At 45.3% G+C, this 72,089-nt stretch overlaps 3 protein-coding genes and 1 pseudogene across 3 annotated transcripts in view; 3 read left to right on the plus strand and 1 right to left on the minus strand.

The window, feature by feature from the left end:
* LOC115641980 (olfactory receptor 51G2-like) overlaps positions 1 to 560 on the minus strand; it is a 936-nt gene extending 376 nt beyond the window's left edge. Inside the window, exon 1 of the mRNA XM_030545318.1 lies at positions 1 to 560. This exon is cut by the window's left edge and continues 376 nt beyond it. Coding sequence (XP_030401178.1) covers positions 1 to 560 — 560 coding nt within the window.
* Positions 561 to 16,270: 15,710 nt separating this feature from the next.
* Positions 16,271 to 17,266, plus strand: LOC115641988 (annotated as a pseudogene).
* Positions 17,267 to 40,116: 22,850 nt separating this feature from the next.
* On the plus strand, positions 40,117 to 41,064 carry LOC115641981 (olfactory receptor 52M1-like). The gene has a single exon (XM_030545319.1). The coding sequence runs from the start codon at positions 40,117 to 40,119 to the stop codon at positions 41,062 to 41,064; it is 948 nt and encodes a 315-aa protein (XP_030401179.1).
* Positions 41,065 to 55,261: 14,197 nt separating this feature from the next.
* On the plus strand, positions 55,262 to 56,221 carry LOC115641933 (olfactory receptor 52R1-like). Its single transcript, XM_030545283.1, has one exon. It carries the CDS (start codon positions 55,262 to 55,264, stop codon positions 56,219 to 56,221), a length of 960 nt encoding a protein of 319 aa, XP_030401143.1.
* The last annotated feature ends 15,868 nt before the right edge of the window (positions 56,222 to 72,089 follow it).

Here is a 72,089-nt window from a genome sequence, read left to right on the forward strand (position 1 = left end):
ATGACCTCTTGGTGCACACAGTAGGAATGGGAGAGGACATTAGCTCGACAGTATTGGAACCGTTTCAGGAGAAAAAGGAGTGGGAATATTAGGGCCACTGCCCTTAGCACACACACCAGTCCCATCTTGGCTATTTTGGGGAGGGTTAAGATGGACGTATATCTTAAAGGATTGCAGATCGCGACAAAGCGGTCAAAGGCCATCAACAAGAGCACTGACGATTCAATGCATGAAAGCGAGTGGATGAAAAACAGCTGAGCAAAACAGGCATCGAGGCCGATCTCCCTAGATTTAAACAAGAATATGCCCAGTATCGTTGGCAATGTGGTTATCAATAAGCCAAGGTCTGTGATGGCCAACATGGAAAGAAAAATGTACATGGGCTCATGGAGGCTTGGATCTGTTTTTATAATGAACAGAATGACTGAATTTCCTACTATCAAAATAACATACATTAAGCAGAAAGGGATAGAGATCCAGAGATAGATGTCTTCCAGCCCAGGTATTCCGGTGAGATATAACACTGCAGAGTTGGATTTGGTGTCATTGACAGCTGACATAATGTACTGGGCAGGTCCCAGGAGTTTTCAACTTTCCTTCCTGAAAGGAAAAAGAACAGGAAACTGGATTATATTTAACAAGACATCTTTCTGCTCTTAGTGAAAGTCTAGAGACTCCCAAGATCTCAAGGAAGATCATAAAAAACACAGTTTTGGATTTACACCACTGATGGGAAGATAGGCACTGCCAGACTGGATAAGACCTGTGTTCCTTCTAGCCCAGTAGCCAGTTTCCGATGCTGGAGAGAAAGGTGGAAGAAGCCCTTCAATAGACAGCTATGAGATAACCTGCTTCCAGGGAAAGTTTCCTCCTGACACCCAGCACCAACACATATTTTGTGGTGTAAATCAGGAAAGTTTAGAGCCCTTCCTATACTTTATTAAAAACAATCCTCACTACTGTAATTAGATTTTTCTGGTAACCCATATAAATACCCAGTTCGTCTACACCAGCGACACCATCACAGGGCCTAATCAGATCAGCCCCACCATCACCGGTTCATTCACCTGCACATCCACCAATGTAATATACACCATCATGTGCCAGCAATGCCCCTCTGCTATGTACATCGGCCAAACTGGACAATCCTTACGTAAAAGGATAAATGGACACAAGTCAGATATTAGGAATGGCAATATACAAAAACCTGTAGGAGAACATTTCAATCACCCTGGCCACACAATAGCAGATTTAAAGGTAGCCATCCTGCAGCCAGAAAAATTCAGGCCCAGACTCCAAAGAGAAACTGCTGAGCTTCAGTTCATCTGCAAATTTGACACCGTCAGCTCAGGATTAAACAAAGACTGTGAATGGCTAGCCAACTACAAAAGCATTTTCTCCTCCCGTGGTGTTCACACCTCAACTGCTAGAAGAGGGCCTCATCCTCCCTGATTGAACTAACCTTGTTATTTCCATATTGATTCTTGTCTGCATATATATACCTGCCCCTGGAAATTTCCACTACATGCATCCGAGGAAGTGAGTATTCACGCACGAAAGCTCATTCTCCAATACGTCTGTTAGTCTATAAGGTGCCACAGGACTCTTTGTCGCTTTTTACAGACCCAGACTAACACGGCGACCCCTCTGATATTTTGTCTACACTAGTATAAAGTCTTGTGTCATTGCAAGGTTTTTTTCGGAAGAGTTAAAGGAATTAAGTTACCAATTCAAAGCTAATAATGCCCATTGCCTGTAACACAAAGTCACATAATGTTGTACCAGGAAAGGGAAATGTCTTTACAGGTACTCAGCAACATTAAAAAAAAGTCCTCAGAGGGAAATTTGCTCGCAACATCAGGTAGCTGATGGAATTGTTCTGCCTCTGCACCTCAGCTCTATGCTGAAACACAGCCCAGTGTTCTCTCTTGACTTGTCTTGCACAGGGATTGCAGAGGGATTTTGTTCATGACCCTGAATGTAAGTGTTAGAAACAGCTGCTCCTCAGTTACCTAATGACAGTATCATACAACTGTTCACTGAGAGAAGAGTTAATAGCACAAACCCATTGCAAACACTATTTGGAGTACTATTGAAATACTTTTGAAAGCAAAAGCCTTTATGAAGTAAAGTTCCCACTGCTCCTTCCTGTAGAGATTCCAACAACTCTGCTGCTGGTTTTTGATATACATACATGTCATGAAACTTTGTCTTTTTAATATTTATATTACAATGAAATGTTTTGGCATAACATTTACACATTTGTACTTTGACTCATACATGTAAATCCAGTCGTTCCCCTCTGATTGTATTTCAGAGATGATTTCTCAGGTTAGAGTGAGACGTAAAATGTAGCATCTGTCATCTGGATTTCTTCAGAACCTGAAAAATTCCAGCATCTCAGCCCTCAGTCAGTGGCTTGTCAGCAAACAAAAGTCTAGTAGCTCCTCTGTCCCTGGGTTCTCTTAGACTCTTAGTTTCTAGGACTGGAAGGGACCTCGAGAGGTCATCGAGTCCAATCCCCTGCCCTCATGGCAGGACCAAATACTGTCTAGACCATCCCTAATAGACATTTATCTAACTACTCTTAAATATCTCCAGAGATGGAGATTCCACAACTTCCCTAGGCAATCTATTCCAGTGTTTAACTACCCTGACAGTTAGGAACTTTTTCCTAATGTCCAACCTAAATCTTCCTTGCTGCAGTTTAAGCCCATTGCTTCTTGTTCTATCATTAATAGCTGACTGGTTCTCCTCAGGTTCTGTTCTGTCAGTCTGTAGCCTGTACCCGGAGTGGTAATGGGCATTAGGATCAGTATATAATCTCTACATTCCCTGAGCTCTCACTCTCTAGTACATAGTAACCCCAGCACCTGCTACTCAGGCACGATGAGGGTTTGCAGGAAGTGGATTTCAAAGTCAAATGCAGGAGTATTCATGGGAATGGAACTTCATTTCCCATATGAAAGTCAGCCAGTCAATCTCTCTCCCCCTCCCCCTCTTCCCTGTATTAATAAAATCCGCAGCACCCAGGAGTGGCGCTGTGACTGACACGGAGCTGAGCTGCCATAATGAATGTGTGTGATAACCCCAGTTCTGGGGATGTTTGCTGTATAGTTATATTGGGTTAACTCTTGGGATGTTTATGTTTTGGCTACATTAGGTGAAACCAGTATGGCTCTTCCTATTTTAATAGCAGGCTGCTGGAAAACAAGCAGGAAGGGAAGTAATAGCTCAAGGAAAGCCATCGCTCAGGATGCACTTAAGGGAGGTTGAGAGACCACAATGGAGTTACAAGCAGGGAATTCCCTGTTCCTGGGCTCCAGCCATGTTACACAGCTTGTTTTGCCAGCGCTGGGAGTCTGTCCAGAGCTGGGGCAGCTGTTGCTGAGGCACTCTTCAGTCTGACACGCACAGACACCGCTGGGGAAGACTCAAGGCCCTTGGCCTGCCTGGGTCCCTGTCAGATTGGGAGGGCTTGGGGTCAGAGATGTGTACAGACTGTTGTTTGAAAACCCTCTTATTCTCCCATGTTACACGTTCTTCCTGCTGTTTGATTAAACATTATTTTGGTTCAAGAAGGCTGGTCACTTGTCTCAACACATGCTCACTGGCACCTGCAGGGCAATCACAGTGCAGTAGCCCAGGGCCCAGTCTGAGGGTGCGAGCATCACAGGATTTCACCCCATGAGAGGGAAGGCTACGAGGCCTGACATGTGGCACTCAGAGACCAGAGAGGGGACAGAGATGCCGGTAGCCCCGTATCTCTGAGGGGTAGCTACAGGGCAGAAACGTTGGAGCCCTCAGCTAGTCAGGAAACAGAAATATGCCCTATCGGACCTGTTACCACAGTGCAGCTGTGAATTCCTGAGTTCACAACCAAGACAGAGAACCAAACCCTTGAAAATGAATTTTCTGATTAAATTTCCAGGAGCAACTAAACATGAGATGACTTGGGAACTAACCTCACTCAGCCCCTGGCAGGATCGGCCTAGAGCACACAGCACCTCTAGAAATGGGACCCACTGAGAAATCCTGACTCAGTTAATAGGGGTTTTAACACTTCGAGCTCGCTCTGAATGTCAGATTTGTGTGCAGCTTGAATATCCCAACGTGGAGAACAGGTAGATGTGGGGGAGGGGTTCCCAAACCATCTAGTGCTCCTTGCCCTGCAGCACCATCACTGAGTCATCCCGACAGCCCACATCAGTCCCTTCTTGCACTACAGAACATCTGCAAACGGAAACAGCTTGCAGTCTTTCCCCTTCACTTTACATTTTAAAGAGACCAAAACCTGCCAACGTACCCAAATCCTGCTAGAAGAGGAGCCGCTGACACCAGAGGTCTTCACACTGAAGGACAAGGAGTCATCCAAGAGGTTACATGGGCAGCAGGCAGTATCTGTTCAGACAGAAATGCAACTGTCTATATGAAGCATGTCTGCACATTTCCTTGGGGGCCACTTGGCCATCAGGGAACCTCTGCAGATTTGCTTTCTTTGTTCCAGCTTTAACCCTGATCAGAGCCAAAGGCAAACTGCAGGAGACCAAATCACAGGGGACGTGTGGTGATGCTACATAACTGGACTGCAGTGCCAGCCCTGCGACAGTCTCTATTCCTGGAATCTGGACTTGTCATTTCTGTTTGTATGGTTCTGATTAATCACATGGCTACCTCGGGGGTGGCCGAATGTTAGTGATGATGCTTTCAAAACTGTGATCTTGCTGATATAAAATGAAATAGAATAATAATAATAATAATAATATAGGACCAGATTTCTCCCCGGCAGTGCCCTGTCCTACACTACAAGCCCAGGGTGCAGGCCAGGGAAGGGAGAGGCCACAGGGCTCCATACAAGGAAATTTCCCTCGGATCACTCTGGGGCGGAGGTCTTTTCCCTTTTCCATTAAGAATGAAAAGAGGGATCCAGGGATCACCAAAGTTATGCACAGGTCTCAGAGATTCACTGGTAGCTCGGCCCACCCATCCACAATCTCTGAGCCTCCACAACTGCTGTAAGATGCTCCCCGGCTTCCTGCTAGCACAGGTTCATCAGAGATGTGCTACCAGGGCGTGTTACAGTAGCCACTGCCTGCAGGATCTCCTGAAGGAGCCTTGTACAGGGTGGGGGTGGGGATGCACAGAGATGGGAAGGCTGTCTGTCTGTGTAATGGCCTTCTCTTACTGTAACAGTCTGAGGCCTGGTTCTTCGGCTAATCAGCAGAAGCAGCCATAAGCTGGGAAGTGTATGGTCACATCCTCACATTCCAATCTAGTCACATTGAAAGAAGATGCTATTGGGCTATTAGGAATACAGTCCTGCTCTGATCTTCCTATCACCTCCAGAGAAAGGGTAGAGCCTAGAAGATATAAAAGGAAACTTAGTTTGGTAGCATCCTGTCTGGCAAGAACTCATTTATCAATAGACACAGCTGGGAAACCTTTTTGTCTGTATAGATGTAGTTGTAAAATCCTCACTTCTGTATTGTTTTGTATGTTTATTTGCATGGTCTCTGTCTGGTTCTGTGATTGTTTCTGTCTGCTGTATAATTAATTTTGTTGGGGGTAAACCAGTTAAGGTGGTGGGATATAATTGGTTAAATAACCATGTTACAATATGTTAGGATTGGTTAGTTAAATTTCACTAAAATGATTGGTTAAGGCGTAGCTAAGGAGAACTCAACTTTTACTATATTCTGCAGTCAATCAGGAAGGGGGGTGGGAATTGGGATCATGTTTTGCTAAAGGGGGAAATGGGAACAGGGGATTGGAACAGAAACAAGGACACAGGCAAGGCTCTGTGGTGTCAGAGCTGGGAAGGAGGACACTAAGAAACTGGAATCATGCTTGCTGGAAGTTCACCCCAATAAACATTGAATTGTTTGCGCCTTCGAACTTCGGGTATTGTTGCTCTCTGTTCATGCGAGAAGGACCAGGGAAGTGAGAGGGTGAAGGGATAAGCCCCCTAACAAATACCCCAGCCCTAGACTGGGCAGGAGATTTTGACCTTCCCATTCCCACAGTGCAGCCATAGACTCAGTCAGTGCACCTTTCATTTAAGTAACAAGGAAGCTGCTAAAAAAGGGACTGTCTCTGCCAAAATGGAACATATGGTCACCCTACTCTTGATATCTGCTAGGGTGGCTACACCAGCTCTATTTAAAAGGTATTCCCTGGAAAAGACTTGTCTGCAGAAGCCCATCACCCAGAGAAACAGTTTAAGAACAGAACAATACCCATATTGATTCAGACCAATGGTCCATCTAGCCCAATGTCCTGTTTTCTGACTGTGGTCAGTGCAGATGCTTCAGAGGGAATTATCAGAAAAGCACAATATCATGTGCTCCATCCTATGTCATCTGTACCCATCTTCTCACACTCAGAGTTTTAGAGACATCCAGAGAATGTAGTTGAGTCTGTGACTATCTTGGCTAATAGCCACTGGTGTACCTATCCTCCATGAATTTACTAGGGTTGCTTTTGACTGCTGCTGCACATTGAGTGTATGTTTTCAGAGAACTATCCACAATGCTGCCAATACCTCTTTCTTGAGTGGTAGCAGCTAATTTAGACCCCATCATTGTATATGTATATTTGGGATTATGTTTTCCATTGCGCACTACTTTGCCACTTATCAACCCTGAATTTCATCTGCCATTTTGTTCTCAGTCACCTAGTTTTGTGAGATCTGTTTGTAACACCTCTTAATTTACTTTACACTTAAATATTGTGACAAAGTTCCTTCTCTACCTTGGTGGGTCCTGCACTTATTGGCAGATTTGCTCACCTCAGTGATCTTTCCCACAGTCTGGGTCAACTTCTTCTGTGTCTGATCAGGAGTTGGGAGGTTTGGGGGGAACCTGGGCCAGCCCTCTATTCCAGTTTCCAGCCCAGGACCCTGTGGATTGCAACTGTCTATAGTGTCTCTTGTAACAGCTGCATGATGGCTACAACTCCCTGGGCTACTTCTGTCATAAACAGATAGTTGAGGGTTAATGTCTCTTTTACCTGTAAAGGGTTAACAAACAGGGAACCAAAAACACCTGACCAGAGAACCAATCGGGAAACAAGATACTTTAAAATCTTGGTAGAGGGAAGCCTTTGTTTGTGTTTTTTGGGTTTTGCTTTATTCTCTCTGGGTCCTGAAAGGGACTAGACATGCAGCCAGGTTTCTTGCCAATCTCCCTGCTACAGTCTCTTATATATTCAGAATAGTGAGTATTAAGTAGGAAAGGCGGTTATAGTCTTTTGATTGTTTTCTGTATTTGCATATGTGTTGTTTGCTGGAAGTATTTTAAATTGTAGTTTGCTGGAAGTATTTTAAATTGTGTTTTGCTGGGGGGGGCGGCTTCTCTTTAGTGTCTATAACTGAAAGACCCTGTAACTTTTACCATCTAAATTACAGAGACAACTTTTACTTTTTTTCTTTCTTTTTATTCAAAGTTTGGTTTTTAAGACCTGTTTGATTTTTTCCCCCTCGTTGAGGTTCAGGGGAATTAAGTCTGTACTACCAGGGAATTGGTGAGGGACAGGGAGAGAGAAAGGTGGAATCCCTTTGTTTAGATTCACGGAGCTTGAATCTGTCTATCTCTCCAGGATAGCCCAGGGAGGGAACGCCTGGGAGGGGGGAGAGAAGGGGGGGAAAAACAAACCTGATTTCTCTGTGTTGTGAATCAAGGAGTTTGAATCACAATATCTTCCAGGGTAACCCAGGGAGGGGAAGCCTGGGAGAGGCAACGGTGAGGGAAAGGGTACTTTCCTTGTCTTAAGATCCAGATGGTCTGGGTCTTGGGGGTCCCCGGGCAGGGTTTTGGGGGGACCAGAGTGTACCAGGCACTGGAATTCCTGGTTGGTGGCAGCGCTACAAGTATGAAGCTGGTAATTAAGCTTAGAGGAATTCATGCTGGTACCCCAATTTTTTGGACTCTAAGATTCAGATTGGGGAAATATACCATGACATGGTGGCAGTGTGTGGGAAAGATGGAATCCAAAAGCCAGTAAGATTATTATTTTTCTTCTCTTTCTGCTAGCTGTTTGTAAGCAGGAGAGAGGGTTTTTAAAACTACAACCAGAGAAATTTTTTTTCCTTGCTCCTTTCTGGTAGTCCAGAGAGACTGCCTAAGGGCACACACATTAAGGTTTAACAAGGGTCTTCTGTTAAACAAAGCAGGCTTAAGTGGTCAGCAACAGACTCCAGCAAAGCACATCTGCATATGAGGGCTGGTCCACACTAGGGGGGGGAAATCGATCTTAGATATGCAACTTCAGCTACGTGAATAACGTAGCTGAAGTCGAATATCTAAGATCGGATTACTCACCTGTCCAGACGGCGCGGGATCGATGTTCGCGGCTCTCTGTGTCGATTCCGGAACTCCGTTGAGGTTGATGGAGTTCTGGAATCGATATAAGCGCGCTCGGGGATCGATATATCGTGTCTAGATTAGACGCGATATATCGATCCCTGAGCAATCGATTTTAACCCGCCAATACGGCGGGTAGTCTGGATGTGGCCTGAAAGGATTTTTCAATTCTTTTTACTTTACCGTGAAAGTCTAGGAAAAAAAGTTAGAAAGGCACTGTTGCTAGGCAACCCCAAGGAGGCAACAGAGAAGCAGCAGTTCAGGCAATAAACACCAGAGGGAGCCCCAACACAAGAAATCAGAAACCATGAGTACCAAGGACGCCCTGAAACAGGACCAGGCAAGGCTACAAGCCATAGAGAAAGACAACGAACATAAGGGACGGATGGAACTCATTAATGCAAAAATAGCCAAGGAAGAGACGGCCTACAAAAGAGAACAAGCAGCCAAAGAGGAAGCCCACAGAAGAGAACAAGAAGCAAAAGATGCAGACCACCAAAGACAGATGGAACTCCAGAGGGAGGCCTACCAGCAGGCCCTGGCATTAGAACAGGCTAAGCAGTAGAACACAGCCAATCCTAACAACACTTTGCCAGTTGTTGTTCCACATCCCAAAAAATTTCCCACCTACAAGGCAGGTGATGACGCTGAAGCCTTCTTAGAAAATTTTGAAAGGACCTGCCATGGATACAGCATCTTGAAAACCAGTACATGATAGAGCTGAGGCCACTGCTCAGTGGACCCTTAGCAGAGGTGGCAGCTGAAATGCCTAAGGAGAACATGAATGATTATAAACTTTTTCAAACCAAGGCCAGAATCAGAATGGGGATAACACCTGAGCATGCCCGTCGGTGGTTCAGAACCCTAAGATGGAAACCAGATGTGTCATTCCCTCGACGCGCCTACCACATTGCAAAGAATTATTAGGCCTGACTATCAGGAAGAAAGGTTAACAATATAGATGAGCTGCACCTCCTAATACAAATGGAGAAGTTCTCAGAGGGTGTTCCTGCACCAGAACCAGAACCATTGCCAGCACTGACGCCAGCGCTTGCAAACCCATCTTCAACCCCAGTGCCAGAGGGTGCCAGCGAGCCTGAATTGGCAGAAGCAGCAGACAACCATACCCAAGAGGCTCAGCCAGAGCCTGAAATACCACCTGGTGCACCAGCGGAGAGCGGCTCACTAGCAACGAAAATAACCCCATCACCTACATCGCTTCCAAAGGGACCAAGCCCAAGTCCACAGTCAAAGGAAGAACTGGTATCTCCAGCTTCAAGAGAACAGTTCCAGACTGAGCAGGAAGCAAACAACAGCCTTCAGAAAACTTGGGCGGCGGCATGGAGCACCTCACCGCCTCTCAGCTCTTCTAACCAATCCCAGTTTGTTGTAGAACAAGGACTTTTGTACAAGGAGACTCTTTCTGGTGGACACCAGAAAGACTGGCATCCGCAAAAACAGTTGGTGGTTCCAACTAAGTACCGGGAAAAGCTCTTAAGCTTAGCCCATGATTATCCCAGTGGCCATGCTGGGGTGAACAGAACCAAAGACAGGTTGGGGAAGTCCTTCCATTGGGAGGGGATGGGCAAGGACGTTTCCAAGTATGTCCGGTCTTGTGAGGTATGCCAAAGAGTGGGGAAGCCTCAAGAAAAGGTCAAGGCCCCTCTCCAGCCACTCCCCATAATTGAGGTCCCATTTCAGTGAGTAGCTGTGGATATTCTGGGTCCTTTCCCAAAAAAGACACCCAGAGGAAAGCAGTACATACTGACTTTTCTGGACTTTGCTACCCGATGGCCGGAAGCAGTAGCTCTAAGCAACACCAGGGCTAAAGCTGTGTGCCAGGCCCTAACAGACATTATTGCCAGGGGTTGGCCCTCCGACATCCTTACAGTTTCAGGATCTAACTTCCTGGCAGGAACCATGAAACAACTGTGGGAAACTCATGGGGTGAATCACTTGGTTGCCACCCCTTACCACCATCAAACCAATGGCCTGGTGGAAAGGTTTGCTGGAACTTTGGGGGCCATGATACATAAATTCGTCAATGAACACTCCAGTGACTGGGACCTAGTGTTGCAGCAGTTGCTATTTGCCTACAGGGGTGTACCACATCCCAGTTTAGGGTTTTCACTGTTTGAATTTGTATATGGCCACGAGGTTAAGAGGCCATTACAGTTGGTGAAGCAGCAATGGGAGGGGTTTACACCCTCTTCAGGAACTAACATTCTGGACTTTGTAAGCAACCTACAAAGCACCCTCCGACACTCTTTAGCCCTTGCTAAAGAAAACCTAAAGGATGCTCAAAAAGAACAAAAGGCCTAGTATGATAAACATACCAGGGAGCGTTCCTTCAAGGTAGGAGACCAGGTTATGGTCTTGAAGGTGCAACAGGCCCATAAGATGGAAGCCTCATGGGAAGGGCCATTCATGGTCCAGGAGCGCTTGAGAGCTGTTAACTACCTCACAGCATTTCCCAATTCCTCCCTAAAGCCCAAATTTTACCTTGTTAATTCTCTCAAGCCCTTTTATTCCAGAGACTTACAGGTTTGTCAGTTACAGCCCAGGGAGGAGATGACGCTGAGTGGCCTGAAGGTGTCTACTATGAAGGAAAAAGTGATGGTGGCGTGGAAGAGGTGAAACTCTCCGCCGCCCTGGAAGGTCTGCAGCGGCAACTTATCAAGGAGCTGTGCATTAGCTTTGCCCCATTGTTCTCAGCCACCCCAGGACGGACTGAACGGGTATACCACTCCATTGACACAGGTAATGCTCACCCAGTTAGAACACCACCCTACCGAGTGTCTCCTCATGCCCAAGCTGCTATAAAACAGGAGATCCAGAACATGCTACAGATTGGTATAATCTGCTCATCTACCAGTGCATGGGCATCTCCAGTGGTTCTGGTACCCAAACCAGATGGGGAAATACGCTTTTGCATGGACTACCGTAAGCTAAATGCGGTAACTCATCCAGACAACTATCCAATGCCAAGCACCGATGAGCTATTGGAGAAGTTGGGAGGTGCCCAATTCCTATCTACAATAAACTTAACCAAGGGGTACGGGCAAGTACCCCTAGATGAACCTGCCAAAGAGAGGTCAGCATTCATCACCCATGCGGGTGTGTATGAATTTAATGTGCTTCTTTTTGGGCTGTGAAATGCACCCGCCACCATCCAGAGGCTGGTAGATGGTCTACTAGCAGGAATGGGCGAATATGCAAGTTACCTACCTCGATAATGTGGCCATTTTTTCTAACTTCTGGTCCAAACACCTAGAACACCTGGAAAAGGTCTTTGAGCGCATCAGGCAGGCAGGACTAACTGTTAAGGCCAAAAAGTGTCAAATAGGCCAAAACAGAGTGACTTACCTGGGACACCAGGTGGGTCAAGGAACCATAAACCCCCTACAGGCCAAGGTGGATGCTATCCAAAAGTGGCCTGTCCCAAAGTCCAAGAAACAGGTCCAATCCTTCTTAGGCTTGGCCGGGTACTACAGGCGATTTGTACCACACTACAGCCAAATCGCTGCCCCATTGACCGACCTGACCAAAAAGACCCAGCCGAATGCAGTTAAGTGGACTGATGAGTGTCAGAAGGCCTTTACCCAGCTTAAGGTGATGCTCATGTCTGACCCTGTGCTAAGGGCCCCGACTTTGACAAACCATTCCTAGTAACCCCAGATGCATGTGAGCATGGAATAGGAGCAGTTCTCATGCAGGAAGGACTGGATCACAACTTCCATCCTCTCGTGTTTCTCAGCAAGAAACTGTCTGAGAGGGAAAGTCACTGGTCAGTCAGTGAAAAGGAATGCTACGCCATTGTGTACGCCCTGCAAAAGCTACATCCATACGTTAGGAGACGGCGGTTCCAGCTACGAACAAACCGTGCTGCGCTAAAGTGGCTTCATACTGCCAAGGGGAACAACAAAGAACTGCTTCGATGGAGTTAGCTCTCCAACATTTTGATTTTGAAATTCAACACATTTTAGGAGCTTCTAACAAAGTAGCTGATGCACTCTCTCGTAAAAATTTCCCAGAATCCACTGGTTAAAATTTGTCCTTGAAATGTAGAAAGTCTTGTAGTTTAAATACTTAGTAGTATATGTAAAGGTGCATGTGTTGTATTAATCTGTTTATTCTAAAGTTCTAGGAAGAAAACACCGCCAGTGAGGTTCCCTACTGTCTGCAATTTGCAGGGAGTGTCATAAACAGATAGTTAAGGGTTAATGTCTCTTTTACCTGTAAAGGATTAACAAACAGGGAACCAAAAACACCTGACCAGAGGACCAATCAGGAAACAAGATACTTTAAAATCTCAGTAGAGGAAAGCCTTTGTTTGTGTTTTTTGGGTTTTGCTTTGTTCTCTCTGGGTCCTGAAAAGAACTAGACATGCAACCAGGTTTCTTGCCAATCTTCATGCTACAGTCTCTTACATATTCAGAAGAGTGAGTATTAAGTAGGAAAGGCGGTTATAATCTTTTCATTGTTTTCTGTATTTGCAAATGTGTTGTTTGCTGGAAATATTTTAAATTGTATTTTGCTGGGGGAGGGGTTCTCTTTAGTGTCTATAAGCTGAAAGACTCTGTAAGTTTTACTATCTAAATTACAGAGACAACTTTTACTTTTTTTCTTTCTTTTTATTCAAAGTTTTGCTTTTTAAGACCTGTTTGATTTTTTTCCCCTTGTTAAGGCTCAAGGGAATTAAGTCTGTACTTACCAGGGAATTGGTGAGGGACAGGGAGAGAGAAGGGTGGAATCCCTTTGTTTTAGATTCACGGAGCTTGAATCTGTCTATCTCTACAGGATAGCCCAGGGAGGGAATACCTGGAAGGGGGGAGAGAAAGGGGGAAAATAAACCTGATTTCTCTGTGTTGTGATTCAAGGAGTTTGAATCACAGTATCTTCCAGGGTAACCCAGGGAGGGGAAGCCTGGGAGAGGCAACGGTGAGGGAAAGAGTTTACTTTCCTTGTCCTAAGATCCAGACGGTCTGGGTCTTGGGGGCCCCCGGGCAAGGATTTGGGGGGACCAGAGTGTACCAGGCACTGGAATTCCTGGTTGGTGGCAGCGCTACAAGTACGAAGCTGGTAATTAAGCGTAGAGGAATTCATGCTGGTACCCCAATTTTTTGCACTCTAAGGTTCATATTGGGGAAATATACCATGACAACTTCCCCATGGCCTCCTCCAAACACCTTCTTTATGCTCACAACAGCATCCTGATGTCTGATAATGTTTGTACTCCTTAGTTCTCCAGCAGCACACCCTCACACTCTCAGTTCCTTGCGCCTCTTGCTTCCAGCTCCTCACACGCACTTCCTCTCCTCTGGCTTCCTGATTAGCCCTGATTAGCCTGCCTTGATTGGCTGCAGGTGTTCTAATCAGCCTGTCTGCCTTAATTGGTTCTAGCAGGTTCCTGATTACTCTAGTGCAGCCCCTGCTCTGGTCACTCAGGGAACAGAAAACTACTCATCCAGTGACCAGTATATTTGCCCTCTGCCAGACTCCTGTACCCCACTGCTTTGGGTCTGTCACAATATATTGAGTAATATTGTCTTGTCTACACATTTTGCCACTTCGAAATTTACCCCTTTTTCCAGACAATTATGTATATGTTGTATAGCACCGGTCCCACTACAGATCCTTGGGTCCTGATTCTATCATCTCAGATCTGCTTAGACTTCATCAGGGGAAGTTTGAGTTGCAAGACTGAGGTCCCAGTTATACTGGTACGCCCTGAATATGAGATTTGGACATTGTAATCTGACCTGTGAACTGAATTCTAAAGGAACGTTTTGAAACTACAAAACTCACCACCTCTGCCATGAATCTGCACATCAATGAATTGAATTTATGTCTGGATGTATAGATATATTTTAATCATACTCTCTCACTTTTGTTTTTTACTAAATTTTAGTTTAGTTAATGAGTGTCTATCTGATATCTCAGAAGTAAATCTGGCATTCAATAAGGCTCAGAGAAGGGAAAAGTGAAATTCCTCTTTGTTTTAGAAACACGGAGTTTGAATCTGGATTGCCTCTGGGTGAAGGGAAAAGAGGAGGGGGGAAGGTATCATTCCTCTCTGTGTGGTGATTCAAAGAGTTTGAATCACGGTGACCTCCTAGTGTACCCAGGGTGGGAAGGAGCTGGGAGGAAGAAAGGAGGGGGAAGGAAAATGGTTTATTCCCCTTTTTTGTGAGACTCAAGGAATTTGGGTCTTGGGGTCCCCAGGGAAGGTTTTGGGGGAAACCAGAGTTTATCAGGCACTCTAAGTCCTCATTGGTGGCAGCGCTACAGGATCTAAGCTGGTAATTAAGCTTAGGGGAATTCATGCTAGTACCCATATTTTGGATGCTAAGGTTCAGAATTGGGAATTATATTATGACAAGGACAAAGTCACAAAGTTCAGCCACCAGGTTAGCTGTAACACTATCGAGGATAAGTGTTTCTGATGGCTTGTAGTCCATCTCTGTGTGGAATGTTTGTGTAGAGAGCATCTACATCGATAGTGGCCAGGATGGTGTTTTCTGGAAGATCACCAATGGATTGTAGTTTCCTCAGAAAGTCAGTGGTGTCTCGAAGATAGCTGGGAGTGCTGTTAGCATAGGGCCTGAGGAGGGAGTCTACATAGCCAGGCAATCCTGATGTTAGGTTGCCAATGCACCATAGAGGTGCCATAGAGTTTAGGTGCAGGAAAGGGGAGTGTAATAGAGGTTGTATGTAATTTATGCCCATCACCTGTTACACGTGCATGGCTAAAGTAACTTGCACAGTCAGCTTGATATTAGTGCAAACCTAGTGTTTGCATATCCACACTTTTGTGATTCCATCCCTTCCTCTGCCCAACTGAAGTTACTCGCTGTATTACCTTGTAACTTGCTAAAAATCTACAGACCCTTACGTGAGAAGAGGATGCAGATCCTGTGAGGAGATAGAGAAGCCTGTAGGATGATCAAATTCTCTGGATTCAGTGGACATTAGGCAAGCAAAGTACTTCAGCTTCCCTTAGAGAGATTCTGGTGGGTCAGAGTGCATCACCAGGAGCATTTGGAAAGGGACAGTTAATAGAGCCCGGTTCTGATGGAATTTACACATGTAAATCTGGATTGACTCAGTTTAAGTCAATGCAAATGATTTCAAAACCTGGCCCTAAGAATTTATCCCATATACTGCAAAGAGCCAATGGCCTAATTAGTATTCTCAGAAGTGGTGAAAATTATATAATGAGGCAATAAAACATGTTTCTAAAAAGCTTCAATGCAGGACATATAAATACAATGACTGTTTTCACCATGCGCTTGCCATAGGTATACCAACATATGATCATACACTGGGCTACACTCAGAAGTGGAGGGTCAGAAAGAGTGTCTGTATGAAGGTCACAATTGTAGAATCACACAGTGCTCAAGTAGACTGTGGAACTCCCAGCCACAATATATCAATGGGGCTAGGAGCTTAGCAGGATTTATAGAGGGACTGGATGTTTATATGGATAACCAGAAAAACCAACTACATTAGTGAGGATTTAAAAAAAAAAAGGCTTGGAAGGACTATAAACCTTCCTGATTTACACCACAAAATATGACTGACTAACTACTGGGTATCAGGGGGAAACTTTCCCTAGGACCAGGTTATCACATGGCTGCCCAATGCAGGGCTTCTTACGCTTTCCTCTCCAGCATCTGGAACCGGCCACTGGAGACTGGACTGCATGTCTGATCCAGCCTGGCGATACCTATCCTCCTACTGATGCTGCAAATCCAAGACTATGTATTTGCTGATCTTCCTTAAGCTCCTGGGAGTCTCTCAAGTTACACTTAGATCAGAAAAATGTCTCATTAAATATCATCTAGTCTCCTGTTCTTTTTTCTTTTAGGAAGTAAATCCCCAAACTCTTTGAAACGGCCCAGTCTATTATGTCAGCTGTCAATGACACCAACTTCAACTCTGCAGTCTTCCTTCTTACTGGGATACTGGGGAAGGAAGACATACATCTTTGGATTTCTATCCCCTTCAGCTTAATGTACATTATTTCAATAGCAGGAAATTCAGTCATTCTGTTCATTATTAAAACAGATCCAAGCCTTCATGAGCCCATGTACATTTTCCTGTCCATGTTGACCGTCACAGACCTTGGCTTATCGATATCCACCATACCAACAATACTGGGCATATACTTGTTTAACTCTAGGGAGATCAGCCTTAATGCCTGTTTTGCCCAGCTATTCTTCATCCACTTTTTTGCAAAAATTGAATCCTCTGTCCTCTTGTTGATGGCCTTTGACCGCTTTATTGCGATCTGTAACCCACTGAGATATGCTTCCTTCTTAACCCTGCCGAGAATAGCCAAGATGGGATTGGTGTTTGTGCCGTAGCATTACCATTCCCCTTTCTCCTGAAATGTCTCCAATACTGTTGAGACAATGTCCTCTCCCATTCCTACTGCCGGTGCCAGGATGTCATGAAATTGGCTTGTTCGGATATCAAAGTCAATACCATCTATGGCATATTTACTACAGTCTTCATATTGGGGTTAGACTTGCTGCTCATCTTTCTCTCTCTTATGATGATCCTTAAAACAATGCTGAGCATCGCATCCCAGGCAGAGTGCCTCAGGGCCCTGAACACCTGTGTCTCTCACCTCTGTGCCATTCTGCTCTTCTACATACCAGACATTGGCCTGGCTGTGATACATAGATTTGGGAACAGTTCTTTTCACTTATTTAAGATTCTCCTGGGATATGTCTACCTGCTGGTTCCCCCTTGATCAATCCAATTGTGTACAGTGTGAAAAGCAAACATCTTCATGCGAGGATAATCAGGGCCTTCATCAAGTGAAGGGTCAGTTCATCACTCAGCTCCAGCGCCTGTGACACAAGAGACAAAAACCATGAATGGCAGCCATTGCCAGCTATTCCATCCGGGTTCCTTTTCCCCTGAGGCTCCTCCCTTTGCCTCATCTTTTCCCACAAGGTTTCATTCCTACTACTCCCCTTTAACTGAGACTCTGCTCCCTCTTTCTGGTTGGAAGCCAGAGTTGGGCCATGGTAAGAACTGCCCAGAGATTCACAGCCACTGTGAGGTGCTCCAGACCCTCCACGTTTTACCCCTCAGGACGTACAAGCCAGGGAAAGTGGACAGTCCTGGGTTCCTCACATGAGGCTGTGCTCCCAGAGCAGCTCTTACCATGGCCTGACTTGGGCCTGGCTGGGAGGCGGAACATCGGGGAAAATGGAGAAGCAGATGGGGTACAGGGTGGGGCTTCAAGGAGAGAAAAGGGAATAGGGGATGTGTCAAGTCTGAAACAAATCTTACCCCAGCAAGCAAGACGGTGGGGATTTTCCTGAGTAAAGGAGGAAGATGGGGCTGGAGGGTTAGAGAACCTGTGTTTTGGAGAAGACTAAATTAATGTGACCTCACGAAGTGGGCTTGTCTTTTATGTATCCCAGGCTGAGAGTAAGTCACTGCAAGGATCTCAGAGGGAAGGTCAATGTTCCTTGAGGGCCACTTCAGGCCCAAAAGAGGCACCCTGGGGTGGCATCTGTCCTCAGAGACTTGGTCAGAGTGCGCTGTGCTCTAGGAAGCTGTTACCAATGGGAGTATGTGTGACGTCGTTGACATGAACTGTGACTGTATTGATCATTGTTGTACCCAAGGTCCTATATTAGAATCAAATATTGTACAAAAGTTGTCATTTAAAGTGTCTATGAAAAGGTTGTGATTTGCTGGTTATGACTATGCTTTCTGCATTCATGTATCATTTTTGTGTTTAAAGTTATAAGTATTGGCTCTATACTGTCTCACTTCATCGGATGCATGTAGTGTAAAATAAGAAGGAAGATATACATGCACAGGGAACATGAAACAATGAGTGTTATCATACACACTATAAGGAGAGTGATCCGTTAAGGTGAGCTGTTGTTAGCAGGAGAGAAAAAGAACTGTTTGTAGTGGTAATGAAAATAGCCCATTTCCAGCACTTGACAAGGAGATATAAGGAACTGGGGCGGGGGGGAGAGATAATCATGGGGAAATAGTTTTACTTTGTGTAATTGCTCATCCACTCCCAGTCTTTATTGAAACCTAATTTAATGGTGTTCAATTTGCAAATTAATTCCAATTCAGCAGTCTTTTGTTGGAGTCTGTTTTTGACTTTTTTTTATTGTAATATTGCAACTTTTAGGTCTGTAATCGAGTGGCCAGGGAGATTGAAGTATTCTCCAACTGGTTTTTGATTGTTATAATTCTTAACATCTGATTTGTGCCCATTTATTCTTTTACTTAGAGACTGTCCGGTTTGGTCAATGTACATGGCACAGGGGCATTGCTGGCACATGATGGCATATATCAGATTGATAGATGTGCAGGTGAACGAGCCTCTGATAGTGTAGCTGATGTGATTAGCTTTGTTGCAAGGATAGGTTCCTGGGTTAGTGTTTTTGTTATGTGGTGTGTGGTTGCTGGTGAGTATTTGCTACAGGTTTGGGGGCTGTCTGTAAGCAAGGACTGGCCTGTCTCCCAAGGTCTGTGAGAGTGAGGGATTGTAATTCAGAATAGGTTGTAGATCCTTGATGACGCGCTGGAGAGGTTTTAGTTGGGGGCTGTAGGTGACGGCAAGTGGTGTTCTGTTACTTTCTTTGTTGGGCCTGTCCTGGAGCAGGTGACTTCTGGGTACTCTTCTGGCTCTGTCAGTCTGATTCTTCACTTTAGCAGGTGGATATTGTAGTTGTAAGAATGCTTGATAGAGATCTTGTAGGTGTTTGTCTCTGTCTGAGAGGTTGGAGCAAATGCGATTGTATCGTAAAGTTTGGCTGTAGACAATGGATCTAGCGGTGTGGTCTGGATGAAAGCTGGAGATAGATTCACAGGGTTTAAAGATAGAAGGGACCATTAGATCTTCCAGTCGGATGCCCTGTATAGCACACGCCATTTAATTTCACCCAGTTACCCTTGTATTAAGCCCCTGGACTTGCATTTGAGTAAGGCCAGGTGTAAACTAGGATTTTGCATCACATAATCATAGAGCCACAGGGTGAGAAGGGACCTCAAGGGACAGCTAGTCTAATTCCCTTCCAAGATGCAGGATTTGTTGTGTCCAACCATCCTACACAGATGGCTAATCAGCCTCCTTTGGAAAATCTCAAGTGAAAGAGCTTTCATTATTTTCTGAGGCACTTCTTCCATTGTCCTGCTGTGCTTAAAGTTAGGAATTTTGACCTGAGAGTTAATCTAGATCTTCCCCAATGTAATCTGAGCCCATTGCATCTTGTCATGTGCTCTGTATTTCAAGCGTGTTATCATGTCCCCTCGTAATCTCCTTTTTTCCAAACTAAACATAAGCTGTTCCTTTGGCCTTTGCTGGCATGACTTGCAGTCCATCCTTTTGAGCATCTTTCTCACTCTCCTCTGAACCCTCTCCAGTTTCTCTACATCTTTCTATATAGTAGTGAACAAAATTGGACACAGTATTCCTTCTGAAGCCTAACCAGCACCGAGTAGACCAGTACTATCACACGCCCATGACTTGTTCTCTCTGCCTCTACTAATACAACAAACATTGCCTTTGTTTTTTTATTTTTTGCAACAGCAAATACATCCACTCTTCTGAGAGATGTAGCTATATCTTAACCCCAGAGTAGATGGCAGCAACCTCTAGGAGAGGTGCATTACCTAAACTGATGGGAGAACACAGGGTAAGTGCTGTCTAAGCTGAAGTGCTATGGCAAGGCTGCTGTAGCTGTTTAAGTGGTTCTGCAGACAGGGATAGTTGGAGAATTTATGACTTTCCTTTACAGTTTGTTCCAATTGTCAATCCTTCTTAGTACAGGGAGTGGAAGAAAGGCGGGATTAGCAAGGGAAGCTACCTTGGTGAGGTCAGAACATGTAGGAATAAAGTGAGGAAGGCTAAAAGCCGCATTGAACTGGACCTTGCAAAGGGAATCAAAACCAATAGTAAAAGGTTCTACAGCCACATAAATAAGAAGAAAACAAAGAAAGAAGAAGTGGGGCCGCTATACACTGAGGATGGAGTGGAGGTTAAGGATAACCTAGGCATGGCCCAATATCTAAATAAGTACTTTGCCTCAGTTTTTAATAAGACTAGTGAGGAGTTTAGCGGTGATGGAGGGATGATAAACAGGAATGTGGATATGGAGGTGGATATTACCGCAACTGAGGTAAAGGCCAAACTTGAACAGCTTAATGGGACAAAATCGGAGCGCCCGGACAATCTCCATCCGAGGATATTAAAGGAACTGGTGCGTGAAATTGCGAGCCCGTTAACGAGAATTTTTAAGCAATCGATAAACTCAGGGGTTGTGCCGTACGACTGCAGAATTGCTAAAGTAGTTCCTATTTTTAAGAAAGGGAATAAAAGTGATCCGGGTAATTATAGGCCTGTTAGCTTGACATCTGTAGTATGTAAGGTCTTGGAAAAAATTTTAAGGGAGAAAGTAGTTAAGGACATAGAGGTCAATGGTAATTGGGATGAATTGCAACATGGATTTACTAAAAGTAGATCTTGCCAAACCAATCTGATCTCCTTCTTTGAGAAGGTGACGGATTACTTAGATAAAGGAAATGCGGTAGATCTAATTTACCTCGATTTCAGTAAGGCGTTTGACACGGTTCCACATGGGGAACTGTTAGTTAAATTGGAAAAGATGGGGATGAATATGAAAGTTGTAAGGTGGATAAGGAACTGGTTGAAGGGGAGACTCCAGCGGGTCGTATTGAAGGGTGAACTGTCAGGCTGGAAGGATGTCACTAGTGGAGACCCTCAAGGATCGGTTTTGGGACCGATCTTATTTAACCTTTTTATTACTGACCTTGGCACAAAGAGCGGGAATGTGCTAATAAAGTTTGCGGATGACACAAAGCTGGAGGGTATTGCTAACACAGAGAAGGACAGGGATACTATTCAGGAAGATCTGGAGCACCTTGTAAACTGGAGTAATAGTAATACGATGAAATACAATAGTGAAAAGTGCAAGGTCATGCACTTAGGGATTAATGAGAAGAATTTTAGATATACGTTGGGGACGCATCAGTTGGAAGCGACAGAGGAGGAGAAGGACCTTGGGGTATTGGTTGATAGCAGGATGTCTATGAGCCGCCAATGTGATACGGCTGTTAAAAAAGCAAATGCGATTTCAGGATGCATCAGGCGAGGTATTTCCAGCAAGGATAAGGAGGTGTTAGTACCATTATATAAGGCGCTGGTGAGACCCCATCTGGAATATTGTGTGCAGTTCTGGTGTCCCATGTTCAAGAAGGATGAATTCAAACTGGAACAGGTCCAGAGACGGGCTACTAGGATGATCTGAGGAATGAAAAACCTGCCTTATGAAAGGAGACTCAAAGAGTTTGGCTTGTTTAGCCTGGCCAAAAGAAGGCTACGGGGGGATATGCTTGCTCTATATAAATATATCAGGGGGGTTAATGTTAGGGAGGGAGAGGAATTATTTAAGTTTAGTACTAATGTAGGCACGAGGACGAATAGGTACAAACTGGATATTAGGAAGTTTAGACTTGAAATTAGACAAAGGTTTCTAACCATTAGGGGAGTGAAGTTCTGGAACAGCCTTCCGAGGGAAGTAGTGGGGGCAAAAGACTTATCTGGCTTTAAGACTAAGCTTGATAAGTATATGGAGGGGATGTTATGATAGGATAGTTTAATTTGGGCAATAGATCTGGATTATCACCAGATAAGTCTGCTCAATGGTCTGCGGGGAGATGTTGGATGGGATGGGAACTGAGTTACTGCAGAGAATTCCTTCTTGGGTGCTGGCTGGTGAGTCTTGCCCACATGCTCAGGGTTTAGCTGATCGCTATATTTGGGGTCGGGAAGGAATTTTCCTCCAGGGCAGATTGGCAGGGGCCCTGGAGGTTTTTCGCCTTCCCCTGCAGCGAGAGGCATGGGTCGCTTGCTGGTGGATTCTCTGCAGCTTGAGGTCTTCAAACCAATTTTGAGGATTTCAATAACTCAGTCCTGGGTTAGGGGTTGTTATAAAAGTGGATGGGTAGAGTTCTGAGGCCTGCCTTGTGCAGGAGGTCAGACTAGATGATCATATTGGTCCCTTCTGACCTATGAGTCTATGAGTCTATGAGTCTAAACATTTGGCCCTCATTTCCAACTGGAATTTCTCTGGATTCAGAGTCCAGCCACTAGGCCTTGCTCTGCCTTTCTCTGCTAGATTACATAGACAGTTATTATAATTTAAAATAAATAGTTGAAGCTCTTTTTCACTCTCCGGAATTTTCTCCAGCCTCAAATAATTTTGTGGGTCTTTTCTGCACCCTCTCCAATTTTTCAACATCCCTATTGAAATGTGGACTTTAGGACTGCATAATGTTTTTCATCAATACCATGTAGCAATTTTATATTTACTTTCAGATCATTGATGAAAATATTGAATAGCTTCGGGCCTAGAACTAATCTCTGCAGAACACCAGTTTGAACACCTCCATTTGGTGGCATTAGCCTGTTGACATCTGCTTTCTGAGATCTGTCAGTTATCCAGTTTTTAGTCCATTTAAAGTATGCTTTACTGATATTGTAGAGTGTTCATTTTATCTGATTATTTTTTCCCATGAAATGAGATGCCTCAGATTCTCTTGATCAACTAAACAAATACTCCCATTAAAGAGTGAAATCGGGTTTGTTTACCATAACCCATGTTGTTGATTGACAATTATACTCTTAGACTTATTTATAATGAATCACATACCAGCTCCTTCTATGTTTCCTAACCTTGTGAAAATTTGTTAAACTTTTCCTTTTTTTTTGGTAATAGTTTAATTTTAACACAAAACTGTCAGTAATTTGCTTTGTTGTTCTCCTCTGCCGCTGCCTGACTGAGTGCTTCTGGTTCCAAATGAGATGTGTGGCTGATCTGTCATTTAGTAATTGCCCGATTGCATACATATTGTTCTGGATCAGATGTGTGGTTGATTGATCAGTTTCTAACTCTGGTATTCCTAACTCTAAGGTTCTACTGTAAATGCCGTTTAATCTGCTCTTTGACAGTAATGTACCAGAAAGTTTTTCATCAGCTCATGTGATATACTGCTTCTTTCTAAATGCAGAACAAAAGTATTTCTTGAACACATCCATTTTTTCTATAATATTAACAAGTTTTCTTTCTACCTCTAGAAATGGGCATAAATGTTTTTTAGGAATTCTTTTGTTCTTAATATACTTAATAACCACTTTTTTTATCCTTAGCCCTGCCAAGCATGAACTTTTTCCTGATGTCTTTAATGTCCTTTTTCAGTTTTCATAACTTCCAAATTATATTGCTGACTTTATATTTTTCTTTTTTTCTCATTTGTTGCATATTTCTGTTTTCCTGCCTAATGGCTACCTTCACTTTCCACTGAACTGGGTTTTTCTCCAAAGTTCTCTGTTTTCTTGACAGTGGAATTGTGGCTTTTTCTGTATCTAATAATCTTTTCTTAAAGAATGCTTAATATTCATTCCCATTTTTATGTCTAAATGTTTTCTTCCAATCAGTTTTGCTGTTATTTTGCCTCAGCTTTGGGGAAATAGCCTTTTTGAAGCACTAAATATTTATAATTATTACTGGTTGGGAATTGTTCTTTGTTTGTCAGTTTGAATGTCATCAGTTCATTCTTCATTTTGCTCTCCTCTATCATATGCCTTCTTCTTTGTCTCTTCTCTAAACTCAACAGTCCCATACTTTTCAATCTGTCCACATATGACAGCCACCTCCAATCTCAGAGCCTGTCTCAGAAACCCCCTTTCTATCTACTATATCTTTTACAGGGTCTGGGTGAACAAAACTGAGCACATGTCCACAGCATGTTATTCTGTATCCCATTCCTTAAGCATCTAATCTTTGTCTTTGTTTGGCCACTGCTGAGACTGAGGAGGTGTTTCCATTGAGCTGCTATCAATATTTCCCCTGAGATGTGTTCTAGTTGGGATGTTTCTGCCTGGCACATGTCTTAGCAAGAGTTCAGATTTTTCCCACTTCGAGATTTTGAACAAGCAGGTGAACGGGGAACTCTCTAAAGCATCAACTCACTAGCCTGGCTTTGGTTGAATTAAGGAACAATGGTGGAGAAACAGTATCCACACACATAGTTCCTCCTGGTGCCTATTAAGGTTTGCCACACCATGACATGTAGGAATTACTGACCTTTGGCGCAGCATCAAGTATGGAATGACATTATCAGGGTCAGTTACTCAGAATTCATTTATCTGAATAAAGAAAATGTTATTTTCCAGTGTGTGAAGAGTGACCAATTGATTAACCCATGAGAAGAGCCTCTGTTAGTACATATATAGTCTCATAATGGCATTGTCTCTCCATCCAGGCATTTGTACTGTGACCAGCACCCTATACACTGGCCACATACAGGAAGTCGAGAGAATTTACAGTACACACAGGAGACACCGTTCTCTCGCAAAGTTGGACATCTTCCCTCCTACTCCATGTCAGATTACAACACAACCAACGTCAACAATCCCTCCACCTTCATGTTGCTGGGCATTTCTGGCCTGGAGGCAGCCCATGGCTGGATCTCCATCCCCTTCGATGTCATGTACACCATCGCCCTCTTGGGAAACTTTACTATCCGGTTCATTGTAAAAACAGAGCTGGGGCTCCATGAGCCCATGTACTATTTCCTCTGCATACTGACCATCACTGACCTGGATCTGTCTACATCCACCCTGGCTAAAATGCTGAGCATCTTCTGGTTCAATTCCAGGGAGATCGATTTCAGTGCCTGCCTCACCCAGATGTACTTCATTCACTGCTTCTCAGTGATGGAGTCTGGAATCTTCGTGGCCATGGCTTTGGATCGCTATCTGTGACCCTTTGAGACATTCCACCACTCTGACCAACGGCTTTGTGGCCAAGATTGGCCTGGCTGTGGTGCTGCGTGGCAGCATTCTTGCACTGCCCTACCCTTTCCTGGAGAGGTGGTGGCCATATTGCAGAACCAACATCCTCTCCCACATGTACTGCGAACACATAGCTGTGGTTAAGCTGGCTCGCACCAACATATGCATAAGCAGTTACTATGGCCTGCTAGTGGCATTCTTGGGGACTGGTGTGGATGTGTTTTTTATCGCAGTGTCCTATACATAGATACTAAGGGCCATCTTCAGCCTCCCCACAAAGGATGCCCACCTCAAAACTTTTGGGACCTGTGGCTCCCATCTCTGTGTCATTTTAGCATTTTATATCCCAGCTATCTTCTCCTTTCTCGCGCACCGGTTTGGCCACAATATGCCCACACATTTCCACATTCTCATTGCCAACATGTACATTCTACTGCCCTCCATGCTAAACCCCATCATCTATGGGGTGAGGATCAAAGAGATCCGGGACAGGCTGCTCTGGCATGTTACTCATGTGGAATAAAGATTTCTTCTGGTGCTCTGGCTATCAGGCCAATCTCCGTGGAGATCTGGCTGGTGATATGGTGTTAGGCTCTCTTCCCTGAATCACTGACTAGAGACATTGAATCCTTGCTTTAGCTGACAGTGCTATATGAACCTGACAATCTGGGAAATCCATCTATGTACAACTCACAGGGGTGCTGCACTTCTTATTGCTGGTAACCGGACACCTGAGGCCTCGCATGCTACCCCCCCATGTCCCCCATGTCCATGCCCCTGTCACTCACTCCTCTCCTCACTATCCCTGTTACTCTCTGCATCATCTCCACCCCCCTCCCTATCCCAGCAGCATCCTATATGTTCCGGGGCTGGAATGGGAGTTTCAGTAGCCTGAGGAGGACCCCGCCTGCTAGTAGGAGGCAGCCTCAATTGTGTAAGGGCTGATGTGGGTTTATGAGATGATGTCTCCACCCCACTCTGCTGCAACTGGACCTAGCCAGATACCCTTTTCAACTGGACGTTTTAGCTCAAAACTCGGGGTGGGGAGGGTTAGTGGTGTGGGACCCTAGCATTCTGGGGTCGAAGTGATGGGAATAGGGGGTGAAGGGCTGAGAATGGATATTAGCATGGGGCTGATGGGGGAGGGGAATCTGGGAATCGATATTTGCATGCGGGTGATGAGGGATGGGACCTATCTGGGAATAGATATTAGTGTGGGGTTGATGGGGGGTGGGGGTCTGGGAATGCGTATTAGTGGGAGAGTGATGGGGTGCAAATGCTCTGTGAATGGATAATAGTGTTGGACTGATGGGGAAGGATCTGGGACTGTCTAGTGACATAAAGGACTCACGTCTCTCTCCCAGAGACCTCTGGGGAGTTGTGTGGAGGAAACTCTTTTAACCCAACTTGAGAAAAGCTTATTAATCACTTCACAGCATTTCCTATTATTTTATTTTACAGGGGGGCTGTAGCCTGTTCAGTTAAAACTGACAGCCCCTTTATATAGTTTTGCTTCCATTTTATACTTTGTTTTTTTTCTGCATTTGTGCATTCATATCACATTCCAATTCCTGAGAAGTTTGGGCTAAAGCAACAATATGCTGGGCATTGGCTATATTTTGCAAGTCTCTTTTCATCCCCTCATTCTGCAATCTCAACTTCTCCAACACCTGTTGCAAATTTTCCTTCTCATGTTTCCAGATCTCACACTCCTCTGCAAACTTATTCACAGTCTGATACATCATCCAAACAGCAGCATCTGTCATTTGTTCCTTGTTAGGAGTGGGAGTGCTACAAGTCTGACATTTTAATAATATTGCATTCAAACACCCTTCCCTGAACACAATAGGAACAGCGTTTGGCAGCCAGGTATCAGAGCCAAGATCTTCACAGTAAACATCCACCACCGATAACTGAGAGTCTCAGGGCATCCCCTTAATTCCTGGTACAGTGACCCTCAGTGGCTGTGTTCGTGAACCCTGAGCTATAAATAATATAAGTCCGAACCGATTCAGAACAATATTTAAATTAGTTAAACCAGCGATCTAGGATACCAAGCTCTTACTGGGCAACAAGTCCAGAAAGAGTATTCATTCAGTTTAAAGGCCTATTTACTTAGACATGACAGTAAACTATCCTCTGCTCTCAAATATTAACACCAGGGAGTGATACTACTCCTGAAATGGATCTTTAATGGCTCACAGTGAAGATGATGACGGTCCTACCAATGGAAAAGTCCACAAGAATTATCTGCAATACACAGCATGTTATTGAGAAGGAATTACACAAGCCGTTATCAAGCACATAACTCCTACGTTAGACAAAGCTATACATTTAGAGCTATACATTTCCCTCAATGAGCATCTCTTTCACAAGTAGTTCCTGTGCTCGCCCCACACAGTACTGCTTGGCAAACACAGAACGTGGTTACCAATTTTATATATGGCTTCTTTTCTCTTCAGCTGTTCTTCTCAGCCCTCCGCTCTGTCTCAGATTCCCTCAAAGAAAGGCTTTGTCTGCATTGAGATTCCTTTGGTTCACAGTCCTACTCAATTACAGAATCATGTTTAGCAGCATTGGAAAATCTTCAAGTGTCAAAGTTAAGGAATCCCAATAAACCAGTAGTTTAATTTTCTTGATACTTCTACTCTTTTTCCTCAGAGGAGTCGCATGTCTTAAAAGCATGCCTAGTGGCTGTCTCGTTACTAATTTTTACCTAATTATTATTTTAGAAGGGGCTAGAGGGCATCAGAATGTAAACAGATGGAGAGACGCCTGTGCTAAGGCAGAGAGGAATTGGCTGTGTGACATGGCATTCCATATGCTTTATGGAAATATGCTTATGAATATGAATATGACATAACTGGAATATTATTTATGTGAAATGCCTCTTGTAATGTCACATTGGAAAAGTTATAATATACTGAATGTGTTCATCCTATTTGTATTGTGATAGACTCAGACCAGAAGGATACAAAAGAAGAGTCCCGCTGAGCACCGGGATGTGGGAGAGTGCTAGCTCACCCATTGCTAAAAGCTCCTCCTCCAGCTAGGGAGGGACTACTAAACCCAGAACCCAACTGAGTTTGGGGGACAACAAATGCAATAATGGGAACAGAGGGTTAAACGGCCAAAACTAGGGAACCAGAAGGGGATACTGACCAGAGAACCCTGGACAGCACCCATTGCTCCTCAAAGACATCGAGAGAGCAGGTGGATGTTCCCCAGAGGAACTCTGCCTGGGTACGTGAATGGATAAAGGAACGAAAAACAGCATATAAAGAACCGAGGAAGACGAAGCTCCTGCTGAAACAAATGTACTCACTCCGGGCTGGATGTTGGGGCATAGATGTTGACAAGACGCAATGCCAGCCCATCCACCTGAGCCCAGCTTTGCAGCAGGCGACCCACAGCATGTCCTCGGTAATCCTCAGCAGCTTGGGCTGTAGGTGAGGCGAGAATAGGGTAACCATTCCAGTGTGACAAGCCTGACGAGCTGAGAGCTGGCAAAAGTAGACCTTGTCCTCCTACTCCAGCCGCCAGCTAGCTTTGGTGGCTGGGTCCATGTTGGTCTCCTGCAGGAAAACAACTGATTACCTTCCCTCCTGAAGGGAGGAGGGCACCTGACATCTGCAGAGACCCATCCTACAGTGTTCAAAGTGCCAAAGTTACTGGGATACGGTGCCTCTCAACCCAGCATGGTGGTCAAAGAGGCAGCAAGGGATGGTTCCCCCACAGCGCTAGGCTCAGGTACCCCACTAAACGAGGCACCCACGATTCCACCAGTGGGGAGGACGAGGGCTGCCACCCTGCCTCATAGGGAAGGGCTCCCATTGTCTCAGAGCCCAGATGCTTGGGGTCAGCCGTTGCCTCACTAGGCATGGCGGCAGCAGCCAGATTACCAATCATGGTGAGGCAGATGGTCAGGTCCCGGGGTGTTGCAGAGGCCAATACATGGGTAACCACCTGAGGAGGGGGAAAAGGAGGAGGAGGGCGCCACAGATTGTAAGCACTCTGACTGGGAACCTCTAACAGGGGGGCAGGGACCCCCTCAGTGGTTGGGGCCAAGCCCAGGGCCTTGATCTCATCAAAAATAGAGGCAAAGTCCCCACCTACCTCTACGGGGTCCCCCTCAACAGCAGCCATGGCAGTAGCCACTTCGGCGCCTACAGGGGACACAGATGGTAAGGCGGGGGGGGCACCTTCCGTAATCCCCTCAGGGAGGAACTCCATGAGATAGGTGGTACTACCTGCCTCTGTAGCTGCAGCGACTTCAGCCGACTCCAACTGGTGAACATGAGCAGAGGAAGCAGCAGAAAACCCAGTGCCAGCAACCTCTTTCATAATTTTACAGGGGGGTCCCTTCCTCCTCGCCAGCAAGGGGGGTGATGGGCCCACAGTCCCCACTTATGGCACCTCCCTTGCACAAGCTCCCAGCTCCCTGAAGAGGGGGGCTGGTAAGCTGGTCAAAGCCAGGGAGTGAGGGTGATGAGAGAAGAGAAAAGGAAGATGAGGGCAGGACAGCAGGGAAAGGGACAGACTCCCCCTGAGGCAAGCCTCACTCGATTCCAGCCACCGGCCCTGCCACTCTCTCCTCCGCAGGCCCTGGTCTACTACCCACCACAGCGGCGGTGCCCGCACGCTCATCTGGGTACGTCACAGAGGCCTTCCCTGAGACCCAAGCAGAGTTGACAATGGTCACAGATGGAGGAGGGGCAATACCAGGGACTAGGTCATCAGGGCTGCCAGTGATCGTAGAGTCAATGCCCTTCCCGGTGTCAGGAGTTCCAGATGCCCGTCCAAGCTGGACCACGGAGCAGTCCCTCCGGATGTGCCGCACAACCTGGCAGACAAAGCACCGGGCCTTCCCCAAAGAATAGTAAACCTTGTACTTGGCCCCTTGATGGGGCACCAGAAAGGACCCCTCCAGAGCCTTCCATCACACACCACCAGCAGCACTCGATCCTCCACCTGCCGGAGGAATGATAAAACATAGAGGAGGGCAGGATCCTTACAGCCCAATGGAAGGGGGATGAGGACAGACAGGGTCTTCCCCCAGGGGGAGAGGAACAGGAGAAGGGTGGAATTGGGGCAGAAGGGAGTAACAGAGGAGAACACCACCCACACACCCAGGTCCTCCAAAGGCTCAAGGGGGACATGAACACCCCCCACCCCCAAGCCCCTCTCCACCATCTCCTGGGCAGTGGCCTCCAGTGTCGGAAGAACACCACCTTCCCAAACACCTTAGAGGCTGCCACCACTGCTATGGGCCCCACCACCTGCGCCAACTCCAGAACATAAGTGTGACGGTACTTTCCATAAGGCTTTATGGAAATATGCTTCTGAATGTATATATATATATAACACAACTAGAATGTGTTTTATGCTGCATATGTCATGTAATATAGCTCTGTAAAGCTCATGATCTACTGAATGTATTAATCCTATTTGTACGTATCTATCATTTTTGTATTCAAAGTTATGAATATTGGCTGTGTACTGGCTTGATTACTAAAAAACTTTAGTAGATCATTTGGTCAGCTTCTGGAGAAAGGAATGTTGAAATTAAGTACCTAGTCAAGAAACATTTAATGGACAATAAATCCTGGAATGCTCCAATCCACGTAAGAAGTCTACCTGAGGACGTTCAACGGAGCATGTGACCCATGGCTGCTACCTGGTAAGAAACTGTGAGTCATGCATGGACATGTGACTGACCCAAGTGACTCCAAAACTCCATCTTGGAGCTGGACTTTGCATAGGAGTGAGGAGGGGGTCTCCACCCACAAGAGAAAGTCTATTTAAGCCCATGGGAGACCCCTCCATTTGGTCTTCAGCTGGCTAAAGAGGGAACCTCTCCACCCCCAAAGATACCTGAAAGAAACTGGAACAAAAGAGAGTTACTGCAAGGGGTGTGACTGATTGCTGGTCCCAGGCTAAAAGGAGATTAGTCTGTAAAAGGGAACATTCTGGAACGGGTGAGGATCTTATCTGTATTCAGTTTGATTAGACATAGATTTGCTCATTTTACTTTATTTTGCTTGGTGACTTACTTTGTTCTGTCTGTCACTATTTAGAATCACTTAAATCCTACTTTCTGTATTTAATAAAATCACTTTTTACTTATTAATTAACTCAGAGTATGTGTTAATACCTAGGGGAGGGCTCAAACAGCTGTGCATTTCTCTCTGTCAGTGTTATAGATGGCGAACAATTTATGAGTTTACCCTCTATAAGCTTTACACAGGGTAAAACAGATTTATATGGATTTAGACTCCATTGGGAATTGGGCATCTGAGTGTTAAAGACAGGAACACTTCTGTGAGCTGCTTTCAGGTAATCCTGCAGCTGTTAGGGGATGTGGTTCAGACCTGGATCTGGGTTTGCAGCAGGATAGCGGGTCTGGCTCAAACCAGGCAGGATATTGACATCCCAGGCTAACAAGGCAGGAAAGCAAGGGCAGAAGTGGTCTGGGCACATCAGGTGGCAGCTCCCAGGGGGTTTCTGTGATCCAACCCATCACAGTAGGTTTCTATGTGGGGCGAGGCTGACACTGGGAGGCAACACACCTCGGGTTCCCTGATGAGGGTGAGAAAGGGGCCCTGGCCACTGGGAATGGTACTCTGGAAGGCGTCTGGAGCAGATGGTGAATGGAGGGGTCGCAGCTACCTGGGCGTATGCTCTGGGGGCCGAGGGAGTGGCACCGCCAGGGCAGGTGGAGGGTACCGGGTCAGGGAAAAAGGGGGGCTGTGGCCGTTGACGGGGCTGCAGCAGTAAAGGGAATGACTGCCATAGGGCTTTCGCCTTCCGGGCAAGGCCCTGCCCTTCTTCATCCCCTGGCCTTTCCCACTGGTCCAGTCTCAGAGGTGGAGGCTGCTGAGGTCTTGACAGCAGCAATGGAGTCTTGGGAGTCCCTATCTGCTCCCTCTGCTGTCAGTGCCTCAGAAGCAGGGATGAGAGGGAATCTGGTGGTGGTAGTCGAGGCAGCCATCGCAGGGGAGGGAGACTGAAAGGGAACAGCAGAGACCTTCAGGGAAGTCCCATCCCCCAGATCACCCACTACAGGAAGGGAGGGATAGGGACAGACACTAGGGCAGGAAAAAGGGAATGGGGAATGGAGGGAAGGAAGGGGCAAGGGGGCTGGAAGGGAGGGTAGAGGAGGTGGGGAAGTGGCTACCACACCCACCCGCTAGGCTGAAAGCAGGGTGGACGGGTGCCAACACAAAGGGACACCGGAAAACAAGGAAGATAACTCCCGGCACAGGATGAAGAAACCGGCTCCCCGGCTGCCCAAAAGAAAGCAGGGGGCGGGGGCGGGGGGGAACTAAACCATCATGAAGGCATCAGTGACTGAAGAAGGGAGGGGAATCTCCAGCGCTGGAAATAGAACGTGGGCTCCCAGGCGAAGAGGGTAAACCGGGAGGGGGACGAACAGCAGGGGACTGGAATGAAGGGTGGGGGAGGACGAGTGTACCACAGGCAAGGGACAGAAAACAGCGCAGGCTCAGAAGCAACCAGACTGGCAGCAACGCCTGCACCATGAGACAAGGGTGGGGCAAGCAAACTAACCTGGGGCTTACAACGAACGAGGCCTCTCAAAAAACAGGGCAGGGGAAAATGCCGCGAACAGGGGGTGGGCGGGGCAGGAAGCAAGGGAAAGGGGGGAAACAGCTGCAAGCACAGGGCGACGCAGGGGAAAAAGGAGCCCATCAGCCAAATGCAGCAGGGGAGGGAGGGCAAGTCCAAGAGAGGGAAGTGGAAATGCACACCCTTAGGCGCCCAAAAAACAAGTGCCCCCTTGCTACTGCTCCTGTCCCACGATGCGGCAGAGGACAGAGCAAACTGCTGGGCTGGGGAGTGGAGAACAGGGCCAGGTGGTAATAGGGAAGGTGGAGGGGGTGGTGGTGGTGGCAGTAGGGGAGCGGAAAAACCACGGGGAGGGCTCCACACCACTGCCCCAGCTCCCCGCTACAACGGCACCTGCCACCACAGAAGCAAGGATGTTACAAATCCCCTCCACAAAGCAGGGCCTCCTCCTCTCCCAGCTCAGCCCCAGCAGCAGCAACAGGCTCTTCAGCAGCACCACCAGCAGCAGCAAAGACAACAGCAACCCAGCCAGAGGAGGAACCACAAATGATGGGAAAAATGGGGCCTTGCTCTCCGCTCTGAGGGTCACACCACAAGGGTCCTCCCCACAGCAGTAGCAGCAGCCAGGAGGGCAACCCCCACCTGGGAAGGAGGACGGCTGCCCCACATCAGTGAGGGATACCCCTGGTAACTCAGGTCCCAGCCGCATGGCACTGAGTGTTGCCTCAATTGGCTCAGCATCCGGTAGCGGGGTGCCATCCACGGACGGGTTGGTGGAAGAGTCCAGGGGTTCCTCGGAGGCAGGAGCGGAAGCTGCGGGTAGGGGAAGGGAGCATGGGGAAAGAGGGGGCTGGGATGAGGTTGCCCACATCTAGGCCCGCTGGCAGAGGGTCATCCTCCCCCTGGGTTACTGGACTCAGGGCCTCTATCTCCTCAAAAAATGGAGGGAAGATCACCCCCACCACCCCGGGGAACCTCTTCACTGGTGCCTGAAGCAACGTTCACCTCGGGGCTCGCAAGGGCCTCAGGTGACAAGGGGTCAGGAGGGGCTCTATCAAAGGCCTCCTCAAGGAAGGATTCTGGGGGATGGGTGGTGCTACCCTCTATTGCTGCCACGACATCCCCAGCTGGCTCCAGCGGATGGGATTCCCCTGGGGGTAAGGTAGAAGGCTCGGTGTTAGCGGCCCCCTCCCTGGTTTTTCGAGGGCCTTCTGCATCAGATGGGCGGAGCGGAGCCTGAGCCTTCCGCTTGCCCTGCTTCCCCTGAACTAGAACCCAGCCTTCCATGGTATCCTCGGTGGGATCCGGAACAGTGTCGAGCCAGGGGACAGGGGCCGTGGCACGGGAACTTCGGGAGGTAGTGGTGGGGCAGCATAAGGGACGCTAAACTCTCCCCAAGGTGGGACCTTTCCCATGCCTTCCAATAATCCTGCTGCACCCTCCTCCATAGACCTCGCCAGACTGCACACAGCGGAGTTGGGGCTCTCCCACTTGTCTGGGTGCTCTGGGGGGTGCCCCTAGGGCCTGACTGGGAGCAATTGTGGGCTGGGGAGGAGGAGGGGCAGGCCCGGGTGCTAGGAAGCCAGTGGGGGCTGGCAATGATGGGGCTGGTACCTTGCTGGGGCTCATGGATTCTGGACGCTCCTCCATGCCAGGCCAAGGGGCTGTCCCTCCAGACATGCCCCATCACCCGGCAGAGGTAGCACTGGGCCTTCGCCACAGAGTAATGCATCTGGTAACAGGCCCCTTGGTAGTGGACCAGAAAGGACCCCTTGAGCACCTCACCATCATGTGCAGCCGGCTGGAGTCTCTCTATTATTAATTCACCAGTGTCAAGTGAAAGTTTTCATATAACTGTAACTGGGTGCCTCTCTGTCTGAGTTTTAACATATCTAGGGAGGATGGTGGCTTCCCACATCCTCACAATGTGAGAGGGTGGCACAGACTGGCATGCAGGAAGGCTCTGGTTGCGCCCCAGAGAAGTCTGTCACACTTACCAATGAACAAGTCCTTCTAGACCATTTCCCTCTTCTCATGCGCTTCGTTACTGGCAGAGAGACTATGCTTATGGCAGAGAGGTCAGGACTCTTCAGTTCTGTCTGTCATTCTCTCTGTGACCTTGGCCAAGGTACCTTTGCCTCTGTTTACCTATCTGTATATTGGGGATGTGTTCATAGTGACGTGCCTTTGCTAAGAGTTTTGAAGATTCTTAAATGTAAGTTGCTGCACAGTATGATAACAGATACTGATGAGAATTATGTACCTCTGATCCCTTAACAAAAGCCCTGTATAGCTGCAGAAAGTGCTAATGTCTCCCCTTGGTCATCTTTTCCATAACTGTCTATTTACTATCTACCCATCCAACCTGGGCATTTACAGGGTATCAAACCCTTTGGAGACAGAGACTTTATCCCTCATTTTCTTACTAATCAACTATAATTGTTAAATATACACAAATACACAGAGCAGCTACTTTCTCTCTGAGTCAGCACAGAGCCCTTTGGGAAAATCCCTTATTTACTGTTTACACAGAAGTGCAGACATGGAAATCGAGAGATTGGCTAAAGTATCTCCAGTCTCTGGCCTGTTTACAGTCAGATGCCGTTTCTCCCTTAGATACTGAGCGAATTCCCCTGGGATTGCATAGAGCCATATTATAAAGAGTGCAGATATCTGTGTATTCTTTTGCTGTCTGATGTTGCTGCAGATGCTGCGGTGAGAAAGGTGTGGGACATGGATATATGAGGGGGATTCCATCTCAGGATTCACAGGTACTGCATCTCTTGCCAAGGAGCTCAGCAGCTCAACAAACCTAATATAATGGGTGTGGGGTGGGACAGAGTGTAAGTCTGTGGTCCTTTCTGCTCTGCACCCCCAGTAAATATCTCAAAGACCTTGCTAAGGGGGATGAGTTTTCTCCAGTATCACATGCCAAAATATCACCTTTTGCTGTGGCTCCCCAGCTGGTTGTTGGCCTTTGGTCCAAGGCTGTTGCATTTCAGTGAAGAGGGGATCCTTCAGGATGAAAGGTGTTAGTAGATGTATAACATAAGGTCAAATTCTTAGGCCATGGCCCTTAGTTTACTCAGACCTCACAGAGGCAATTCTGCCCTCGGAGTAAGAAGTGAGAAAAGACCTCAGGAGTCCTCTCTGTGTTAATGCACAGACACTATCACCACCTCCTCTTTCATCTCAGGACTCTGGCTGTTAATAGGGCAGGGGGGCTGTTAGCTGATTTTTATCTGCTGGAAAGGATGGAGGTGATAGAGCTCCTCACTGGAACAATTATAAGAATTTTTCAACATGGGAAAGACGTCTTCTCTGCTAGTTTCATTCCTAAAGTCAGCTGAAATGTTATCACTGAAACTTTAAAAAAAAATCAGCCTAAAGCAGACACCTCGCATGGGAAATTTCAGTGCAAATGCTTAACATTTGGCAAACCTATGAGCAACTGAGAATGAGGTCTCATAACTGAAGGCGTTAGACAGCCTTAACTAAAGTTCGTGCCACCAGCACCATCCACAATGGCAATTCATTTGTGAGTCCTATTCACTTAAGCTCTTTGTTCCAATAAATGTCTGTGTCAAGGAGTTCACCGGGCCAAATATATATTATGTAAATAATTTTATTTGATCAATTTTATAGGTTCAGACTGTCAATGTAATTGAAACTTCCCTTATGCAGCAATGCTAAAAGTCTAAATAATACAATGAGTGAACTAGAGTGCCTCATATTAAATGAAGATATTGATATAATAGGCATAACAGAAACTTGGTATTCACTCACGAAAGCTCATGCTCCAAAACGTCTGTTAGTCTATAAGGTGCCACAGGACTCTTTACTGCTTTTACAGAAACTTGGTGGAATGACAATAATCATTGGGATACAGTAATACCAGAGTGCAAAATATATTGGTAAGATAGAAGAGCTTGTGCTGATGGCGAAGTGACATTATATGTGAAAGAAAGTATGGAATCAAATGAAGTAAAAATCATGAATGAATCAAACTACATCATAGAATCCCTATGGATGGAAATTCCATGCTCTAATAATAACAATATAGTGGTAGGGATATATTACTGACCACCTGACCAGGACGGTGGTAGTGAATGTGAAATGCTCAGGCTATTAAATTAAAAAAAACCTCAATAATAAGGGGGATTTCAATTATCCCCATATTGATTGGGTACATGTCCCCTCAGGACAGTATGTGGTTGACACCACTTGGAACAGCTGGTCCTGGAACCCACCAGAGAAGAGGCAATTCTTGATTTAGTCCTAAGTGAAGCACAGGATCAGGTCCAAAAGGTGAATATAGCTAGACCGCTTGGTGATAGTGACCATAATATAATTAAATTAAATATCCTTGTGCCAAGAAAAACACCACAGCAGCTCAACACTGTAGCATTTAATTTCAGATAGGTGAACTACACAAAAATTAGGAGGTTAATTAAACAGAAATTAAAGGGTACAGTTGCTAAAAGTGCAAATCTCTGGAAGCTGAATGGAAACTTTTTGAAGACACCATAATAGAGGCTCAACTTGAATGTATACCCCAAATTTAAAAACAGCAAAAAACATTGTAAGAGAACCAAAAAAGAGTCACAGCAGCTAAACAAAAAAGAGAAAGAAGCAGTGAGAGGCAAAACAACATCCTTTAAAAAGTGGAAGTTAAATCCTAGCGAGGAAATAGAAAGGAGCATAAACAGTGGCAAATGTTGTGTAAAAAATACAATTAAGAAGGCCAAAAAAGAATTTCATGAACAGTCAGAAAAAGAATAAAAAAGTAACAGCAAAAAAAATGTAAGTACATGAGAAGCAGAAAGCCTATTAAATAACCAGTTTGACAATCCAGGTGCTAAAGGAGCACTCAAGGATGATAAGACCATTGAGGAGAAACTAAATTAATTCTTTGCATCGGTTTTCACAACTGAGGATTGAAAGAGATTCCCAAACCTAAGCCATTCTTTTTGAGTGACAGATCTGAGGAACTGTCCCAGATTGAGGTGTCATTAGAGGAGGTTTTTGAACAAACTGATAAATGAAACAGCAGTTAGACACCAGGACCAGATGGGATTCACCCAAGAGTTCTGAAGGAACTCAAATGTGAACTTGCAGAAGTATTAACTGTAGTCTGAAACTGATCATTTGAATTAGCTTCTGTACCAAATGACTGGAGCTGGAGGATAGATAATTTGACACCAATTTTCAAAAAGGGCTCCAGAGGTGATCCCAGCAATTACAGGACTGTAGGTCTGACTTCAGTACCGGGCAAACTGGTTGAAACTATAATAAAGAACAATATTGTCAGACATATAGTTGAACATAATTTTTGAGGAAGAGTCAACATGGTTTCAGTAAAGGGAAATCATGCCTCTCTAATCTAGTAGAATTCTTTGAGGAGGTCAAGAAGCAAGTGGACAAAGGGGATTCAGTGGACATAGTGTACTTAGATTTTCAGTAATCCTCTGACAAGGTCCCTCATCAAAGGCTCTTAAGCAAAGTAAGCTGTCATGACATAAAAGGGAAGGTGCTCTCATTGACTGGTAACTGTTAAAAGATGGGAAACAAAGGGTAGGTACAAATGATCAGTTTTCAGAATGGAGAGAGATAAATAATGGTGTCCCCCAGGGGTCTGTTTTGGGACCAATCCTAGTCAACATATTCATAAATTATCTGGAAACGGGTAAACAGTGAGGTGGCAAAATTTTCAAATGATACAAAATTACTAAAGATAGTTAAGACCCAGGCAGACTATGAAGAGCTACTAAATGATCTCTGAAAACTGGGTGACTGGGCAACAAAATGGCAGATGAAATTTAATGTTGATAAATGCAAAGTAATGCCCAGAGGAAAGCAGATTCCCAACTCTATGTATAAAATGATGAGGTCTAAATTTGCTGTTACCACTTAAGAAGGAGAGCTCGGCATCATTGTGGATAGTTCTCCACTCAATGTGCAGTGACAGTCAAAAAAGCAAACAGAATGCTTGGAATAATTAAGAAAGGGATAGATAATAGGGAAGAAAATATCATATTTCCTCTATATAAATCCATAGTACGCCCACATCTTGAATACTGGGTGCAGATGTGATCACCCCATCTCAAAAAAGCTATATTGGAATTGGAAAAGATTCAGAAAAAGGCAACACAAAGGATTGAGGTACAGAATGGTTCCCTTATGAAGAGCGATTAATAAGACTGGGACTTGGAAAAGTGACAGTTAAGGGCAGATATGATTGAGATCCATAAAATCATGACTGATGTAGAGAAAGTAGAAAAGGAAGAGTTGTTTATTCCTTCTCATAACAAAAGAACTAGGGATAGGGTGACCAGATGTCTCAATTGTATAGGGACAGTCCTGGTGTTTGGGTCTTTTTTCTTATATAGGGTCCTATTACCCCCTATCCAATCCCAATTTTTCACATTTGCAGTCTGGTTGCTCTAACTAGGGATTACCAAATGAAATTAATAAGCATCAGGTTTAAAACAAATAAAAGTAAGTATTTATTCATACAATGCACAGTCAACCTGTGGAACACCTTACTCCACATCAAGCAAACGGGAAGGGGAATTTCAAAATTCCTGGGCCTTTAAAAGGGGAAGGGTGGAAGGTGTTTGCACGGAAGCAGAGTTCAAACTTCTGACCAGAGTGGTGAGGATGTGCATTGTGGGACATCTTCCGAAGGCCTATTGCTGTGATAAAATCAATTGCAAGTGTCTACACTGGCACTTCAGTGACAAAACTTTTGTGTAAAAAGCTTTACAACTCTTGTCAAGATAGTTTTATTGTGTGACTGAAACTGATGAGTTCCACCATCAAAAGTGGCTTTGCAGAGTGTAGACCTCCACTGTTTTTTTTCACCAAAAGCTGCCTTTGGGTGAAAAAAACTTGGTAGTGTAGAAAAGGTCTAAGGAAAAATGACAGATAACCAGTATCCACACTGATGTTTCCCGCTGGTGTCTGTTATGGTTTCCCACACCATGACATGTAGGAATTATTGAAGCACAGAGCACCATAAAATATGCAATTGACATTAGTAGGGTCAGTTCCCCATAATTCTTATCTCTGAATAATGAAAATGTCATTTTTCAATGTGTGAAGAGTGACCAATCTGCTTCACCCATGAGAACAGCCTCCAGTAGTGCATGTAGTGCCTCATATTAATATTGTCTCTCCATCCAGGCATTTGTATTGTGACCATCACCCTAGGCCTGGACACATACGGGAAGTTGTGGGAACATAGGGTACATCCAGGAGACACCATTCTGTCTCAGAGTTGGACATCTTCTCCCCTATTCCATGTTAGATTCCAACATAATCAACTTCACCAAAACCTCCACCTTCATCCTGCTGGGCATTCCTGGCCTGGAGGCAGCCCATGTCTGGATCTCCATCCTCTTCTGCACCATGTACACCATAGCTGTCTTGGGAAACTTCATCATCCCGTTCATTGTGAAGAGGGAACCAAGTCTCCATGGGCCCATGAACTATTTCCTCTGCATGCTGGCTGTCACTGACCTTGTCCTGTCCACATCCACCCTGCCTAAAATGCTAGCAATCTTCTGGTTCAATTCCAGAGAGATCGATTTCAGTGCTTGCCTCACCCAGCTGTACTTCATTCACTGCTTCTCAGCGATGGAATCTGGGATCTTTGTGGCCATGGCTTTTGATCACTATGTGGCCATCTGCCATCCCCTGAGACATTCCATCACCCTGACAAACCCCGTGGTGGCCAAGACTGGCGTGGCCGTGGTGCTGCGCGGCATCATGCTCATACTGCCCTATCCCTTACTGGCAAGGCAGTGGCCATATTGCAGAACCAACACCATCCCCCACTCGTACTGCGAGCACATTGCCATGGTGAAGCTGGCCTGCACTGACATCAGCATCAGCAGTTACTACAGCCTCTCTGCGGCATTCTTTGTGATTGGTCTGGATGTGTTTTTTATCACTATGTCCTATACCCAGATCCTCAGGACCATCTTTAGCCTTCCCACAAAGGATGCCCGGCTCAAGACTTTTGGAACCTGCGGTTCTCACCTCTGTGCCATCTTAGCCTTTTACTTCCCAACTCTTTTCTCCTCCCTCCTGCACCGTTTTGGCCACAATGTGTCCCTGCATTTACACATTCTCATTGCCAACATGTACCTTCTTGTGCCGCCCATGCTAAACCCCATCATCTATGGGATGAGGACCAAACAGATCCGTGACAGGCTGCTCTGGCTCATTGCTCATAAAGGCACTTAACATTTTCTCCTGGTGCTCTGGCTCTCACATCGAGCAGAGCTTGCTAGTGATGTGGTGCTGGGCTCTCTCCCCTGAATCACCTACTAGATAGTCAAAGTGACATTAATCCTTTCCTGGCTTTGCTGTGCTGTGTCAGTGTGACAGACTGGGGAATCGGTCTCTATAGAACTCATTAACTCATAGGGTTGCCTCCTTTCTAATTTCTGGTAACTGGATCCCTGAGGTCCTGCCCACTTCTTTCACCAAGGTCCCATCCCTGTTGCTCAATCCTCTCCTCCCCTCCCCCATCACTCACTGGACCATTATGACCTCCCACCCACCTTGATGCATTGGCACTTCCAAGGGCTAATTAGGCTCTTGAAATCTTACGTTTTTAACAGATAACATAGCATTTTTTTGGCTAGTCACTTAAGGCCAGTGGTTAGGTTTAAAGATTTAATGTATATTCTTACTTTGTTACTAACTCTGCGCAGAGAGAGAGACCCCATCAGGCCTCCTGGGTTCTCTCTCAGCTCTGGGAGGTGGATGGGGTACAGTAAGTTAAGGCAGGGGGGAAGCTATATCTGGGGTCTATATAACATCAGATAGTGGGTAAGATAGATGGTCTATCTAGCCCCGTATCCTATCTCACAACAGTGCCCAATATCAGAGGCTTCAAAGGGAATGAACAGAACTGGAAAATTCTGAGTGATCCATCCCCTGTTGTATGGTCTCAGCTTCTGGCAAACAGAGGCAAGGGGCACACAGAACATGGCGTTGGCTCCCTGCTAATAACTGTTTATGGACTTATCTTTCATTAACTTACCTAGTTCTTATTGAAGCCCTGTTACAGCTTTGGCCTTCACAACAACACCTGGCAAAGTGTTCCACAGGTCAACTGTGAAGAAATCTTTCCTTTTGTTTATTTAAATCTGCTGCCTATTAATTTAATTGGCTAACCCCTAGTTCTTATGTTATTTGAAGGAGTAAATATCATTTTCTTACTGAATTTTTCCAAACCACCCATGATTTTATTTACACTCTCATATCCCCCCTTAGTCATCTCTTTTCAAAACTGAAAAGCCCCAGTCATTTTAATCTCTCCTCATAAGGAATATCCGTTTGGGTCAATTAGCCTGCTAGTTGCATAAACCTTTCTGATCCTGTGTCATAACTAATAACTCACATTTGATGATATGAACCGTCTGTACCCTTATGTCTTTTGTCTTTTACTGTACTCTTTGCTCACACTCCTTTTGCTACGGGGCAGGAAGCTGGGGTGGAAGCATCTGTCAACAAATAGGTTGGTCATTAAAGACACTCAGAACACATAGAGAATTGCCTGAACAAAACAAAGGAGTAACTGTGTTCCAAATACAACCAGCTTTCTTCTATAGACAGGTGAAGATATACTTATCTCCTAGAACTGGAAGGGACCTTGAAAGTTCATCAAATCTAGTTCCCTGCCTTCACTAGCAAAGCCAAGTACTAAGGTTGCCCCAGATCCCTAAACAGCCCCCTCAAGGATTGAACTCATAACCTTGGGTTTAGCAGGGCTAGGCTCAAACCACTGAGCTATCCCACTCCCACATAGGTGGGCTTGGAAGGAATGGAACCTCCCCAGAAGAGGGAACAGAGAGAAGAACAGTTGGTCCAGCCCTTCAAAAATACAGAGACTGGATGAGTGAGAAGAAGCTGGGGCAGGAGAGAGGCACAATGGCAGCAGAGGGGACTCTTTGGTTACAGGGCTCTGGCTGCAGCAGAGACAGACTCCAGCTAGAGGTGAAATCATGACTTAAAGAGGATTCACCCTGGACATTCAAGAGGGCTGTGACCAAATCCCAAAGAATGCTCCAGGGTGGTGGGAACACCGAGGCAGGAAATTGTATGCAAGTGTTGCACTGTCTTTTCCTAGATCTCATATCTCTTGTGCTGTCCAGATTAGAAGAATAGTTTTAGCAACCCCTTTTGCAAGCGCCGTTTGCAAGTCTGTTTGCTTTAAGGACCATGTGCCCCAAAGGACAGAAACTGGACACAGTGTGTGCCCAAGGGGGAGCTCTGGGAAGGGTGCGCTGAACCAACTGAAGAGTTTATGGGAGATGGGCCAAAGCTAGTCTCAGGGCCTTGGTGTTTGGCGCACAGATCTCAGCTCCTAGAGGGAGGCACTAGAACAGAAGCTGCACCCTCAGAGTGGGCCTGGAAACCCAGAGCCAGAGGCAGGGCCTCAAGATGGCTGAGACTCAGGAAATCTCATGAGACTCATGGTCTAGACAGTATTTGGTCCTGCCATGAGGGCAGGGGACTGGACTCGATGACCTCTCGAGGTCCCTTCCAGTCCTAGAGTCTATGAGTCTATGAGTCTATAATCTTAAAACACACAGGGATCCAGCATGTGGAACGCAGAAAAAGTCATCCATTGGGGGTCCAGCAGTTGGAGCTTGAGCAGGGCTGTGACAGCAAACCTGGAGCTGCTACACGGATGCTAGGGGACTGTGGAAGGGGAGTGGGGCTGGGTGTGGAGGTGTCCACAAGATGTTCTCTTCACTCAGATGTGGCTCCCCTGCCCTCAGTGTTTACTTGAATGTTCTCATTTCCGGACAGATCCAGCCAGGCTCCCTGAAGAAGATGTTTCCTGAACCAGACAGTGCCAGCTTGGAACGAGGGAGAGTTTTTTTGTCTCAATTGGAAAGTCCTCCCCAGAATGGAAGAGGCAGGAAATCCCTGTTCTAGTGGATTCCATCTCAACGCTTTCTCTCTGCATTCTCCTCCATCTCTCCCTTTCCTTTGTAACTCCTCCCCCCCCCACACCTCCCTCTCTCTCTGCCACTTCTGATGTGCATCCCACGCTAGGTGCCAGATACAAACGCTGAAGGCGCCGTTATTCCCTCAGCTTCAGTGGAATTGCAGGTGTAGCGCTCTGAATCGCTGCATCTGAGAGCTGATCTGGCTGAGCACCACGCAGTGCGCATTAGTCTTTGTATAAATCCAGGTAAAACTAATTCCCTGCCCGTTACCATTAAGCAACCTGCTGAGTGCAAACTGCCACCAGCTCTGTATTAACCTGTCTGGAAGGATTGCTGGGCAGGTGGGTGCTGCATAGACAGGGCTGGAGGCTGCTCGAAAGATGCAGGCTCTCATACAGCAGCAGCTGCTGCCCTGTTCCCTTCTGCAGCCTTTGTGGGGATGTCATGGCAGCAGGCTTGCTGCACAGCAGTAGATCTATGGAACAATGGGTACCCCAGCTCCCGTGGATGAGAGAGAATGGGGGAGGGGGCTAAGGAAGGCTGAGGAACTCCAGGCTGATATTTTCAATGCTCGTGGTCCCTAGTAGCTGCTCCATACAAAGGGGCAGCACAAGATCAGGACTGAGAATATTTGAAGCTGAAGCCAGCAACTGCCCCCCTCAGGGCTGTGTAGGTTTTGGCAGCTTTCATACTGGGGACACATTATTAGAGGGAAAGACCAGCAAATTCTGAATTGGGCCTACCAAGGAAGTCCACTACATGGCTCTTGATCACGTGGGCAAGGGAAGTTTCTGTGGCATGACAAGACTGCCACTGCACAAATATACAACCAGACCCCCTTAATCACCTTCCCAGTGACCAACCCGGGCAGCGCTCGGTTTACAAGGAGGCTACGTTCCTTTGGGATTTGCCATGAAGTTGTTGATGGTGACTGATGGGAGAAATGGCTCCCTAGATACTCTGGCAAATGGTCTGTTGATCCAGTAATGTGTATGAGGCTGAGGTCTGGCAAATAGAAAGTGCATGTGACATTTGCTGAACAAGGGAAATGGGAAGGACATTTTCAGAGGGTAATGTATTGCTTGTGTGCTATGTAGTGGGGAAAACACTCTTTCATTTTCCTGTCCTCTGCTTTCCTCCTGTGATACAGACCAGAATGTACAGTAATCTTTTCAGGACATGGATGTATCACTTATATTAAAACACAAATGTAGATCTTAGAAAGCTCTAGTTCGGGAGCTATATTACTGTGACACGCTGTACCCCAAAGCAACACCCTGGCACAGCCATGTTCACCCGTTATATAATTGCAACGAATCTTCTATCAAATGTATCATGTGAGGTGTCTGTAGAAAAATCCTGGTTTGCTGAATATGATTATCCTATTTGTATGCATGTATCATTTTTGTATCTAAAGTTATGAATATTGGCTATGTACCTGTATTTCAAATGTGTTTGCTCCTGAGACAACTACAGGAAGGTAGTTTACATCCAGTCTAGCCAGCAAACTGTGAATGGGCTATTCAAGTTCATGGCTCATCAATGAGCACAATGGGCCATGGAAGAAATTTATCCTCCCCTGATGGACTTTCCTGGTGTTGTTCTCACCATAATGAGCGTTATAGTCCCTGCTATGACTCATAGTATCATGTAGGGTCATGTGGCCAACTCATGTTACACTGGACTCAATCTTCTGCCTGTACTTTTGCACTAACCATGCTGGGGACACTGCTTGATACATATCCTATCTAGCTTATAAAACTCAGATTGTGATTTTGTTTTATTTTCTAGGGAATCTACTTTGATCTGTACACTTATTACTTATGATCACTTAAATTTATCTTTCAGTTTATAATCTGTTTTATATTTGTTTACCTAAAACAATGTGCTTTGTTCATGCATGGCTGGCAAAAGCATTTATGTAACTCAGATGGGTGTGTCCCTGTCTTTGAATGTTTGTGTGAGTGCAGGACCTGAAGGGGGTTGCAGCTTGGTCATAGGCTTACAGTGTGAGGGGCGCCCAGATTGGTATGCCAGAGGGATCAGTTCCCAGTTCCAGGTTGCACCTGGGGCAGACCATCACAGTAGTGCTGCAAGCAGAGTGAAATTCACAGCTTGTTCTGATTGAGCTTTGCACTTCATACGCTGGTGTGGAGAATTTAAGTGAGAGGTTAAGTGTGGTGGCTGGAGACCAGTCAAAGTGGTTACCAGGTGTTATTTTCTGTTTGCTTATTTTAGGAAAGGGAAGTACAGCAGCAAAGCAGCACAATGAGTGAAAACAGTGAAACAATTATGAAATTGGAGCTGTTCACATTGCAGACTGTAGAAAAATAAAACAAGAACATAGAAGAATTTTGGAGCTAAATCAGGCAGAGGTTTCCAGAATGCAGGCAGAGCACAGACTGGTTATGAAGAAGACATTGAGGGGGAGGATGGAGAGCAGTAATACCGATTGGACTTGCTGGAAAAGCAGAACCAGAACCCTGTGACTCCACTGATTCCCGCCTCCCCCAAAGTCTATAGATGGGAATAGTTGTGTCCTGCATCCTGACGCAAGAAGGAGCGCTCTGCAGGGACGTCAGAGTGAAAGGGGAAAGTCCTAGGAACTGCTGAGGGAATGGGAGAAAGTCTCCTTGATTCATCTGCAGAAGGGGGAAACGTTGATGCTTCCAGGTCTGGGGGGTGGTTGAGACCTAGAGATGAAAACAGAGTCTCCTCAGTGAGGAAGGAGTTTGTGAGGAAGGAGTTTGTATTGTCTGTCAGGGACAAAAATATCCAGATTGCAGCTTAGCAAGGGGCAAACCCAATGCTAGGGAGCACAGGAAGCTCTGTCCTGGAGCGGAACCCCGTGAAGGGGAATGGAATCGTAGGGACCACTGACAAAGTGGGTGAGGTTTACTATAACACCCCAGCAGAAGGGAACACCACTGAGGAAAGGCGGGAGTTGTAGCATATGCAAGTGAGACAACTATCCAAGTTGTTCTATGTCAGCCTTTCACAGCTGAGCAGGGGATAGCTCCCAGGCTGGAGAGCACAGAGGTATGTGTCCCAGAGGGGGGCCCCGAGAAGGAAACTAGGGAAGGACTAGATGGGGTACAAGAATATATCCTCACTGGTCACATGGGGGAGAATGTCCAGGATAGAATGGCTGGTTCGGCATATTTGCACTCAGCCACCCAACCTATTGTTCAGGTTTTCAAAGCCAAAGGTGTAACTGACATCCTGGCAAGGGGCAGTCACACAACTGACCTCTCTGGGATATAGAGAGGGGGACAGAGGGCACCTCAATCCAGGTCCCGATTTTTCAGGACTTTGTTTCTGACGTGTTTGTGAAAACTAACTCTGTCTCTTTGAGATCCTGCAGAAGAAATGGTTGTTTGTGAAAATGTTAATGACCCACCTGAAAGAGGGAAGGAGGAAATTCCCTGGGTTGGGAATACACAGACAACAACCCTGAAAGGGCTGCTGAGAAAAAACACAGCTCTTAGCCCGGAGAGCACAGATCTCAACCCTTGAGGAAAGGGGGATGGGAAAAGTCCCGATGCTGGGAGTGGGGTTCACAGGAAAACCACTGCAGAGGGATGGGGAGTAAATTTTTGGAGGGGCATAATCCTGGGATTTGAAAGCAGCTCCTCAGAGGGCTAGCTAAAGTGCAAAGTCCCCTTACATCCTTACCTCACCAGACCCTGGCACACCAAGACACCAAAGATGACTTTACACTGAGATCTCATACCGAAGGAGATACTAGTGGAGAAGGAAAAACAGTAAATCAACACATGTTAAGGTTTAGAGAGGAGTTGAAAGACATAATCGATATTGAACAAACCAGACTATCCAAGCAGAAGGCGTGATATAATACAAATATTTGGAAATGCCTACTGTTGATAAAAGATATCCCTATGGGGATACTGCTTCTCAGCTAACACATGTAGAAAGGCTCAAAGCTTGTCACAGCAGGGAAATAATACACCTGGTTTTCTGTATAGAAGGAGAAACTGAGGCACACCTCCGCATGGAATTTGTGAATATCTGTGTTGAGCTATCACCAGTTGGAAAAGCACAAAGGTTAACAATGCTGCACAGATACAAAGAGAAGTTTTCTAGCAACCCAGAGAAGGCACTTGATGGCTTTTGAGATCACTAGGCTAATCTACAAAATGTTGAGAGGTACAGAGAACTTTTTAAGAACATCTGTGGATAACACTAAAATATTTCTAAGTATTTCTAATACTTAGGCATACTGCCACCACCTTAGTCAGTGACTAACACTCCTGCAGTAAATGAAGTGGGGAGATATCACAGTCTGTGGCACAAACAACATCCTGGCACCTTCTTTGTGTTTTGTCAAATTCTGAAGAATGTATTCTTAAAACGGAGAACATGTGCTGGGTCATCATCTGAGACTGCTATAACATGAATATACAGCAGAATGCAGGGAAAAACAGAGCAGGAGATATACAATTCTCTCCCATGTTCATTTTTTTTAATGAACATTATCAGCATGGAATCATATCCTCTGAAATGGTGGTCAAAGCCTGAAGGGTCATATGAATTTAGCATATCTGGCATGTAAATACCTTGAAATGGTGGCTTAAAAAGTGTCACACGAACGCCTGTTCTCACTTTCATGTGATGTAAATAAGAAGCAGGCATCCTTATCCCTGAAAAATGTAAATAAACTTGTTTGCCTTAGTGATTGTCTGAACAAGAAGTAGGACTGAGTGGACTTGTAGGTGATAAAGTTTTGCACTTTCATGATAAAGAGACTGCCTTGCAGTACTTGCATTTTATCATTTTACAGTGCAAATATTTAAAAAAATAATAATAATATAAAGTAAGCGCTTTGCATTCTGAGCTGCAAATGTAGAAAAAACTTCCCAAAATAGTTAATAAATTTCAATTGATATTCTACTGTTTAAAAGTGTGATAAAATATGATTAATCACAATTATTTTTTTCAGTTAATCACGTGATTTCATTTTGATCAATCGACAGCTGTTATCTGTATGCTATTCATATAACTAACTATCTACCTTTCATACTTAATGAATCTGTTTGATTTTTTAAAAATTTATTTTTATTTATTATTATTTTTTTAACCTATGCCAGTATGTTCTCTGAAATGCAAAATGGAATTATGCTTAGGAGCAGGGGCTGGTGCACACTACTTTTCACGCCGAGGAGGGATAGACTGGGTAATAAATGTACACTGGTCAGGCTTCTGACAAGGGCAAGACAATACAGCTCTGGGGTCCTAGGCTGGGGATCTTTGGGGGAACTGGCTGGAGTCTCTCTATTGTTGGTTCATGAGTGGCTAGTGAAAGTTTTCATGTAACTGCAGCTGACTCTGTTCCTGTCTCCATACGGCTGTGTAAGTGTATAACCCAGAGAGGATTGCAGCTTGGAAAAGCCTCACACTGTGAGAGGCGGCCCAGATTAGTAAACCAGAGTGCTCAGTGGTACCCCAGTTCCAGGTCCCAACCAATGAACAGGCCCTTCTGGATTCTCAGTCCATCTCCTTCTTGTCATGATCTCAGTTACTAACAGAGAAACCTCAATAAGAGCAGGGAAGTGAGGACTCCTTGATTCTGTCTGTCATTCTCTGTATGACCTTGCCTAAATCACATATCCCCATACCTCAGTGTACCTATCTGCATAATGGGGATATGTTCATAGTGACTTTACTTAGCTAGGTGTTTTCAAGATCCTTCAATGAAAGGTGTTGCCCAGTATGATGATAGTTACTGATTAGAATTATTGATCTCTGAACCCAAAGTGACTGCCCTTTGTGCCTGCGGAAAGTGTTCGTGTGTCCCCTCAGTCATCTGTCTGCAGATCTGCCGGTTATCTATCCATCCATTCTGAGCATTTACAGGATATCAGACCTATGGTGGTCTAGGCATTATGCCTCATTTTCTTCCTAATTAGGTACAATTTTTAAATACATACAAATACACAGATGTATTTGTGGTGGTGCCTCAGTAACTCAGCAGAGAGCACAAGAGTTCCTCTTTCCCTTTGGGAAGGTCTCTTAATTACTGTTTACTCCAAACGCTGGATAAAGAGCACAGAAGTGCAGACAGGTTTGTCTCCAGTCTGTTTACATCAAGATGCTGCTTCTCCCCTAGAGGCTGAGCAAACCCCACTAGGATTTCACAGAGCAATATTATAAATGGTGCACACCCCAGTGTTGGCACTTGCCATGAGATGCTGCTGCAAATGCTGGGGTGCGTGAAGTGTGGGATACAGATATCTAAGGTGGATTCCCAGGGAGGACACTTCCTTCTCAGAATTCACAGGTACCCGTCTCTTCCTGAGGAGCTCCCCTGCTTAACAAAGCCAGTGCAATGTGGGCATGATGAGGGAGAGAATAGGTCTGTGACCCTTTCCACTCTGCACAGCCACGGTACTTCCCCCTGATGATGAGTTTGCTCCAGTATTATGGGCCAAAATTTCCCACTGTTTGGTGCCCTCCCTGGCTGATGGCCTCCAACGCCATGGTGGCTGCATTTCAGTGGCCCGTAGTTTGCTGAGGCAAAACTCCCCTTGGAGTAAGAACTGTTTAAAGACCTCAAGAGCCAGCTGTGTGTTAATGCACAGACACTGCCACCCCATCCTCTTCCATTTCAGAGCCTTGGCTGTTAACCAGGGGGCCGGGGGGATGATGAGAGGGAGGGACTGGGGGGTGTTAACTTACTTTTATCTGCTGGAAACCATGGAGGTACTAGGGCTCCTAACTAGAATAATTATGATTTTTTTTAAACATGGGCAAGACACCTTCTTTCCTAGCTTCATTCAAGAAGTCAGCTGAACTGTTACATGTGAAACTTTCAAAAAACAATTTAGCCAGAAGGAGACACCCAGTGCAGGAAATTTCAGTTCCAACACTTAAAGTTTGGCAAATTTATAAGCATCAGAAAATGAGCTCTTCTAATGCAAGGTGTCAGACAGCCGTAACTAATATGGATACTACCAGTACCATCTAAAATGGCCAATCCATTTGTAAATCCCATTCAGGTAACCTCTTTGTTCCAATAATGTCTGTGGCAAGGAGTTCCACTGGCCAAATATGCATCGCGTAAACAATTTTCTTTTATCAGTGTTATATGTTCAGAGTTCTAATATAATTGAATGTTCCTTTGTTCATGCATTGTGAGAAAGAGTAAATATAAAAGCCTGATGTACTTTCGTTATCAATAGATTCATGGTAGTTTCAAGGTCAGCAGGGCCATTGTATCATCCAGTCTGACTTCCTGTAAAATACAGGTAATTAAATTTCCTCCAGTTACCTCTGAATTGTGCCCAATGACTTGTGTGTGACTAAGGCCTGGTCTACAGTAGGATTTTACATCATAGACTCATAGAGCCACAGGGTGAAAAGGGATGACAAACATCAGCTGGTATAACCTTCTGTGAAGATGCAGGATCTGTTGCTTCTGAACCATCACAGACAGATGGCTGTCCAGCCTCTACTGAAGAAGCTTCTACAGGCCTCCTGTTCTTACAGTTGGGAAGATTTCTGTGAGATTCCATCTAAATCTGCTCTGCTGGATTTTGAACCTTTTGTCCTGTGCTCAGTGGCAAGACAGAACAACTTTTCGCAAGTATTTGAAGACCATTGTCATAACCCCCCTCAGTCTTCTTTTTCCAAACTAAATATCAACTTCTGATACTACAGCTTGCATTTCATCCCTTTGATCATCTTTGTCTCTCACCTCTGGATCCTTTGCAGTTTTTCAACATCCTTTCTATATATTTGTAACCAAAACTGTACACAGTACTCCAGCTGAACCCTAACCAGTGCTGAATAGAGAGGTAGCATCACCTTCTGTGACTCGCATGCTCTGCCTCTGCTAATGCAACCGAAAATTGCTTTTGCATCTTTTGCAATAGTTAAAAAAAAAACAAAAAACCTACATTCCTGAGAGATGTAGCTATATCAACCTAACCACAGTGTAGACAGAATGAGATCAGGGAGGCGAATTACCTACACTGAAGGAGGAATCCCTGCCATTAGTGTCAGTAGTGTCTACACATAAGTGCTACGGCAGCGTCGCTGTAGCATTTTAATGTGGACAAGCCAGTAATCAGATCTTACAGAAAAGCATCTAGTCTGGATCTGCAGGCACGAGAAGCTGGAGAATCCACCACTTCCCTTTGCAGTGTGTTTAGGGTGACCAGATGTCCCGATTTTATAGGGAGAGTCCCAGTTTTGGGGTCTCTTTCTTATATAGGCTCCTATTACTCACCACCCCCTGTCCCAATTTTTCACACTTGCTGTCTGGTCACCCTAAGTGTGTTCCAATGGCTAATCACCTTCTGTGCTAACTATTTGGCCCTTATTTCCAACTGGAATTTGTCTAGATTCAGCTTTCAGCCTTTGGGCCCTCCTCTGCCTTTCTCCACTAGATTACAAAGCCCAATATTAGTATTTAAGTTAAATAAATGAAGCTCTTTTAAGTCTCTCACTGTCCAGCATTTTCGCCAGCCTCCAAACATTTTTGTGGCTCTTTTCTGCACCTGCTACAATTTTTCAAGATCCTTTTTGAAATGTGGACCCTAGGACTGCACACAGCCAGTTTCACCACTGCCATGTGCAGAGGGAAAATCCTTCCTTTGTTGCAACTGAACACTCCCCTGTGTATGCATCCAAGGATCTCATCAGTCCTTTTGGGCAGAGCATCGCACTGAGAGCTCACAATGAGTTGGTTTTACACAATGATCCCTAAATCCTTTTCAGGGTCCCTGTTTTCCATGATACAGTGCCTGAGCCTGTGGGCTTGGCCTGCTTCCCTCTTCCATAAGGATAACTTTGCATTTAACTATATTAAAATATTTTACTCAACTCACTAAACACTCCACATCAATCAGTATGCCTGCCCTGACCTCACCATTGTATACTCTCTGCCAATTTTTGGGTCATCTGCAAATTTTATCTGCAGTGATATTTTATTTGCTTCCAGATCATTGACGAAAATATTGAATAGCATCAGGCCTAGAACTGATCCTTGCAGAACCCAAATGGAAACACCCCCATTCACTGACAATGGCCCATAGACAGCTGCTTGTAGTTAACCAGTTTTTAGTTCATTTTAAGCATGATGTTGTACACTGTTCAGTTTTTTGTCTGAATATTTATCCTGCTAATTGAAATGCTTCAGAGAAATTGAAGTCTACTGCATCTGCACTTTTCCCTTGATCAACCAAACATGTTCACTTATTGAATGAGGAAATAGGGTTTATGTGACAAGAACCGCTTTACATACACCATGTTGTTGACTGGCATTAATTATATTCCTAGACTATTTTTAAAGGAATGTCATATCAGTGTTCCATTGTTTCCTAAACTTGTCTAATCTCTTTTTTTAAGTTTACCCTTTATTTTTTAAAAGTCTACATGTATCACAGAACTACCCTGTATTTGCCTTTTTTTTTTGGTCTCTCCTGCAGCCTGATTATGTACTTCTGGTTCTGAATGAGATGTGTGGTTTCTTGTTGAATTCGTAACTCTGCTGTTTGTAACCCTATGGTTTTATTATAGATGCTGTTTAACATCCTCCTTTACTGCTAATGAACTTGAAAGTATTTCATCATCTCGTGTTCTATGAGTGCCCCATACTGCTTCTTTCTTAGTGCAGAACAAAAATATTTATAGAACAAATCTACCTTTTTTGAAATATTAACAAGATGCTTTTCTCCCTCTAGGAATTGGCCTAAACCTTTTCTAGGATTTCTTTTGTTCTTAAAAAACTTAATAATCTCCTATACTGATCCTTAGTCCTGCCAAGCATGGAATTTTCCTTTATGTTTTTAACGTTTCCTATCAATTTTTATAACTTCCAATTTGTATGGCTTGCTATCTGTATTCCGCCCCCTCCATTTGTTTTCCCCCACTAATTTCTGACTTCCCTCTGCCACTAAACAGAGTTTTTAGTCAATATTGTTCTCCCACATTGACTGTGGAATTGAAGCTTTTTAGCAATCTAATACACTATTGCCAATGAACTTCCAAGTTTCATTCCCATTTTGCTGTCTACATTTTTCCTTCCAGGCATTTTTCCTGATAATTTCCCTCAAGTTTGGGGAATTAGCCCATTTCAAGCACTGTCTACAGACACTACTAGTAGAGAACTGTTCTCTGTCTGCCCGTTTAAATGTAATCAATTCAATTTTTTATTTTTCCCTCCTGTATCATATGCTGCCTTGTTTGTCTCCTCCTTAAACTAAACAATCCCAGTCTTTTCAGTCTGTCTGCACATGGTAGCCTCCAACATTTTCACAGCCTGTCTTAGAAATCCCTTTTAGAACTGTTATATCCTTGCAGGAGAGTCTGGATGACCAAAACTGAGCGTATCTCATTTCTTAGGCATCCAGATATTTCCTTTCTTTGCTCACTGCTGTGAATGAGCAGGAGTTTCCGTGGAGCTGCCATCAATGATGCTCAAGTCTTTTCCCTGAGGTGTGTTTAGGCTGGGAAGTTTCCTCTGGAACAGGTGTTGACTCCTTGGGTGTTCTGGGGTTGGAGCAGCCAGAAGGAAAAGTTAGTGGGTGTTCTGCACCCACTGGCAGCAAAGCTCCCCTCTCTGTGCCCCCCACCCCACCTCACCTCTTCCTCCGCCTCTGCATCCTCCCCGAGTATGCCGCATCCCTGCTCCTCCACCAAGCTCCCAGTATTTGCCACCTCCACAGCTGTTTGGCGGTGGTGCAAGCTCTGGGGTGGAGAGGCGAGGAGCAGGAACATGGCACACTCAGGGCAGCAGGTGGGGAAGAGGCGGGGCTGGGGAGTGGAACTGGGAAGACGTCATAATAGGGCCAGGGAGGGGGTGGAGTTGGGGCGGGGACTTTGGGGAAGGGTGTTGAATGGGGGCAGGGCAGGGTTGGCAGGGGATGGGCAGGAGTGGAATTGGGGTGGGGCCGGAGGCAGAGACGGGTCAAGCACCAACCTGTGCAAGAAGAAGTCGGTGCCTATGTCCTCTGGCACACGTGTTAGAAAAAGTTTTTTTTCCACTCTCAGATTTTGAGCAACAGTGTTAGTGGGGAACTCCCTATAGTATGGACTCTCTAGCCTGTCTCTCATTGCATTAAGGAACAATTAGGCACAACCAGTACTGACACTCGTGTTTCCTGCTGGTGCCTATTAAGGTTTCCCACATCACAATGTGTAGGAATTATTTGATGCATGGAGCACCATAAAATATATAATTAGCATTAGGAGCATCAGTTATTCATTAATCATTTTTCTCAATAATAAAAATGTCAAATTTCAGTGTGTGAAGAGCCACCAATCTGTTTCACCCATGAGAACAGCCTCCAGTTGTGCATATAGTGTCTTGTATGAACATTGTCTCTCCATCAAGGCTTTTCTCCGGGGACCATAATCCTAGACCCTGAACACATACAGGAAGTCAGAGAAACTTATGTTACATGCAGGAGACCCCGTTCTGTCTCAGACTTGGACATCTTCTCCTCTACTCCATGTCAGATTCCAACACAACCGACTTCCCCAACCCCTCCACCTTCATCCTGCTGGGCATTCCTGGCCTGGAAGCAGATCATATCTGGATCTCCATCTCCTTCTGCATCATGTACACCATAGCCATCTTGGGGAACTTCACCATCCTGTTCATCGTGAAGAGGAAGCCAAGCCTCCATGGACCTATGTACTATTTCCTCTGCATGCTGGCCGTCACCGACCTGGTCCTGCCTACGTCCATCCTGCCTAAAATGCTGAGCATATTCTGGTTCAATTCCAGGGAGATTGATTTCAGTGCCTGCCTCACCCAACTGTATTTCATTCATTGCTTCTTCATGACTGAATCTGGGATTTTTGTGGCCATGGCTTTTGATCGCTACATGGCCATCTGCCATCCCCTGAGACATTCCACCATTCTGACAAACCCGGTGGTGGCCAAGATCGGCCTTGCTGTGATGTTGCGTGGTGGCATAGTTGTACTGCCCTATCTCCTCCTCGCAAGGCAATGGCCATATTGCAGAACCAACATCATCCCCCACACTCACTGCGAGCATATGGCTGTAGTGAAGCTGGCCTGCGCCAACACCCATGTCAGTAGTTATTATGGGCTGTTTGTGGTATTCTGTGTAACTGGTCTGGATGTGATTTTTATCTCCATGTCCTATATCCAGATTTTTAGGGCCATCTTCAGCCTTCCCACAAAGGACGTCCAGCTCAAGACGTTTGGGACCTGTGGCTCTCACCTCTGTGCCATCTCGGCATTTTATATCCCACGTCTCTTTTCCTCCCTTAAGTCTCGGTTTGGCCAGAATATGCCCCTGCATTTCCACATTCTCAGTGCCAATGTATATCTACTGGTGCCCCCCATGCTAAACCCCATCATCTATGGGATGAGGACAAAAGAGATCCGGGGCAGGATCCTTCAGCTCATTGCTCAGAAAGGGACTAAAATTTTCTCCTAGTGATCTGGTTCGCAGACTGAGTTTTGTGGGGAGCTGGCTGGTGATTTGCTGCTGGGCCCTCTTCTCTGTATCATTGGCTGACCAAAGAGACATTAAATCCTTTCCTGACCATACTGTGCTGTGTCAGCCTGACAAACTCTTTAACTCATAACGTTGCCATCCTTCTTATTTATGTTAACTAAACCCCCCATAAAAAGGGGTTCCAAAGAGGATGGATCTAGATTGTTCCCAGTGGTACCAGATGACAGAACAATGAGCAATGGTCTCAAGTTGCAGTGGAGGAGATTTAGGTTGGCTATTAGGAAACATTATTTCACTAGGAGGGTGGTGAAGCACTGGAATGGGTTCCCTAGGGAGGTGGTGGTATCTCCTTCCTTAGAGGTTTTTAAGGTCAGGCTTGACAAAGCCCTGGCTGGGATGATTTAGTTGGTGTTGGTCCTGCTTTGAGCAGGGGCTTGGACTAGATGACCTCCTGAGGTCCCTTCCAGCCCTGATACTCTATGATTCTATGATTCCTTGCCCCTGCTTCCCATTTTCCTTCAAGGTTCGACCCACTTCTATGCCTTTTCTCCTAAGGCTCTGTTCCATCCTTCTCTCCTCCCCTGTCACTCTCTATGTCATCTCCACCTCCCTCCCCCACCTCCACCACAGCTGGGCTCCCTCTGCTCCAGGGCTGGGACAGGAACTGCTGCAGCCTGACCAGGAGCCTTCAGTGAGTGCAGTGGGGTTACAGCACTGGAACCAACAAGGAGCAGAGCGGGAAGCCAGGAAACTGTACAAAGCAGCTGAGGGTTGGGAGCAAGGTTGTGTTGTAGGTGGGCGACGCTGTGCTTCATACAGCTTGTGGGCCCTAAAGCTCAGCTACTTAGTTCTAAGGGCAGAGACCCTTGTGTGGCTTATTTCCTTCGCTTTCAGCTCCACTTTGTTCCTCCCAGCTGGGGGCCTGTAGCAAGCAGGGTCCCTGCAATGGGGATGGGCTGGGAGCCCTTTGCCCTGAGCCTGACCTCAGGGGCAGGGCAAGGGATCAGCTTTGAAACTAGGTGGACAACAGTTGAGAGAGGAGGAAGGATAAGCCCACATGTTAGCTGAAAAGGCGGGATGCTCGGCAGAGGCCGGGGTGGCTTTGGTGGCTCACAAGGAGGGAGATGAACAGCAGACCTGCCATTATCCATCTATTTACACACGTACACGACACCTTATCTGGAACTACAGGTCACACATTGCCCTGGGAATGAAGCTGAACAGGAAAGCTGAGGCTAATTGTCGTGGAAAGTGACCCCGATCAACTCCCAGGGCATGCTAGCCCAAGAGCGGATCAGGACTCTCCGTACCAAAAGGAGCGTGGTCCGTGGGTTGCCGGCAGTACCTTTAAAACCTTTTCAGAACTTTAGAAAGATTTCATACCTTTAAAAGTTATCTAACCTGGGACTTTCAGAGAAAAGGCGTCAGGTCTGTCTGATGGCTAAAAGTTCGAACCCAGCTTGTGACTTACCCCAAACCGGAGCCTACAGACCAGTCCTCTGCCAAACCCCATTAGAGATTTCAAAAGGTCTCTTACCTTTTAATTGGGCCCTGGGGTTGGAAGGAAACTGCCTGCGGTCCTCCGATCCAGGAGAAGCCCTCTCGTGGGTTCCTGGCCAATGCACCAAATTGTCGTGGAAAGTGACCACCATCGTGTTGAGTTGATCAGACAGCCTGAGGCTCCTTTATTGATCAATCAGAGAATACATGTGTACACACGGAGAGACGACAGGTTCCCTAGCAAGGGGCAAGTCGCTCTGCCTTACAGCAGTGATACCTGTGCTTATAAAGCTGAAAACTGCAAATTATCATATGAGCTTATAATTCCGATGATACTTTATTTGGCTAATACAATGACATCTTCTAAACATCTGCTAAAAACAATTGCTATTAATATATCATTTATGAGCTAATTGCAAGTCTGCTCTCTTTCTACTTCCCTATAGAAAGTTTTGTAAGTGTTAGGTCATTGACACCTGGTGTTTTTCTCCTACTTGCGGTTAAGCTATTACACGTTGCTTGAGCCTTTTTGAGGAACTTGTACCCAAAAATACCTATTGATGTACCTTTGGTCAAATGATCATGAGTTATATTTTATGCCCATACAAGCAACTTAATAAACTATAATAAACTAGTTGGGTGGCAGACCAATCCTTGCCCACAGACAACCTGCCAACCTGAAACATATTCTCACCAGTAACTGCACACCACACCATAATAACTCTAGCTCAGGAACCAATCCATGCAACAAACCTCGATGCCAACTCTGCCCACATATCTACACCAGCGACACCATCACAGGACCTAACCAGATCAGCCACACCATCACTGGTTCATTCACCTGCACATCCACCAATGTAATATACGCCATCATATGCCAGCAATGCCCCTCTGCTATGTACATCGGCCAAACTGGACAGTCTCTACGGAAAAGGATAAATGGACACAAATCAGACATTAGGAATGGCAATATACAAAAACCTGTAGGAGAACACTTCAACCTCCCTGGCCACACTATAGCAGACCTTAAGGTGGCCATCCTGCAGCAAAAAAACTTCAGGACCAGACTTCAAAGAGAAACTGCTGAGCTTCAGTTCATCTGCAAATTTGACACCATCAGCTCAGGATTGAACAAAGACTGTGAATGGCTTGCCAATTACAGAACCAGTTTCTCCTCTCTTGGTTTTCACACCTCAACTGCTAGAACAGGGCCTCATCCTCCCTGATTGAACTGACCTCGTTATCTCTAGCTTGCTTGCTAGCACACATATATATACCTGCCCCTGGATATTTCCATTACATGCATCTGAGGAAGTGGGTATTCACCCACGAAAGCTCATGCTCCAAAACGTCTGCTAGTCTATAAGGTGCCACAGGATTCTTTGCTGCTTTTACAGATCCAGACTAACACGGCTACCCTCTGATACTATAATAAACTAAAAGCTGTTATAACTTAACAGATTTTCTGGTTCCCCTTTATCCAATTCTAGTTCCTCTTTTTGGGGCCCTGACCATATCTTTTTGCCTCAGCATGCCCTTTGTACAGAAAAACAAGTTTAGCAGGAGTTAAAACTCTTGCTTCTAGCTAAGGGCCTACTCTTACTTTATTCTCAGAAAAAAGCCTGGGGCCTTGGGTAAGGTGGGGTTGGGGGGGGGGTTTCCCTATCATAATATATGCTCTGCATGGTGCTTTTGGTCACTACATCTTAACAATGGTAGGCTGCTAGGCAGCATCAGCCCCATGTCATGGATGGACTGAGCAATGCAGAGGTAAAGCACTCTGTTATAAGAAGGCTACATTCCTCTGGGAATGAGTGGTAGCCTTGTTGTGCTACCGAAGCTCCTGGAGTCCACATGATCACTGGTCATGTAGTGGCATTCCTCGGTACTCTCACTTGCAAATTTGCTGCTCTTTCACTCTAGTAATGTGTTCCCAACAAGAACGCTGCCAAAACCAACACAGCTGATGGAGGCAGTTGCTGGGCAGAGTTTGAATATCCTCGCTCCAGATCTTGTGCTGCTTTTGGAGCAGCTTCTGGAGACACGAGTATGAAAAACATAAACCCAGAATTCCTTAGCTTTCCTAAGCTTCCCATATCACTCCCATCCATGGGAGGTGGGGTACCCATTTTTCTATAGATCTGCAGCTTTGTAGCAAGCCTGCTGCCATGACATTCCTCCAAATGCTGCAGAAGGGAACAGGGGAGCAGTTCCTGCTGTACAAGCACTCACATCATTCAAGTAGCCTCCAGGACCGCCTATGAAGCTGCCAGCTGCCCACCAATCCCTCCAGACAAGTGTGTGGTTTTCTGTCAGATTTTGATGGGTGTTTGGCTGTATGTGAGTGTTTTTCCTGTATGTCATCCCAGCTCTGTGCAGGTAGCTGGAACAACAGACCTCAAGTGAACTACCCAATAAGACCACAAGACCTGTTAAGGTGTGAAGGCACCTGGCCAGGTTTATTGTTGAAAAAGCACAGTACTAATATCCTACAGACTCTACTGGGTCACTAATACATGTATGCTCATGACAATGGACACAGCTCAGTCAGTGGCAGGACTTTCCACTGCCCCCTCAGCTGGACAAAGACACTCTCTCTGAGATACATATGTATACACCACTATGAACAAGTTATGTATCACTCCTGACATATCTAGGTTCCAACTTCAGATGTATTAGGGTACCAACATTTATGTATTCAGGGGCCTCCCATTACCTTGTACATGTTGGTTAATGAAAATATCTCTATTAATCATGTTGTCTGTCTTTGTCCTTAAGATGGGTGAGCATGTTCCTGTTCTCTTTGGGGAATGTGCTTGGTATCAAAGCATGCAGGTACCACCTTTCTGAAATATCAGTAGAGCTTGACCACTACTTTAGTTCAGGCCTCAGGCCTCACATCAAGCCTTTGATACAAGGTCTTATGTTTCGGTCCCTCTTCCTACTACAGTGTTCATACTGAGCTGGTTGCAGTTTGCAGCTGAAGGTTGCTTGATGGTAATGGGCAGGGACTTCATTTTACTTGGATTAATAATCAGATTATTGTGCACTGTTTCTTGCCCAGCTAGATCAGCTCTTAACTGGAGTGATTCCCAGTGCTACACCTACAATTGCCACTGAAGTCGATTGAAAAAAACAGCCCCTTGATCACTTGTAACTGGCACCTAGAGTGAGATGCACATTAGAAGTGGCAGAAAGAAGGAGGTGTTTTGGAGGCAGGGGTGAGTTACAAAGGAAAGGGAGAGATGGACGCAACTGCATGGAGAGAGGGAGAGTGAAATGAGACAAAACTGACTTGAACAGGGACTCCCTGCCTCTGCCATTCTGAGGAGCACTTTCCAAAGGAGACACAAAACCCTCTGCCTGACCCCTTTGTGATGGGTTGGGTCACAGAACCCCCTTGGGAGCTGCCACCTGATGTGCCAAGACTACTTCTACCCCTAGCTTCCCTGCCAGCTCGAGGTCCCAGCACCCTGTCTTGCTGAGCCAGACACACCCATGTGCTCCAACACAGACCCAGGGTCTGAATTACTCACCCCAAAGCTGCAGGTTTACCAGAAAACAGCTCACAGAAGTCTGCTTGTCTTTAACACTCAGATGCCCAACTCGCAATGGGGTCTAAACCCACATAAATCTGTTGTACCCTGTATAAAGCTTATGCGGGGTAAACTCAAATTTTTTGCCCTCTAACACTGATAGAGAGATATGCACAGTTGTTTGCTCCTCAGATATTAATACACACTCTGAGCTAGTTAATAAGTAAGAAGTGATTTTATTAAATACAGAAGGTAGGATTTAAGTGGTTCCAAGTAGTATCAGACAGAACAAAGTAAGTGACCAAGCAAAATAAAATAAAATGTGCAAATCTATGTCTAATCAAACTGAATCCAGATACTCTCACCCTCAGAGATGCTTCAGTATGTTTCTTTCCTCAGTCTGGACACCTTCCAGGCCTGGGCACAATTCTTTCCCCTGGTACAGCTCTTGTGCCAGCTCAGGTGGTGGCTAGGGGTACCCATTTATGTATCTTTTGCATAAAGCGGGAATCCTTTGTCCCACTCTGGGTTCCCAACCCTCCTTCTCAATGGAAAGACACCAAGTTAAAGATGGATTCCAGTTCAGGTGACATGATCACATATCACTTCAAGACGTCATTACCCACTTGCCAGCACACACATGTACAGGAAGACTTACAGGTAAAACACACCCATCTGCAGTCAATTGTCCTGGTTAATGAGAGTCAACCAGATTCCAAACCAACATTAATGGCCCTCACTTTGCATAATTACAATAGGCCCTCAGAGTTATAGTTCATATTTCTCGTTAGAGATACAAGAGTGGCACATCTATACAAATAAGACGATCACATTCAGATTATAAACTCTTCAAGAGACCTTTTGCAGGAAGCATATTCCAGTTACATTATATTTACTCATTAGCATATTTTTATAAAACCATATAGACTGCAATGTCACACTCTGCCATCACTGCCTGGTTTAGGAAACATTTCCTTCAGGGGAATCCAGCTGGGTCAGTCCAGGAACCAGAGCACTCTGTGAAACACCGTGGTCAGAGGAGCCACATTTGGGAAAACATCTTGTGGACACTTTTCGCCCAGCCCCACTCCTCTCCCACTCACATCCTCTGGCATTTATGTAGCGGCTCCAGATTCCCTTCCCAGCGCTCTCCCTTGGGCACATTCTGTTTCCAGTTTCTCTCTTTTGTGTCACAGGATCGTTAAAGCAAACAGACCCAGGCCTTGCAAAAGAGGTTGCTAAAACAATTCCTCTACTTTAGAGAGCACAAGAGATACCCAGATCTAGGTAAACACAATACAACACCTGCACATCATTCCCTGCCTCTGTACACTCACTACCCTGGAGCATTCTTTGGGGTTGGTAAGAGCCATCTAGAGTGTCCAGAGGCCATGTCCTGCAACTCCTGGCTTCTCCTCCAGCTGAGTCTGTCTCGCTGCTGCAGCCATACCCCTGAAACCAAATCTGCTGCATATGTGCCTCTCTCCTGCCCCAGCTACTTCTGGCTCATCCAGTCTCTGTGTTTTTAAAGGACTAGACCTAAACTGCCTCTCTCTTTTCACTCTTCTGGGGAGGGTTCATTCCTTCTATGCCCACCCCTCTGCTGAGAAGCTGGAGAAAACTGGCTTTGTCTAGAATGCAGTTATTCCTTGCTTCTGTCTGGGCAAGATCTTGTTAGGAGGGATATTTCTAATGACTGACCTATTTATTGACAGATGCTCCCAGCTTCTGCCCTTAGGGCAGGAAGTTTGTTTATGAACAGAGGCAGGGTGACAAAAGGCTAGTCATTACATTAAATTAAGGCTCCTTAGATGATCCTGGAAGCATTGCAAGGCACTCCTGTTAAAAGATAGGAAAGAAGGAAGGAAAATCTGGTGAGAATGGAAAGAGTTAAATAGTGCTGACCCCCAGGGGTCTATACTGGGACTAGTGCTATTTAACATCTATAGCAATGATCTAGAAAAAGGAGTAAACAGTGAGGTGGCAAAATGTGCCGATGATATAAAATTAATCAAGATTGTTAAATCCAAAACAGACTGGGAAGAGCTACAAAGGGATCTCACAAAACTGGGTGATGGGGCAACACAATGGCAGATGAAATTCAGTATTGATAAATGCAAAATGATGCACATGGCTAAATATAATCCCAACTTTATCTACCAAATGATAGGGTTGAAATCAGCTGTTAAACATTAAGAAAGATCTTAGAATCACTGTGCACAGTTCTCTGAAAACATCTGCGCAACGTACAGTGGCAACCAGAAAAGCTAACAGAATGTTGGGAATTATTAAGAAAGGGATAGATAATAAGAGAGAAAATATCATATTGCCTCTTGTAACAGAGCCATCATCCCACTTTGGTTTGGAAGGGGTTAAAAACAGACCTGAGAAAGGGCTGCCCATGAGATCCAATCACGAGCGGGCTTAAGACAGCCTATCAGGATCCAGCAAGGTCAGTATAAGAAGAGATCCTGGAGAAAAGGAATTGAGTCTTGCTCCAGCAGGTGATCAAGAAGGACCTAGCTGCCTGGGAGAGACAGGGGTACCTTGGACAGAGCAGTACTGGGAAAGGGCAGGCTGAGCTGGGGATCTCTGGCCTGGTGACCTCCCAGCCTGAAAGTTTGCAGCAAAGGCCTGCAAATGTACTAGGGAGGCAGCCAGGACAAGAAAAGGCAGCAGGTCCAACCGCCTTGCCAGCGATGAGAGACCATTTCAAACTGCAGTATGAATTGGCCACTCATCATCAGCCAGGAGGTTGGACCTGCTACCTCTTCCTTCCTTGTCTGCCTTCCCACAGCCTTAATACCTCTTCCAGGCCTGACAGCAAGGGTTTGCCAGTCTGCGCTGTCCAAGGTACTCTTTCCTCTTTCAGTCAGCCAGGTCCACCTCTCTCCAGACTTCTGGCCCCGCAGCCTTTTTATAGGGCCCAGCCTGGCCTGACTGGCTTCCTCCCAGCCTTTTCCTGATTGGCCCTCTCCAAGGGCCGGTTTTTAACATTTTAACCTTTTCTGAGCCGGAACAGGGTGACTGCCCCACTACACCCCCCTACTCAAGATCATCACCTCTGGGGGTAGGGGTGTCTCCTCACCTGAGCTAGTCACACATGCACCTCCAGAGCCGCTTCCGATTCCTCCATCTGCTTACGCAGATGGGTCTCTTCCTTTATGATGCCCCCATTTTCCACCATGAGTAGTAGGGATGGGCACTCTCCGCCATGGCACCTCCTGCTGGTCAGTCAAGGAATTAGCTCATCCAACTCAGATGCGCCCTCCTCTGGCCAGTTTCTCCCCTGCCCATACCTGCCCCTCTATCTTCTCCAGTTCAGGTCCCATGTCCCGTCTGGACCATGGTGCCCCTTACCTTGGGATGCTGTCTCCCCAGCAGTGTCCCCACGCTCTGGGTCTTCCCTCCTCAGGGGAACCACAACCGCTCTATATCCATCTTGCCTCAATGGCTACTGCTAGTCATCATCTAGCCCCTTCTCTTGGGGGCAAACTACAGTCTGAAATGGCCACTCATCACTGGCAAGGGGGTTGGACCTGCTGCTTTTTCTTGGCCTGGTTGCCTCCCTAGTATCTCCTCAGGCCTTTGCTGCAAGGCCTCAGCCTGGGAGGTTGCCAGGCCAGAGATCCCCAGCTCAGCCTACCCTTTCCCAGCACTGCTCTACCAGGCAGCTAGGTCTTTCTTAATCGCCTGCTGGAGCAAGACTCGCTTCCTTTTCTCCAGGTACCCTTCTTATATTGGCCCTGCCAGGCCCTAATTGGCTCCCTCAAGCCCGTTCATGATTGGTTCTCTTGACCAGCCCTTTCCCAGAGTTGTTTTTAATCCATTCCAAAGTGGAGCGAGGTGACTGCCCCGCTACTCCCCCCTCTCAATATCCCATGCCCAGAAGTAAGGGGCTCCTCTAGCCTGTGCAACCCGGAGATGTGCTGCCAGTCTCACTCGCTTCTCTTCACTTTCCTTCAACTTCAGGACCAGGTCTTCCTTCTTTTTTGGGCTTTCTGCAGCTCCACCTACGCTGTCCACTGGGCACATTCTGCAGCTATCAGCTGCGTATATAGGCTATTGTCCCCCGGACCCTTTAATGTCAGGGTCTGGGTTCCCATCGTAGCCTGCTCCCTCACAGTCTGGGTCCCGACCTCTCACTTGGCAGACTCTGTCTCAGTCCCCTTTTCTGCCACCTCATGCTGGTGGCTCAGGCAGGTCTATCACCTTCACTGCCATGTTAACCACACTCATAGAATCATAGAATCTCAGGGATGGAAGGCATCTAGTCCAATCCCCTGCTCAAAGCAGGACCAATTCCCAACTAAATCATCCCAGCCAGGGCTTTGTCAAGCCTGATCTTAAATACTTCTAAGGAAGGAGATTCCAACACCTCCCTAGGGAACCCATTCTAGTGCTTCACCTCCCTCCTAGTGAAATAGTGTTTCCTAATATGCAGCCTAGACCTCCCCTATATCTTTGCCCCTTCTGGGTCCCCAGGCATCTCCTTCTTCAACCGCTCTCCCCTGAGGGGGCAGTGCCTGTTAAGATGGTCCTGCTTGCAGCAGCCAAAGCAGATTGCTTGCCCCTCTGCTGCCTTGGGCTTCTCATAGTCTGTCTTGGGTCCCCTCTTCTCGCTGGGGTTCAACTGAACCCTCCACCTTGGGCCTAGGCACTCCGGCTGCAAGTGTCCGCATTGCCCACAGACCCAACATGTCCGTTGTCCCCTCGGTTTCCTCACCCAGCAGGCCTTCCCAGGGCCATGTTTAGAACGGGTTCTGTATGAGGACAGATTAATAAGACTGGGAATTTTCATCTTGGAAAAGAGACGGTTAAGGGGAGATATGATTATGATCTATAAAATCATGACTAGTATAAAGAAAGTAGATAAGGAAGTTTTTTTTACTACTTCACATAACACAAGAACTAGGGGTCACCAAATGAAATTAATAGGCAGCAGATTCAAAACAAATAAAGGAAGCATTTTTTTTACACAACACAAAGTCAAACTGTGGAACTCCTTGCCAGAGGATGTTGTGAAGGCCAAGAATATAACAGGGTTCAAAAAAGAACTAGATAATTTCATGGAGTATACATCCATCAATGGCTATTAGCCAGAATGGGTAGAGATAGTGCGCCTAGGCTCTGTTTGCCTGAAGCTGAGAATGAGGGACAGGAGATGGATCACTTGATGAGTTCCTGTTCTGTTCATTCCCTTTGTGGCACCTGGCACTGGCCACTGGGCTCAGACAGGACACTGGACTACATGGACCTTTGGTCTGATCCAGTATGGCCATTCATATATTCTCATGTTCTTGTATGTGTATATATAGAGTATGATTCATATATCCATGTAATATGTTATAGGACATTGAGGACTGGTATGAATGACATGTGCTTGATATGAATACGTGTGTTGTGACTTGGCAACTAAAGCAAGAACTTAAGATCAAGAACTATTAAAACTATTTGTGCAAAACAATCTTATTATATTCTGGGAAAATATAGGGAATCAGCACCAGCTGGACTGATATAAAATTGTTAAAATTGACAAAAAATTCCATTCTATGCATTTTTCCTTCTTGAATTTCACCCTATTTACCTCAGATCATTTCTCCAGTTTGTAATTCCTTTCTTCTTAAATCAAGTGTGTCCCACTTATTTCTATTTGCAGTAACTCTCCATTAATAATTTTTGGCAACACCCAGGACATCGCTGATTTTCTTTGCTTCCCTGTGTTGTGTAATAGCATTCTGCCTTTTCACTCTCCCATCAGGGTGGCTTGACTCCAATTAAACTCCATATATTTCTTCCATCCTGCAATTTGTTGATTATATATAGGAGGATATTTGAACCACTTAAAAGGCCATGGCCCATTATTTAACAGATTAACCATTCTCTCTGTGTATTGTATCTCATAAATTTACATCTTTACACACCCTATTGCTAGTACATTGTATTGTCAACATCCGATACACCAAATAGATTAAGATTTCGAGATATTTTCATGGCTTGGGCTTGTTTCAATTGGAGTTCCACACTTTGTATTCCTTGTTTCAATAATGCACCAATATTTTCTGCCATGTGTCTGTATAGCCCCCAAAATCTTACACAAGGCTGACATTTTCCCTTCTAATGTTTCAATATCAAATGAATTTAAAACTCCAGGTCCAGCACCACTGCCTGCTACAACATATTTCCCTTTAATTTTGTATCTGGGGGCTGGTCTACACTACGGGGGAAAATCCATCTTACATACGCAACTTCAGCTACGTGAATAATGTAGCTGAAGTCGAAGTATCTAAGATCGAAATACTCACCGTCCTCATGGCGCAGGATCGATGTCTGTGGCTCCCTCTGTCGATTCCGCAACTCCATTTGGGTTTGTGGAGTTACTGAATCGATATAAACGTGTTCGGGGATCGATATATCGCATCTAGATGAGACACGATATATCGATCCCCGAGCAATCGATTGCTACCCGCTGATATGGCGGGTAGTGAAGACGTACCCTGGGATAGTATCATCTCCCCATTGTTGTTTCTATGCTTGTAATAGAGGCCAGGCACATGACATACACTCCGGATGTTGTGCACTTACGTTTACTTGCACTCCTTCCAAACAGATTGTTTGATCCAAGATAGTTGGAGCTTCATTACTTCTCCCCTGCTATATGGGTACTCGTTTGCCATGATTCTTGGTGCAGTTTTATTTCCTGATCTCTGATTAATAAACATAAAAAAAAATGCCAGAAAATATATTCCCTATTAATTGTACTGAACCAACGTAATCCATTACACCATATTCCCATAATTTGAGAGACATTGACTCATTCCATCTTACATGAATATTAGCCATTTCTTATTCATTAGTAATATCTAAGCTAACTACATCAAGTGCCAAACTTGAAAAAGTATAGTTCAGAGTACTCATATTCAGACTGTTCTCATCATGAATCTAAACATCAGGTGACCTTCTCTTAGTGTGTAAAAATACCTCCGTTGCTCTTCCAAATTTTTGGTCACATTTTTGCCATCTTTGCACCATCTTTCAAATTTTACCTCAAAATCTGTCCAGTTCCCTCAGCCTCTTCTCATAAATCATGTGCCCCAGTCCCTTAGTCACTTTAGTTGTCTTCTGGTGGACTGTCTCCAATTTGTCCACATCATTTCTGTAGTGGGGGGCCTAAAAATGCATGCAATACTCCCGATGCAACCTCACAAGTGCTGAACAGAGGGGAATAATCACCACCCTCAATTTGCTGGTAATGTGTCTACTAATGCAGCCCAATATGCCTTTAGTCTTCCTGGAGCACACTGTTGACTCATATCCAGCTTCTCATCCACTATCATCCCCAGGTCTTAATTTGCAGAACTGCTGCTTAGCCAGTCAGTGTCCAGCCTCTAGTGTTTCATGGGATTCTTCAGTAGCGACGCGTAGGATTCTTCCGTTCTAAGTGCAAGACTCTGCACTTGTCCTTGTTGAACTTCGTCAGATTTATTTTGGCCCAATCCTCCAATTCATCTAGTTTACTCTGGACCCTATTCCTACCATCCAGCATTTCTACCTATCCCCTTAGCTTAGTGTCATCTGTGAACTTGCTGAGGGATCCATCCCATCATCCAGATCATTAATAAAGATGTTGATCAAAACTGGCCTCAGGACAGACCCCATATCACTTGATACCATCTGCCATTTAGACATTGAGCCATTGATCACTATCTGTTGAGCCCAAGAATCTAGCTGGCATTCTATCCACCTTATAGTCCATCCATAAAACCAATACTTTTTAAACTTGATGGCAAGAATACTGTGGGACACCATATCAAAAGCTTTGCTAAAGTTAAGATATATCACATCTAGCTCTTTCCTCATATCCACAGAGCCAGTTATCTCATCACAGAAGGCAATCAGATTGGTCAGGCATGACTTGCGGTTGGTGAATCCATGTTGACTGTTTCTGATCACCTTCCTCATCTCCAAGTGCTTCAAAATGGATCCACTTTTATCCATACCTCCATATTAGAGGTGTTCCCATATGTGTATCTGTGTACCCCTAAATTTCCCCAAATATTCAAAAACATAAAAGGCAAAACCCATATTTCCACCCGTTTTGAATAATGAAGATCCTCAATATTGAAGCCATGGCCATTATTTCATAGGAATAATGTCCAATGCCTCTGGCCAAATTACTCTAAATACTTCACTAGCCTCTTCTATCTTTGCTCAACTCTGGCATTAATTCTTCTACTAAGCAAAAAGTGCAAAGCAAAGCAACCCTAAGCAATAAGCCAATTACAAAACTGGTAGCACCATATCCACACTCCAAATCCAAGGTCCATACAGTATAGTCTCTGTTGCAATTGGGCATTTCTCTATGTAAGATAAACTAAAAGAAAAAGAAAGGAATATTATTATTTAATCTTTAGGCCATAATTTCAATGATGATGTGTGGTCCCACTTTCTCTTTTCCCCTTTGTTAATCTGCACTACAGTAGGTGAAATTTTATTCATGATGGAAAATGATTAGACCCATCTAGACTCCAGAACATGATTTTTCTATATTAATTTCAAATACATTATTCAATCTCTGATTTTCCATAATTTACTGTCCTGAACCACATGAGAATCCACAGTCTCTTGCTTTTCCAATAGCATCAGTCAATTTAAACTCTGTTTTCTTAAATTCTATCAGTAACTCCCTTACCCATTGAGTAACTGATTTCCCCTCTGCTTCTTCTTCTTCTTCTCCTGGGTATAATAGAAGGATGCACAATCTCACAGATCTTCCAGAGAGAATTTGATAAGGCTGGTAGCCAGTACCCAATCGATCTCTACTCTGGATGGCTGACAACTCCACTGATAATTTATTATCCCAATCTTTGCCAGTTTCTTGCACTACTTTGCGTAGAGCTTGTTTAGTAGTTTGATTCATCGTTTCTACTGTTCATGATGATAGTGGATGCTAGGGGATATGTGGTCATTGCTTTACTCCTAAAGTTTTTCATAAACTTTTAATATCTTACCCTACAAAATGTGGCTCATTATCTGAATCAATTATTTTTGGAGTCCTGCATCTACTAAACACTACTGCTGGTATCTAGGTCGATGGAAGTATTACTGTCTACATCGGGGTTAGGCTGATATAACCTCGCAGGTATGTGTGGAGATTTTTTTTTGTAGCTTTTTCAAAAAATGCAAATGCTAAGTTAGGTTACATTATCCAGGGCAAAGCATGCAAGTGATGGTAGGTGATAGTACTGCTCTATTCAGCAGTGCTTGGGCCTCAATCGGAATATTGTGTCCAATTTTTATCACCAAGGTATAGGAAGGATGTAAAGAAACCGGAAAGTATCCAGAGGCAAATGACAAAGATGATCCAAAGGATGGAAAATGAGGAAGCTGAAGGGACCATGTATGTTTAGTTTGGAAAAGAGGAGATTAAGGAGGGCATGATAGTCTTCAAACACTTGAAAGACTGCCCTAAAAAGTTGGAGGAAAATTTTTAGCTCTTGCCACAGAGCAAAGGACAAGAGAAAAAGGGTTCAAACTACATCATAGCAGATTTAGATGAAATCTCAGAAAGAACTTCCTAACTGTAAGAAGAGAGGACAATGGAACAGATGCCTGTGAAGGTCATTCGATCGTCTACGCAGGAGGTTTTCCAAAGGAGGTGGATATCTGTCAGGGATGACTAAGACTTAACCAATCCTACATATTGACGGCAGTCAGATTAGATGACTCTTGCATTCCCTTCTAACCCTATAGCTCTGTGATTCTACAAAGTAAAATCCTAGTGTAGACCAAGTCTTAGTCAAACACAAGTTATCGCGCTCAATTCAGGGGTAATTGGGTAAAATTTAATGATCTCTGTTAAACAGGAGGTCAGACTGGGTGATCTAAAGGTCTGTTCTGACCTTTAACATTATGAATCTATTGATAAAAATAGATAAAGTATTTATATTTACTGTGTATCATAACACACAAAGAAGGGAACATGCAATTACATTGAAAGTCTGAACATGTAACACTAAGAAAAGAAAATTGTTTACATAATCCATATTTAGTCTGTGGAACTTCTTGCCACCAAAGTTATTAAAGCAAAGAGCTTAAAGGAATGGGATTCCAAAATGGATTGGCCATTGTTGGTGATGCTGATGGCACCACCTTTAGTTAAGGCAGTTGTAGAATTTCAGTTAGGTGAATTCAGTCCTCAGTTGCTTTTAAGATTGCCAAAATTTAACCATTTGGACTGACATTTCCCACATAGGGTGTCTATGTCTGGCTGAATTTTTTTTGGAAAGTTTCAGATGTAACAGTTTAGCTAACTTCTCGAATGAAGCTGGAAGAGAAGATGTCTAGCCTATGTTGAAAAATTCTTATAATTGTTCCAGTGTGGAGCCTGAGCACCTTCATGCTTTCCAGTAGATAAAAGACAGGAAACAGTTCCTCTCCCTCATCCCCATTAACCACCAGAGCCCTGAAATGCAAGAGGAGGAGGTGACAGTGTCTGTGCATTAACACACAGCTGGCTCCTGTGGTCTTTACTCACTTCTTACTCCAAGGGGAGTTTTGCCTCAGTGTTTGAATAAACTATGGGTCACAGCCTCAGAACTTAGCCTTTCATTGTACATCTACTGACACCTCTCACCTGAAGGATCCACTGTGCCACTGAAATGCAGCTGGAGGCCCTCAGCCGTGGGGACACAGCAAAGTGGGAGATTTTGTCCCATGATAATGGAGAAAACTCATCACCTGTGGCAAGGCTCCATGATGATTAATGACTGTGTAGAGTGGAAAGGACCACAGACTTACTCTCTATCCCA

The sequence above is a fragment of the Gopherus evgoodei genome, unplaced genomic scaffold (genome assembly GCF_007399415.2).
Source record: "Gopherus evgoodei ecotype Sinaloan lineage unplaced genomic scaffold, rGopEvg1_v1.p scaffold_36_arrow_ctg1, whole genome shotgun sequence".
Lineage (NCBI taxonomy): Eukaryota > Metazoa > Chordata > Testudines > Testudinidae > Gopherus > Gopherus evgoodei.

Bases quoted from the DNA above. Each gene is read 5' to 3' on its own strand.
- LOC115641981 (XM_030545319.1), top strand. From the start codon at position 40,117: ATGTTAGATTCCAACATAATCAACTTCACCAAAACCTCCACCTTCATC.
- LOC115641933 (XM_030545283.1), top strand. From the start codon at position 55,262: ATGTCAGATTCCAACACAACCGACTTCCCCAACCCCTCCACCTTCATC.